At 41.8% G+C, this 72,089-nt stretch overlaps 1 protein-coding gene across 3 annotated transcripts; it reads left to right on the plus strand.

Moving 5' to 3' along the window:
* The first annotated feature begins 34,457 nt into the window (after positions 1-34,457).
* Positions 34,458-58,148, plus strand: CLXN (calaxin). 3 transcript variants are annotated; one of them, XR_007728069.1, is made up of 8 exons: positions 34,458-34,650; positions 38,181-38,336; positions 39,064-39,168; positions 39,838-39,989; positions 40,581-40,685; positions 44,540-44,625; positions 56,410-56,635; positions 58,064-58,148. XR_007728069.1 is itself a non-coding variant. In XM_050800266.1 (7 exons), the coding sequence occupies exons 1-6, from the start codon at positions 34,593-34,595 to the stop codon at positions 44,597-44,599; spliced, it is 636 nt and encodes a 211-aa protein (XP_050656223.1). In that variant the 5' UTR covers positions 34,458-34,592; the 3' UTR covers positions 44,600-44,625; positions 44,707-45,933. The 3 variants fall into 3 exon arrangements, 1 of the variants encoding a protein (XP_050656223.1); XR_007728068.1 differs by having other exon boundaries at positions 56,414-56,635; XM_050800266.1 differs by lacking the exons at positions 56,410-56,635; positions 58,064-58,148 and adding an exon at positions 44,707-45,933.
* Positions 58,149-72,089: the final 13,941 nt, after the last annotated feature.

The following is a 72,089-nucleotide window of genomic DNA, read 5'->3' on the forward strand; positions in this document are numbered from 1 at the left end:
ACTGGCTGAAAATTTGCTTTTTGTCTAAAAATAATTAATAAGCAAACAAGTTAATACAATAAAAAAGGTATCTAGACAGTGCAAACCCACAAAATAACCACTGTCGAGAATGAGGGGTTTACTGAGAGTAAAGGTAGTTCTGTTTTCAAAGTCTCCTCCTCTCTCTGCCCGCTGGGGTGTAGTGACATGTGTGCCTCAATCACCATGAATGGCATTCCCCTCTGTGTGCTGTACCCTCCACTACTTAGTGTGTAAAGTTGTTGTGGAACCAAATGTAATGCACCTGACACATAACTCGTGCACAGCACAGTACAGTGTGCCATGAGGCTGCCTTAGCAGAAATACTTCCCCTGCCTTCCTCACAGGACACACTGTAGACATCCATCCATCTCAGCAGAGGTCTAGTCAGGAACGGGCATGTCACCCAATTCTGGGCAATGGGAAGATGAGGCACCCTCTGCTAGGGCCAGCCTCCAGATACAGGAGAGAGACAAGGCAAGATGCATGCTCCCTCACCTGCCCAGGGAGTTGTGCCTGGAGTTGACAGCTGGGGATGAATGTTGTCACCTGAATACTAAGAATGGCAGTGCAGACAGAAGGAAAGGACCTGCATCTTGATAATGCATCTGCACTGTCTATGTGCCTTACCTCCGAGATTCTTGTTATATGAAGATTCAAGCAAGGTTTCTATTATCTTTGCAGGAAAAAGCAGTCTAAATGATTCAATAAGCACTTAAATGTGAGTGTGGGGAGGAGACGTCGAGGGGAGTGGTCACAACTGTTCTAAGAACTATAAAAACTTCATTCAACAGGATGGAATCTACTCCAAGAGCACCGGACGCACCATTCATTCAGGTATGTATAGAACTGTTCCCATTCCCTCCCAACCCCAGGCTCCACAACTGTCAAAACCAAGAGCCCCCAACTCAGACCTTTTGTTGTTAAAGATAAGGAGCACTGTTATGAGGTAACAGTCACATCAAGCAGGAGTCTCCATCCCCAGCACCAAGAGACAGCCGTCATCAGTGAAGGACCCCGCAGCACCTGGCATGTGAGTTCCAGGCATTCCCCATAAAGCAGGGCTTGAAGGATTTGCACCTGGCCAGAAAATCATTTTTTAAATTAAATGAAAATATTTATTTTGAAGTAAGTGTAAATTCAGATGCAGTTACAAGAAATAATACAGGCAAATCTCACACACATTTGTCCAGTTTCTCCAGTATTCACGTCTTGCAAAGCTATGGTACAATACCACCAGGATGTGGATGTTGATACAGTCAAGACTCTGAGCATTTCCATCACCACAACCATGCCTCCTATTGCATTTTTTAATAGAACCCATGTCCCTCCCTACTGCTCCCATCCTTCACCCTGGCAAGCACTAAGCTACTCTCCATCAATATAATTTTGTCAGTTCAATAACATTGAATAAATGGAATCACACAGTGTGTAACCTTTTGGAATCAGATTTTTCTTTATCTATTTTTCTGGATATTCATGTAAGTTGTTGCTTGCGTGAATAGTTCATTCCTTTTAATTGCTGAGTACAATTCCATGGTATAGATGTACCATGGTTTGTTTAACCATTCACTTGCTGAAGAATATTTGGGCTGTTTCCAGTTTGGGGTTATTATAAATAAATCTGCCATGAACATTTGGGTACAGGTTTTTGGGTGAAATGAAAATAAATTTTCACTTCTCTGGGATAAATGCCCAGGATTGTAATTTCTTGTTGGTAGGGTAGTTGAGTGTTTAGTTTTTTAAGAAACTGCCCAACTGTTTGCAAGAATAGATGTGCCATTTTACATTCCTACCTGTCATATATGCGACCCAGTTTCTCTGCATCCTCAGCATTTGATGTTGCCAGTATTTTTTATCAAAAATAAAATGGTTAAAACCATTCTTATATATAGAGAATGATCTCTCTTCTGTGGTTTTAATTTACATTCCCTCATTGGCCAATAGTGTTGAGAACAGCTTCTCATGTGCTGATTTGCCATCTACATATCCAGTGAAATTTCTATTCATGTCTTTTGCCATTTTGAATAATTTTGGGGGTTTTCATTGCTTTTGAGTTTTAAGAGTTATAACCTTGTTTTAGCTGTTATATTTAATTTTTCTATATGCATATAGAAATATGTATTAAAATAATATTGTCTATATCTACAAAAAATCTTACTGAGATTTTGATAGGAATTGTGTTAAATGTGTATATCAATTTGGGTAGAGTTGACACCTTTACTTTGTTGAGTCTTTCAATTCATAAACATGGTATGTCTCTCCATTTATTTAAATCTTTGATTTCTTGCATCAGTGTTTTATAGGTTTCTCGATATAGTGCATGTTTTGTGTGTATTTTTGTAGTTTTGTATCTTTAATTTTGTTGTCCATGTGGTAGTATAAAGAAATATTAGTATGAAGAGATATTATTAGAATAAAGAAATATAATTGATTTTTGTATGTTGATCTTTCATCCTGTGAACTTGAATTCACTTAGTTCTAAGAGTTTTTTGTAGATTCCTTGATTTCTTTAAGGAGACAATCGTGCCATCTGTAAAGAGGAAGAATTGTGATTTTTTTTTCCTTTCTGATATACATGCCTTTGATTTTCGTTTCCTGCCTTATTTCAGTGACTACACCTTCCACTGCTATGCAGGATTACAGCAGTGACAGCAGACATGCCAGACTTCTTCTCAGTCCCAAGGGAAAGTAAGCTGTCTTTCACCATTAGTGTGTCAACTATAGCATTTTTGTAGATGATCTTTATGTGCAATTTTAAAAATGTTCCTGTATGCCTATTTTTCTGTGAGTTTTTATCCTGAATGTTAAGTTTTATCAAATGCTTTTTCTGAATCTATGTACATGATCATGTGATTTTTCTTCTTAGCCTGTTAATAGGACATAAAACCTTGGTCAGTTTTCGAATGTTGAGCTAGCCTAGCCTCCACACTAGGTAATAGTATATAATTCATTTTATACATTTCTGATTTTGATTTGCTGATATTTTGTTAGGATTTTTGAGTCAATATTCAAGGGGATAGTGGTCTACAGTTGCTGTTGTTTTGTTTCATCTGGTTGTGATTTCAGTATGATGAATTGAGTAGGGTCTTTTCCTCTCCTATTTTCTGGAATAGGTAGTTTAAAATTTACACTAATTCTTCTTTGAAGCTTGGGTAGCATTCTCCATGGAAACCCTCTGCCTCAAGATTTTTGGAAAGAAGTACAGGTTTAATTACAAATTGAATTTTCTTAATATTTAAAGGGCTATTCCAATTATATATCTTATAATCAGTGAATTGTGGTGGTTTTTTTTTTTTCAAGAAACTGGTCCATTACATCTACATTGTAACATGTGTGTGTGTGTGTGTGTGTGTGTAAAATTGTTCATTGTATACCTTTATCATCATTTTGATACTGCAGAGTCTATAGTAGGTGTTTTCTAACATGAACCTCAAAACTCTTATAGCTGTTTGCCCATTACTCAGTTCCAAACCACCTCCACATTTTTGGGTACTTGATAGCAGCAGCCCACTCCTTGGTACCAAGTTTTATCTTAGTCCATTGGGACTGCTGTAACAAAAAAAATATAGTGAGTGGCTTATGAACAATAGACCTTTAAGTGATCACAGTTCTGGAGACTGGGGAGTCCAAGATCAAGGCACTGGCCAACTCGGTGTCTGGTGAGGACCTGCTTCCTGGCTCAGAGATGGCACCTTCTCACCTCATCCTCACATGACGGAAGGGACTCTTGGGGGCCTCTTTCATAAGCGCACTAATCTTATTTATGAGGGCTCCAACTCTCCTGACCTAATCACCTCCCAAAGGCCCCACCTCCTAATACCATCACTTTGGGAGTTAGGTTTCAACACAAGAACTTTAGAGGGACACAGGCATTCAGATTACAACATCAGGGAACTTGCCACAGCTCCTGCAGGTCCTGAGGTCCCTAGTCCGTTGCCTTCTTCTCTCCACCTTTGAGTCTTCATTTGTTTGTTTGATGTATAATGTCCATTGCATCTAGTTGCTCTTGGTGAGAGGAATAGGGAAAGCACATCTAATTCACCTTCCAGGAAGCACAAGTGCCACTCTAATATCTCAACCTCTCTGCAGCCACATCAGGTCTGAACAAAGAAGATGGCCTCTTTCCAGACACCTCAAGCTAAAGAAAGGTTCTGAAGCCACCTGCACAGCTCACTGCTGTGGCCTCTCTCAACCCTGTCCTCAGTTCTCTAACAGTCTTCATGGGACACCATTTGTGGTTTGATTTTAGATTATTTGGTTTGTTTGGTTGTTTTTTCAGAGAGGATCATGTCATTTCTCAGAAGCAAGGATTTAATATTTCCCAAGTCTCAGGATGAATTCCCAGTTTTTTTAGTAACACAGAAGAGTTAAATAAATAAGTTAATTCAACTAAACTATCCTAAATAATTAGTAACAATTCAGTCCAGTTATGCTAAATGAATAAGTTACCTAATTCATAAATAAATGGAATGAATAATAAGTGCATAAATAAACACTCAGCTAAGCTACCCTAGATCTCAGGCCACCCATGATATTGATCAATTCATATTAGTGAGCATTAAAGTGTTAATGTGGCAGCACCAGGCTACCTCTTCTTACTTCTGTGTAAGCATTCCAGGTGCTTGTATAAAGGTATTTTAGTTTCCACTAAAATATCACCAGTGAACAGCTTATATGATTATCCCAACGGCAAAGACCTCTCAATAGCATAAAGTTCACTTCCTGAGATGCAGGGTTATCCCTGATATGCAGGTGAGAGAAATGTTCAGCATATTTCCAAGCATTTCATCAGAGAGTCAGTGGCCCTGTCCCAAAGTGTATGCGAACAAGCTTAGAAAAAGAATGCAACTTGACAAAGAGGTTTTTGATTCTCAAGGTGTTAGGCTCTACAGAAGAGAATTTTAAAAATATAACAATTGGTGCATACCTGAGGTTACCAAGATAAAGTCTCCTAGGGACTAACCATTTGCTGAGTGGATGTGAATGTGCCCAGTCCCACTGTGCTGAGGGAAATACGAGTGCATTGCAGAGAAAAGCCTTCTTGTCCATCATTGCTCCTGGGCCCCTGTCAGCAGACTGAAAGGGTCCCCTTGGAAATGTCAGCTCTGCAGCCACTCAGGGTTTTTTGTTCCATGGCACTCCCAGTCATTCACCAAAAATAGAAGGAGGTGGTTAGACACAGTGGCTCACAGCACTCACAGTGGCTCACAGTAATCCCCAGCACTTTGGGAGGCAGAGGCAGGAGGATTGCTTGAGGTCAGGAGCTTGAGAACTGCCTGGGCAACATGGTGAGACCCCATCTCTACTGAAAATATGTATTTTTTAATAGCCGGGCATGGTGGCATGTATCTATAGCATGTGCCCAGTTACTCAGGAGGCTGAGGTGGGAGGATCACTCAAGCCCAGGAGGTCGAGGCTACAGTGAGCCATGATTACTATACTCCCACCTGGGCAACAGAGCAAGACCTTGTCTCAAAGAAAAATAGAAGGAGTCATGGGGGCTTGGGCTGGACTCAGAAGGATTCCTCTTCTGAATCATTCCTTCCCAGGCAACTACTTTTCAGAGGACATTAGAATTCACCAGAATAAATGGTTCCCAAATCTTGCTGAAGTTAGAATCACACTTGGAGCGTTTAAGAAATACGCTTTCAGAGGACACTTCCCAAACACGTTTAAGAATCACCCTCTCCTATGCCAGGATTTAGGAGTCTTTATTTCTCAAAAGTGTCCACGGCAATTCTAATGAGCCAGGGAAGGTGTGGAGGCCACAGCATCACCTGATCCCTTTATCTTTAAGATAGCTACCAGCAAAACTTACAAGCAAAAACTGGCTCCAGATTCCAGGATTGCTTTTTCCTCCTCTCACCCCACGACTCACAAGACACAGCGACAAGGGTTCACTATCAGGGACCAGAGAGTTCTCATCAGAAGGGGGGTGGAGGGGCTCACTGATTGGCCGTGGATGGTTAAAGAAGTAAAGAATGCAGCTGTGCTCAAAGGCCAATGCTTCGTAAAGCAGCGTGTACTTTGTGACCCTAGCACACAGCTCTGGAAACAAGAAGTTTCTGGGTGAGTCGATTTAAATCTGACATGAAGCAGTCCTTGGAGACAGAGCCTTGGTCAGCTTCAGAGGGCAGAATAACTCACTGGCCACTCAGATAAGATCCTGGGGTAAGGGAAAGGAGAGAGGTGTGGGTGGGAGCAGCACCCCCAGGGCTGTGGACAAGGAGAAGGAATTATGGCTTCCACAGTTGGCTCAACCTCCAGAAAGCAGGGTCTGGCAGGTATGTGGCTTTTTATCTGCATTCTGCTGCCCAGTAGAAATGTCCAGGGGAAAGTCTGCTTTACAAAGAGCAAGTTGAATTTTCCAGCCACGGATGTGAGTGAAAACTTCTCTCTCTCTCTGTCTCTCTCTCTCTCTTTCTTTCTTTCTGGGTTCCATGGAAGAGTCTCCAGAGCACAGATTCTTATCCAAGCAAGAAAAAGACAGTGTGTGAGAGGCCTTCACGAGCAAGGCCCTGCGGGTTTGGGCCAGGAACAGGAATTCCCCGGACAGACACTGAGTCGGCAGCCTGAGACAGGAGCGCCGGCTCCACAGAAAGCCACTCTGTTCACTGCCACCAAGGACTGCTTGCAGGGCACACACACAGAGCTGCGGAAAGAAGGGATATTTGAAAAGAGTGTTTTTTTTCCCTAGAATACACAGTGCTCTTATTTCCTTAGGGGTGCAGTAAAAACTAGCCATGAATAGATGGCCAAATGCAGCTAAGAGTCAGCAGGGATGTTTATCTCTACAGGCTGGGGCTGCTGGGATGGGTCGCTGGGACAAACTTTGAATACGTCAATAAATCATAATGAAAGATTAAAATAAGAAAGAATTTGCTAAACATGTCTGGAAGGAGGCTTTTATGCTGCTATTTTTTCCCTACCAACTGCCGCTCAGAGACTTCACTAGGCTTTTTGAATCCAACAGAAAATGTGTATGTGTTGGAGGCGGGAGGCAAAAAAAAAAAAAGGGGGTGGGGAGGCAGTTCATACTTGGAGCTTTGGTTTACATGGATTTTTGAGGTCAAAGAAAATCCAATTGCTAAATCTCAGTGCAGATGTGATATTAAAATTAGACAAACAAGAAAACAAGAACCTATCCTCAGAATATGTGAATTCTTAGCAAAAGGATCTACTGCAATACATCATCTGTCTTCTATTTCATTAAAATTTAAGAATCAGTTTTCTTTTAAAAAACAGAAAAAAAAAAACCATCAATCGTTTCAAAAATTATGAAATATCCTTATGAGCACAGGAACTGTTGGATAACCGTGGGCTCTAGGAAGCCTGCAGCTACCCCAGTGCACAGGAACACATGCCCCAGGTCTTCCGTCTCCTTTATTGTGAGAGAATAATACCCTATTTGATTCAAGCAGGAGGCTGAGCAGAACAAGAGTGAGAGGCCTTCTCTCACTTAGGAGCCATCTTTTCCTGAAAGCTGGCCTAATCTCCCTTGAACACCCAGCATAACGTTTACCTCAGGCAGCCAGCCTCCATGGGCAACCTGGGCCTGGCTGACCTCTGAATCCAGGGGCAGCAGACAGGTAGGTTTGGTGCCGTGTCCTCCGTTGAAATGAGCTGTCTCAGAATCCTAAGTTATGAGCCAAACCCGAATTGTGTCCCCTAAAAACGCGCATGTTGAAGCCCTAACCCCCAGATCCTCATGCTGTGACTATATTTGAGACAGCCTTAAAAGAGATAGTTTAGGTAAAGTAAGATCATTAAGGTGGGTCTTAATTCAATATAACTGATGGGTTTTGGTTTCTGTTTTTTGTTTTTTTGAGACAGAGTCTCACCTCATTGCTCAGGCCGGAGTACAGTGGTGCGATCTCGGCTCACTGCAACCTCCACCTCCAGGGTTCAAGCGATTCTCATGCCTCAGCCTCCCGAGTAGCTGGGATTACAGGCGTGTACCACCACACCTGGCTAATTTTTTTGTATTTTTATTAGAGATAGGGTTTCACCGTGTTGGCCAGAGTGGTCTCCAACTCCTGAACTCAGATGATCCACTCGCCTTGGCCTCCCAAAGTGCCGGGATTACAGGCATGAGCCACTGCACCTGGCCAGCTGGTGTTTTTATAAGAAGATATAAGAAGATAGGTACACACAAAGGGAAGACCATGTGAGGCACAGGGATGAGACGGCCGTCTGCAAGCCACAGCGAGAGGCCTCGGGAGAAAGCAATCCTGCTGACACCTTACCCTTCAACTTCTGGCCTCCAGAACTGTGAGGAAATGCATTTCTGTTGTTTGAGCCCCACAGTACGTGGCGCTTTGTTATGGCAGCCCTTGTAAACTAATATAGCTTCTTATTCTTCAATGACTCGTACATTCACGCCTTGAGAAAAAGAGGAGCTCAAAGCCTGTTTGTTGGTATATCAGTTCAATTAACCCAGGAAAAGCCAGGAAAAAGACACACCCCTCAAAAAAAATGAAAAACCAGAAGAAACAGAAAGAAAAATAAAATAGCAAACTTAAGCTTTACCAATTCAATAATTACATTAAATTTAGTTTAAGTGGTCTAAATATATGATTTAAAAAGACAGGCAGGGCACAGCAGTCACACCTATAATCCCAGCACTTTGAGAGGCTGTGGCAGAAAGATCTGAATGTGTGTATCAAACAACAGAGATGCATGTTTCACGAAGCAAAATCTGATAGAACTGAAAAAAGAAATGGCAAACCCACAATTGCAGTGGGAGATTTCAACACATACCCTGCCTCAATATTTGATAGAACAATTAGACAGAAAACCACCATGAATATGGAAGAACTCAATACCATCAACCAACAAAATCTAGTCACCACACCAAGGGAGACCATATCTTCTGTCAGAAAACAAAACACAACAAATTTAAAAGAATTGACATCATACAGCACATCACTTACAATGGAACCAAAGTAGAAATCAATAATGGAAAATTATCTCCAAACTCTTGAAACTAATGACTATACTTTTAAATAATCTGTGGGTCAAAGAGGAAATCTCAGAAAAAGTAAAAAATACATCAAACTAAATGAAAATGAAACAACAACACATCATAGACATACAGTTTGTATCATGGGTCATTGAAGACTCAGAAGGATGGGTAGGTACAAGGGGTGACAGGTGAGAAATTACCTCCTGGGTACAGCGCACACTATTCGGGTGCTGGTTACACTAAAAGCCCGGACTTCACCACTACAAAATATATTCGTGTAACAAAACTGCACTCATACCTCTCATATTTATACAAATTTTTTAAAAGAAGAAAAAAAGAAAAAAAATTGTGAGACATAGCTAAAACAGTGCTGGGAAGGAAATTTATAGCACTAAATGCTTTTATTAGAAGAGAGGGAAAATTTCAAATCAATAAGCTCCCATCTCAAGACCCTAGAAACCTAAACACAGAGGAAGCAGAGTGAAGGAACAGAAATCAATGAAATTAAAAACAGAACAAAAAGAGAGAAAATCAATAAAACAAACAAATAAAAAACTTTTCTTTTGAATATATCAACAAAATCTACAAACCTTTAGAAAGATGTACAGAGAAAAACGAAAGGACACAAATTATCAAGTATCAGGAATGAAATAGAGAATATAACTGTAGACCCTGCAGATATCAAAGTGATAATACAGGAGTAAAATGAACAACTCTGCACACAAAAATTTGACAACTTATATGAAATGGACAAATTCCTTGGTACAAACTACCACAACTCAATCATATGAAATATCTAATTTGAATAGCCCTATAACTAGTAAGAAAATTCTATTTGTAACCAAAAGTATCCTAAAGAGGTAATCGTAGACACAGACAGTTTCCATGGAGAATGCTACCAAACACTTAAGAATCAACAACAGTTTCGTATAATCTCCTCTAGAAAAAAAGAAGGTACCAAGTCATTCCTAGGCAGAGAGAATCACAAAGCCTGAGCAAATGCCAGGATCCAAGAAGACGTAGGTCCCCTGAGCCTCTCAGTTTCAGAACACACCGAACTGAACCATTACTGAAAGTAATCAGTGTGTGTTCATAAAGACCAATAATAAATGTATACAACTACTATTTGTCAATTAAAAATAAAATTTTTAAAAAGAGAGATGAAGAACAAGATACAGATCATCTCCAACTCACGATGATTTGATTTGTTGACCTTACAACAGGCTTATTGAGGTGGAGAATGCATTTTGACTTACAATATTTTCAACTAACAATGAGTTTATGAGACATAACCCCATCAAAATTAAAATAGGGCCTGGTAAGCATTTCAAAATAAGTATATGGATAAAAAATAATAAGAAAACAGAGTAGGCAGTGATAGGGTCTAAATAATAAATATATTGGATTATAATACATTTTAACCAAATTTTGTGTCGGTTCTTTCAAGTAATTGCACATCTAGTAATTTGAACTGTTAGTTCACAAGAAGCTAAGGAGTAATTAATTCTACACTGTACTTAGTTACATTGATTTGGATATAAGGCATATACAGAAGAACACAAAAATATTATCTTTAATATGTTCTATGTAAGCTTCACACTCTGCTGGTATTATGAATTTAAAGCAAGTAATTGTTCAGGTATATTACAAGTTTAAATTGTAGCCAAGCTAAGCTATGTGATAAGATGGAGTGTAACGATGCATTGCAGCTATAAACACAAATAAAATTTTTATTCGTTTTAAAAAAGATAATTCCATGCTACCAAGAAAGGTCAAGTCTAAGCATAATACTAAATGTGATAAAGTATACAAAGGAAACAAATACGCTCATACACCAATATATGTTATTTTTCAGACACTTGGGTTCTACTGTTCACCTTTAACTTCTCTTTGCAGAAAGAAGCCTGCTTTATAATGCATACAACATAAATTAAATCTGCACCTAAGCTTTAAAAAAAAAAAAAAGGCAGTCTACAAACCTGACTCAGAGCAGAACCTGGTGCTCAGATCACAGCACATACACGTCTGCTAAAGACACCCTGCAGTGGGGCGTGTGGAAACAGAACATACGCTTTCCCCAAAAAGCCCTGTCCACATCCATCTTCCCAGGGAAATAGCTTTCCAAGGACTGCAGGCTGATAAGAAATGGCAAGTGATAAATGGAGCACTAGCATCAAAGGACAAATGGCCCCCTGAGGATGGGAAAGCCAGTACAATGTTGATGGAAGTTATGCAGGCAAATGCATGCCTGCCAAAAACATCTCTCTCCCACACACACACGCGTGCATATATGAAAGTATACATGTGTACACACATACATGCACACATACATGACACAAAAACCATCATCAGTCCATTTCGGCAGGATACCATAGCCCCTCTGAAGTTAAAGATAGTCTCTTCTAGCTTGTAATAGTGAGCACCTTACTAATCTCTCTGAGCTTCACTTTCCTCAAATGCAGAACAGAAAAAATAATAGTACCTACTTCTTGGAGTCCTCATGAGGATTAAATGCTTTAGTACATATAAAATGCTGAGAACAGTGTCTAGCATATAGTAAGCACTTGCTAAAAGTTAGCTTGTTCTTAGAACAAAATGTTGATTGTTCCTTGCCACCTTTGTGGTGTCTACCCTTTACCTCCAACTTTTTACCTGTTAAAACAGGAATCCGTTATTACAAATGCTGCTAAATTCCAATTAGGCAAGCTCAAAGTTTGTTCTTAGGACAAATCCTTAGCCTTAGCCAACTTGTCCAGTTTTTCAGCTGTTTTCAGATGCCTGCTCCACACTAACAATTCCAACTTTAGGAAAGGAAGAGGGGAAGCCCCTCCTGCTGGTCTCCAGGTCCCCTTTTCCCCAGGCATGACAATCCCAGCCGCAGCAGGAATGAGGAAGCCGGCTCTGACAGTCCCAGAGGCCGCCCTCCTCCCGCAGCAGCCCTTGCCTGTTGGCCTGGTGCAGATGCTGACAGCGCCAAGGTTCCTCTGGGAAAAGCCCCAGCTGTTTTTGAAACAAAGTCCTTCCTGGTGGCGAAGAAAGTCCATATTAGTAGAAGCATGGGAGGGCCGCCTCTTGGCTCTTCCTTTAGAATCTCTCCTGGTTATTTTTAGGAGTTCTTCCTCCCTGTGGAGAGTATTCCCAGGGTGGGACCTCTGACTTCATGCCTTCTGGACGTTCTGGATCATGTGGGATCTCAGCGACCACAGAGGGTCTCGCGGATGGCTCAAACTCTCTGGACACATGGGTGGGGTGGAAGTCCCAGCCTTGCCACATAGGCCTTCTTGGAACGCCCCTACCCCTCCTTACCTGCAGTGCTGCCCGGAATTAAGTGCAGTAATGTTTAAAAGGTCTTTCCTGGCGCCGGCAGAGTGAGCCATACAGGTTATCTGTTTAGTGGTAGTTTTCTGCCTGCCATCAGTCAGAGTTCCTTGTTACACAGTGTTCACTCAATCTATTGCCAGTAATTTTTGGAGATTCTGTAAAATAGTTGGCCAAAACCTGAAGAAGGTATCTTGACTGGAATTCATAGAACCACATGGTTGGGTCCTGGTTCATTCTAACCTTGTCAGCCTCCTTTACTCTTGCAGTAGAAAGGCTGTCAAGAGGGCCACGGTGGTTCCCCCAACCCAACCCCTCCAAAGTGGCCACTCCTACCAACCAGAGGTGCAACTTCTGTACTCCTTGAGTCTGAGCTGGCCTTGTGGCTTGTTTCAACAATTAGAATGTGAGGTCTTCAGAAGCATGCCTTCAAGGGGCCAGTAGAATCCACTTGGGGTCATTCTGCTGTTGCAATGCCCATGGAAAGAAGCCCGAGCTGACTTCCTGGAAGATGAGGGGGATACCTGGTGAGAGAGACCAAGGCCAACAGCACGTATCCTGATGGAGTCATCTTGAGCCATCTGGCACCTGTGCAGCCTCTGTTCACTTGAGACCAGGAGAAGGACTACCTGGCTGAGCCCAGCCCAGATTGCCAACCCACAGAATTGAGAGCTAATAACTCACTGTGGTTTTAAACCACAGTGTAGGTGATTTGTTTTGTAGAAATAGATAACCAATACAACTGCGCCTCAGGCACAAGGAGGCCTTCCCTGACCTCATCTGAAACTGCAACCCTTTTCCCTAACATTTTCATTTTCCTTCCTTAAGGCTGCTCCTTGACCCCACAGCCCTCACCATTATCACATTGTACAAGTTTCAACTCTGGTTGTTTGCGTCTGTCTCAGGCAGGAGAATTCCATGAGGGAAGTTTTCATTGGCTAGGTCCTGGAATACTACCCGCACTGTAAACTGTATTCGCTGGGGAGAGATCCAGCGGCAACCTAGTGGCTTAAAACAGGTAGGCAGGGCAACGGTTTGGATACTCAACCCTCCCAAATCTCCTTTTGAAATGTAACCCCATTGTGGGGCTGGCGGGAGGTGAGGCCTCATGGGAGGCGTTTGGGTCATGGTGCGGACCCCTTGTGGATAGATGAATGCCCTTCCTGAAGGTGGGGAGTGAGTGGATTCTCCCTCTGTTGGTTCGTGCCAGGGCTGGTGGTTAAAAAGAGCATCCTCTGTCGCCATGTTAAAAAGATCCTGGCGCCTCCCACTCCTGCGTCCTCCGTCACCACGCAATCTCCGCACACACCGGCTCCTTTCACCCGCCATGGGGAATGGGAGCAACCCGAGGCCCTCCCCAGATGCCCGATCTTCCAGCCAGTGGAATCATGAGCCAAATAAACGTCTTTGCTTTATAAATTGCCCTATCTCAGGTATTCCTTTGTTGCAACACTAAACAGACTAGGACAAGTGGCTATTCCTCTCAGACCCAAGGTGAGTGTCCCAGGCCGGCAGGGAACTCTGTGCCATGAGATTCTTCAGGAACTGGAGCTCTTTCATCTAAATTCTCCACCATCCCCTGCGTGGTTGAGGCTGAGTGACATGAGACACCCTCGTCTCAGTTCGTGGGGGAGTGAATCTGCTTCAATGTTTCACATCACAGGCCCTGGGATGCACAGATCCATTTGTTCCTATAGCCATGTGTACGCACCAGACAGGCTGAGCCAGGGCCTGGCAGGGCATTTGTGTGCCCAGCTATAAGCCTATGACTGGTGAAAGAAGAGACTTTGAATATCAGCAACTGACTTGGCCCCAGTTCCATCAGAAATTAATAGCTTTCCCAGGAATTGTGCTTGTGGAACTTGCACCAAAATAATTAACATTGAAATTTAAAATAAAAAGGGGAAATAGATGATATACATGCACCCCTCTTTCTAGGGCTCCTTAGGTTGAACTGAGAGACATGATGGATTAGCTGATGGAGTCTACCAAAAGTCAGTAAATAGAGGTCTAGCCAAACATCAGAAAAGAGAAAACAAGCATCCAATGTCAATTAGACAGGAAAGCAGAAAGAGAGAGAGACAGCCCCGCGCGGCTGGGGTGAGCAGCAAGGCCCTTCCCGATTAAAGCCCAACCCTGTCACTGGCTGGCTGGTTTGTGAACTAATCAATTCACCATTTTGATCAGTGGCTTATTTCCCTAGAAAAGCAGGAAGTTGCTTCAAAGGGTATTGTTGAGGATGAAATTAAGTAATGACCAGTGAAAGCAGACTGGAACCCAGAGGCGGCACAAACGTTGGAAAGGACCTGGACCCATGTGGGGATGCACACAGCAACCAGCTAAGGGTGAATTTGGTCCTGGGGAAATACACATTTCTCTGAATTAGCAAATTTTCCTTAAGATGGCAGTCATTATTTTTACTATTTCGTGATAAGAAGAAAAATTAATGTAGGACATTTCATGACCGCTATAGAGGTAACTCTTGGACGATTTTATGGTTTATTTTCTTTTTAATGCAACTATAAATGTAAACACAGCTACTACATTTATTTGAAGCACTCACACACACACAGGCCAGGCTTGCTTAAAGGTCTGTAAGCCCAAGAGAAAAAGAAAAGGGAATACTTCCAAACAATTATGTCCAAATATGGCCCAAGAAATCAAAGGCGGCGTGGGAAGGAGGAGTACTGACCATGCCCAATCCATTGTCTACGTTGAAGAAACCCTACAGCCCTGTTTATGAAAAGGAAATGGTAACAGCCACTACAGCGCCAACTGGAATGAAGACACTCGTCGCGGAGACACTGTGGCTTAGTTTAAGTAACAATTGTTCAACAACTGTTAGGAGAATAACCCCCAAAGTGCTGTAAAGTATATTTGTTTACACAAAACTCACAATTCTACTATTAAGGCTGGCATTATTTTGAAAGCAAAGCCTTACAGAAGATTTTACGTGAAGACCCAAGCAAGGAAGGGGAGTACGTTAACTGTGTTCTGTTGCTCCTGGCATCATAAAGTGCTTTTATAAGTCAGTTACCCTTTGTGCTGTGTTGCTCCATTATCCAGAGCTTTTCTAGTAAAAAGGAAATACCAAAATGAACCAATTTTTAATCTAAATAAGGTATGACTTGATTAACTGTTACCTGGTTATATTGATATATACACAGAGTGGTAAAATAAGTTTTAATGCGTGTATTGTAGACATCAACAATTCAAACAAAAGACTGAAACAAAGACATTTAAAAACTTGAAATCCAGAACAAGAAACACTGTAGGATTCTGTCAACATAAGAGGCTTCTACAACACTGGCTCATTTTTGTTTACATGCACAGCTCTCTGACCACTAAAAGGAGATGATATTTAAGTTCATAGATTGAATTTGAAATTACAGGATTCCCCAATTAGCTTACTGCAGCACAGCCCAATCACAGACAACCTTTTTAATGATGAGCCATTGGTTGTTTCCAAACAGACATTAAATTGCATCTCTTTATACAGAGATTCACTAGTGTCCTCTAATTTCTCAAGTCCCTGCTAGTCCCATAACGATTCCTAAACTTAACAAAACCTACACTTCCCAGCCTCAAAGCCAGCTGCTCAAATGCATCATCACTATCTACAGAAAATCAGCTGATGTCATAGTGACTATAAAACAACACTGCATAGGTAGGAATTTTGCCTTTCTCCCTGAAATCACTTATAGCAGTTGCCTTGTTAACTACGCCCTCTAAAATCAGAATTAGTCACACGTTGTTTCATAGAACCACGGGTCTAAATTGAATGGCACTGCTTCAGGGGAATTCAAAAGACACATCCATTGCGAGGTTTCACTGACACAGGGTCAGTTGATACACATTTTCCACAGGCTGGATGCTTTGGGGGAAAGAAGTAGAAACAACATCAGCCTTTGTGCCATGACCCCTTGCCTACTATGACTCTTGAACAGTCATGTGTATGCCATCAGGGTTTTAATAAGAGACTCTTAGATTTGCCAAACTAAAAACTTGACCTCAATAAGGAACTGATTTCACCAGGGATGAATGAAGAAAAAGAAAAATGTATTTAATTCCTTTTAAGCTCTCCCTAAACAAACCAAGGTCATTGTGCAGCCCCTACAAAAGTCAGTATTTTATAAAGTAAAGAATCTCTTGGCTCTAAACTGTGTGTATAGCTAAAAGGAGGTAGAAGACAAGAAGCTCTACTACTTTTTGTTTTTTTGTTTTTTTGAGACAGAGTCTTGTTCCGTCACCCAGGCTGGAGTTCAGTGGTGCCATCCTGGCTCACTGCAACCTCTGCCTCTAGATTCAAGTGATTCTCGTGCCTCAGCCTCCCAAGTTGCTGAGATTACAGGCATGCACCACCACGCCCAGCAACTTTTTGCATTTTTACTAGCGATGGGGTTTCACCATGTTGGCCAGTCTGGTCTCAAACTTCTGACCTGCCTCAGCCTCCCAAAATGCTGTGATTATAGGTGTGAGCCACAGTGCCAGGACAAGTAATTCTATTTCTATTCATGTTGCATTCAGTGTGGAATGTGAAAAAGAAAGTGAAGGCCTCGCTGATCTTGAGGCTGGCTCAGTACTGAGGCTTCAACAGCAGGATGATGAACAACCGAATAATGGCAGGAAACTAATTATCTGCAAATTCAAACCCCACTTTGACATGTCAAATGATGTCATTATAACTAAAGCTCTAGTTGGAACTTTTTATTGTTTAATATGATATATCTTTAGTACAGGACGTGATATCACCTTACAGAATACAATACGGTTCAAGGTAGGCAGATGCTCAAAAACAATAGAAATAAAAAAATAGAAAACTGATTTTCAAAGTGTCGAGGACGTCATTCAAAAGCACACTTGAAAATAAGCTAAAACACTGAAGAGAATTTTATGTGCTTTTTGGAAACATTAAGATTATTCTTTTTGTCAGGGGGATAATACTATTCTCATGCATCAGGAAGGAAGGGTAAATGTGATTGCTCAGGGAGGAGGAAAAGAGAGAAGAGTTTCAGGACTCTGTGTAGGGTGACCTCTACTTCCTGTTTGAAGCATGGGGCAAGGCTATGTGCAAAGGATGTGACACCTATGGAGTGCCACAAGGAACACACAAAATGCAGTGACACATCTCACAAACTACTAAGAGGAGAATTTCTCCAACATTGGTTATTAAGTTAGAATGAGTCGAGGTTTTCATTTTGTTTGTTTTTGAGTTATGGGGTGTATTTTAAGGCAGACTCTCAAAATAACATGCTCTTATACGTATAGAGAATAGTCATACCTGTCCTAGACCGTTAAGGCTGCTATAATGAACTACCATGGACTGGGTGGCTCAAACAACAAAGATTTATCATTCACAGTAGGCTGGGGAACCCAAGATCAAGGCTTCTGCAGATTCAGTCTCTGGTGAGGGTCCATTTTCTGCTTCCTAAGAGGCCATCTTCTCACTGTGTCTTCACAAGGCAGAGAGGGTGAGGGAGCCCTCTGGAGTTACTTTTATAAGGGCACAAGTCCCATTCATGAAGGCGAAACCTTCATGACCTAATTGCCTTCTAAAAGCCCCACCTTTTAACAGTCACATTTCTGATGCGGATTTCAACAGATGCATTTTAGGGAAACACATTCATTCTACAACAGTATCCTTAAAACAAGTATTCTGAGAACATGGAGGAAGTAACGATGGCATCTTCATTTGTTTATTTGCTTTTGAAATATCATAGGCATTGCCTGGCTAAGTAAATGTACGGATTAGATTACCTGGTTTTAACTAAACTAACCCTGACAAAAAAGGACAAGTATGTTAAAATCATTCCTTCACAGAAACCCTGAGTTGAGGTTAATACTGACACTCAAAGCACTAGCCAACAAGAGTGGTAGAGCCATCCTCTCTCCCTCTCCCAGCATAAGCTCACTGTCAATAACATGAGGTCATATCAGTGATGATCTAGCCAGATATGTAAGATGCTGATCAAAGAAATACAAATTTATTAGAAAGGTCATTTGATTTATGGGATTCAAGTGGAATCAATGAAGAGGAAACCTGAACTGTGCACTGTGATTTAAAATATAAACTAATGATAGAATGGTTAGTAAGATAATTAAAAATAGCTATCTAGAATATGGAGAAAAATCTTTTAAAATTTTGAAAGATATGTAAAGCCGTGAATACTCAATATTGCACTTTACAAATTTTTATTAACTTAATGAGAAATATTTGTAAGTCTCGCTGATGGCATCTCCCTAGATAATAAAAGAGGCCAAGAAAAGTCAAAAAGCTTTGGGAAAACATTTGTTCTTCCTGCCACTCAAAAATTATTGAAATAATACATGGAAATGAATATGTCAATGTCAACAATGTTTAAATCATTCATTTGTCTTAGTCTATTTTATGTTGCTATAATGGAATACCACAGACAGATAAATTTATAAGGAAATTAAATTTATTTGGTTCACAGTTCTGGGGGCTGGAAAGTCCAAGGCATGGTCCCAGCATCTGCTTGGCATCTGGTGAGGGGCTTCTTGCTACATCATCCCATGGCAGAAGTCAGGGTCAAGAGACCACAAGCGAGAGCAAGAGTTTTAACTGGCAGCCTCAAGCCCCTTATAATTGGCATCAATTCATCCATGAAAATCGAGCCCTCATGAACTACATGCCTCCCATTAAGCACAACTTGCCAACACTGTTGCATCAGGGATTAAGTTTCCAATGCATGCTTTTTGGGGGACACATCCAAACCATGGAATTCTGTCCTCAGTCCCCAGTTTGTATGTTCTTCTCACACACAAAACTAACTTCATCCATTAGGCCCAAAAGTCTTTGTTCATTCCAGCATCAACTCAAAAGTCCAAATTTCAGAGTCTCATCTCAATCAGATACAGATGAGACTCAAGTCAAGATTCATCACAGGAAAAACTCCCCTCTATCTTTGAGTCTGTTAAATCTACAAGTTATCTACTTCCAAAATAGAATGGTGGGACAGAAATAGGACAGACATTCCCATTCTATAAAAAGAAAATTGGAAATAAGAAAGGGTAACTGGTCCTAAGTAAGGCTAAGATCCAACAGGGCAAACACTGAAACTTAAAATTCCAGAATATTCATTCACTGGGGCAGGGTTTGGGCCTCCAAGGTCTCAGAAAACTCCATCCTCATGGCTTTGCTGAGTTCAGCCCATGCTTCAGGTCTCATGAGTTGGAATGTTTTTCCTGCAACTCTCCCAAGCCAAAGTTGAACACCAGTTCTGGGATCTCAGATGTGGTCTCGCTTCCATGATACACTAGTCATTGACCTGGTGGGGACTCTGCCTGGATCTCCAGACTGTCATCTTTTGAAATCTAGGTGGAATTCACCATGGCCCACAGCTCTTGCATTTTGCATGCCTGCAGAATTAGCACCATGTGGACACCACCAAGGTTTACAACTTGTACCTTCCAAAGCAGTGGAATGAGCTGCATGTGGACCCACTTGAGCCAAGGCTAGAGTGGCAAAGGACCACTGCACCAGAATGCAAGGAACAGAGTCCTGAGGAGACACATGTGAAGGTCCTGTAGGTGCCCCTCTGGAAATCTTGCCCTCAAGATCCTAACTTGCCTCAAAGATCTTTGATATGCTTTAAGGGTCATTTTCCCATTGTCTTGATGAATAGCATCTGGCTCCCTTCTATCTATACTAATCTCTTCAGCAAAAGATGACTTAGGCAGCCTGGTTGCAGTGGCTCACGCCTGTAATCCCAGCACTTTGGGAGGCCAAGGTGGGCGGATCACGAGGTCAAGAAATCGAGACCATCCTGGCCAACATATTGAAGCCCCACCTCTACTAAAAAAAAAAAAAAAAAAAAAAATTAGTTGGGTGTGGTGGCACACACCTGTAGTCCCAGCTACTCAGGAGACTAAGGCAGGAGAATCGTTTGAACCCAGCAGGCGGAGGTTGCAGTGAACTGAGATCATGCCATTGAACTCCAGCCTGGTGACAGAGTGAGACTCCGTCTCAAAAAAAAAAAAAAAAAAAAAAAAATGACTTGGGCAGACCCTTTGTTTGCTCTCCCAAAGATGCCTTTTCACTCTTTACATGACCAGAATTTGGAAAATTCTCCAAATTTGTATGTTATCTATTTGGATTGTAAATTCCATCTTTAAATCATTTCTCTCTTCTCACATCTTATATGTGATTTAAAAGTAGCCATGCAACTCTTTTAATATTTTGCTTAGAAATTTAATCTGTCACATATTCTGGTTCATCACTCCTAAATTCTGCCTTCCATAAAGCCCTCAAGCATTGACACAATTAAGCCAAGTTATTTGCTTCTGTTTAACAAAGATGGCCCTTACTCTAGTTTTCAATACCCTTGTTCTTCAGTTCCACCTAAGGCTTCATAGAAATGACCCTTGCTGTCCATATTTCTACCAACATTCTGATTGCAACCACTTAAGTAATCAAAAGTACCAACATTCTTGTCTTCTTCTGATCCCTCATCAGAATTTCTGTTAACATTCTATTCACAGCTATTTGGCTTTTTATAGCTTTGTCCCCCCAGTTCTTCTAGCCTGTACCCATTACCTAGTTCCAATACTGCTTCTACATTTTCAGGTATTTGTTTTAGCAACACACCCACTTCTAAGTATTAATTTTCTGTCTTAGTCTGTTTCATGTTACTATAGCAGAATGCCACAGACCGGGCAATTTATAAAAGAAGCTTATTTGGCTCACAGTTCCGAAAGTGGGAAAGTACAAGGGCATGATGTCAGCATGCTCGGCATCTATTGAAGGCCTTCTTGCTGCATCATCCCAAGAAGGAAGACAGAAGAGCAAGAGATTGTGAGAGAGAAAAAAGATTAAACTCATAACCCCAAGCCCTTCCATAATCAGCATTAAATTTATTCATGATTGGGGAACCCTCATGACCTAAATGCCTCCTAACACTGTTGCACTCAGGACTGTGTTTCCAACACATGCTTCTTTTGGGGGACACATTCAAATCTCCCAGCCAATTGGATGGTGCCTGCTACATTGAGGGCAGAGCAGATCTTTACTCACGTGTCAATCACTTCTGGAAACACCCTCACAGACACACTCAGAAGTCGTGCTTTACCAGTCCTGTAAGTATTCCTTAATCTAGTCAAGTTGACACCTAAAATTAAACATCACAATTCGCCAGTAAATACTACTAGAAGATGCATATAAAATAAATATATTTATTTAAAGCGTTAAAGAAGGAGTAAATTTTGTTACCTGGTTGGAAGATTAGCTACACTAATTTTTTATATATATACACACACACACATATATTATGTATATATGTATATATGCATGTATATAGGTATATTTACTATATACACATGCATATGTATACATATGTATATATACTATATATACACATATGTATTGTGTGTATATATATGTATGTGTATATGTATGTATGTATTAGTCAGGATAGGTTATTGTAATACACAACCACCAAATCCCAGTGTTGTAAAGGAATGAAGATATATGAGTATTTCTTACTTATCCAGTGTCCACTGGGGACCCTTGACTGTGAAGCTATCCTGAATGGCTGCCCTCCGAGGGTTAACCAAAGGGGCCCAAGCTCCTACTGTCATGTGCCCACACCATGCAGCATCCTTTGCTTCTGGCAGCACAGAGATGGGAAGCTAAGCAGAAGATCAAGAGACATTGTGTGGCCAGGCCTAGATGCAACTTCTCTTGCTTCTGCTTATATTCCATTGGCCAAAACCCAGATACGTTGTCTCATCTTGATGCAAAGGGGCTGAGAAGAGTAATCTTCCCATATGACTCAAAGGTAAAATAAAGGTGTGTTTCAACCTGTCCGCATATATTTCTAATATGTATAAGCTTATAGTATGTGATCAATTCATTTCAGGAAGGAAATTTTGTGAGCCTCTAAGGGACAGATATGCTAAAGAAAGTATATTCTAACACAAAAGGAAGTAGTAAATAAAAACAATATTTTACCAAAAAATTGTGAATTTTTAACCAGAATGAAAACAAAAATGACTAGGTAGGGCTATCAAGTGAATCTATTCCATAAGTCATGGACAAAGTACTTTAGTGAGGAAATTAAATCCAAAGTGAACAAAGCCAATGACATAGTCAATTTTATAAAAACAAGAGCTTTAAAAAATTGTGAAATCTTGACAATTCATAACAAGACAGGGAGAGATTATGTGTCTTTTTTGTGCCACACACATGTTTGCTGATCACAGTGTGGCACAGTTTCAAAGAGCTGTCAAATTTAAGAGTAAGTTATGCATCATTTTTTTTACTAGAAGAGAAATATTTGAGATTTGTTAATGCTTTCTCTAACATGTAGCTATCACCTAATAGATACTTGTGCTGCTTCCAGCAAATGGGGGTGAGTGATAAGAAATTCAATATCCATTGATAAGAACTCCCAGGAAGCTTGGAATAGCGCACAAATTTCTCAATGTGCTCTGCTCTAGGACATCCATGAAAAATCCTCAGTTAACACATTTAGTGGTGAAGGGAACAAAGGAAAGATATTTACTTTTACTGCTTATCGACATTGTACTGGATGCCCTAATCAGTCAGTAAAGCCAGAAAAACACACACACACACACACACACACACACACACACACACACGTCGTTTGGAAAGAAATAAGTAAAATTGTCAATATATATGAACAACATGATTTCTTCTCTAAAAATCCTGAGTAACTTACTAAACAGCTACCAAAACTAGTAAGTAAAGGATATTTAGCACGTTTGAAAAATAAGAAGTCAACAAACATCAATTGTACTTCTATATACTAGCAACAAACAATCGGAAACAAACTTTTTGAACAAAGAATTACATATATGGCAGCAGCAAAAACATAAACGTTTAAGAATATGCTTTTTAGAACTATCAAATGTTGCTGAGAAAATTAAAGAAGGTCAAAATAAAAGGGATATCCCATGCATATGCACGGGAAGATTTAATACAGTTATGGTCTCAGTCCTCTCAGAATTAGTCAATAGACTCGAAGGTATCCCAATCATAACACCAGCAGGATTTTTACACAAAAACTGGCAAATTGGTTCTAAAATTGATCTTGAAATGCAAAGCACATTTGATCACATTTCTCACTAGGCAATAATTTTTATCAGATACAAAAAAATAAGATTTTTAAATGTATATGCTTTTATACATTTTATAAATGTATATAGACAGATTTTATAGATATATATGCTTTATAATTCATAAATATATTAATATAAAATACATGTATATGAATGTGCATAATATATAAGTATGTAAAAATATATGCTTGAAAATATGTGCATTTTTTCTCAAAAGTATATTATGAAACCATAAAAGTGTAGAGATCTAGAACAGTTTTAAATGCTGGAAAGTATACCAAGGCTGCTTTTCATAAGGTTATTATATATTAAAGAATTATTTTTATTCTATTACAAGTTCCAAAAACCTCAGGCTTCAAGCACCTAATACACAATTTTCTTTAAGAAAAAAAAAAAAAAATACAGCTGGGCGCTGTGGCTCACGCCTGTAATCCCAGCACTTGGGAGGCTGAGGCGGGTGGATCACGAGGTCAGGCGATCGAGACCATCCTGGTTAACACAGTGAAGCCCCGTCTCTACTAAAAATACAAAAAATTAACTGGGCGTGCTGGCGGGCGCCGGTAGTCCCAGCTGTTTGGGAGGCTGAGGCAAAAGAATGGCGTGAACCCGGGAGGTGGAGCTTGCAGGGAGCCAAGATCTGCACCACTGCACTCCTGCCTGGGTGACAGAGCGAGACTCCATCTCAAAAAAAGGAAAAAGAAAAAGAAAAAAAATACAATGGGACTTTCTCTTCTGGCTCAGATAAGGAACAGGGATCAGATTTATTCTCCTAACTTAACTAGAAAAGCAGGTAAAATACATTAAACATGACTTGGGCTTTGGACAGAAGGTAGCAGAGGATCATGGCCCCAGGAAAAAGGTAAGCAAAGGATTGGGAACCCACAGTGATCACAGCTCACCCCTTGGAGACAGTGTCCAGGCCAAAGTGCATGAACAGGCTGAGCTTCTCACTGGGTTGAGACTCAGATAGCAGTTCATAGAGAGTGAGATGGCTGGATGTTGGGAACAGCATCACAGAGGGGTCACCTTGATTTTTGGCTGAGTACTGATCTGTGAAAACTGACAGGAAATTACCCCTGACTGGGCAAACAAATATCCTAATCATCCCTAGAGATCATATAAAGCTGAGAATAGTCCATGGTCTCACAAGTCTGATTGAAAGAACTTTAACTGAAGCATCAGGTGGAATGCTCAGAGCGTCTTACCCCTGTAGTAGGACTGTATTAGCTCTAGAAAATAACTGCTCTAGAGTCAAAAACCTCAAAGAATCCCACTGATTCCAAGTAACATAACTGGGTGGTAGAACAAAATTCAGCTTCACTTAAAACAACATAACAAAAGCCAGCAACAAAAAATATAAGATTCATAATGTTCAGTGTCTATTCCAATTTGCCAGGAATGAAAATAAAAACACAAAATGTCAGTTTTGTGGGATGCAAATTTAATTTTGTATTTAAATGGAAATGTAGAACATTAAATGCTTCTATATAGTAATATTGAGGTTTCCATCAAGAAAACTAGAATAAGAAGAGAAGAACAGGGCCAGGCACGGTGGCTCACGCCTGTAATCCCAATACTTTGGGAAGTCAAGGCGGACAGATCACTTGAGGTCAGGATCTTGAGACCAGCCTGGCCAACATGGTTAAAATTCATCTCTACTACAAATACCAAAAAAAAAAAAAAATAGCCAGGCATGGCGGTGTGCGACTCTAAGCTACTCAGGAGGCTGAGGAACAAGAATTGCTTGAATCCGGGAGGCTGAGGGTGCAGTTAGCCGAGATTGCACCATTACACTCCAGCCTGGGTGACAGAGCAAGACTCCATCTCAAAAATAAATAAATAAATAAAAAGAAAAGAAAAGAAAAAGAAGAGAATTAATCTTGATTAAGAAGAAGAAAGAAAATAAAAGATGAGAACAGAAATTTAAAAAACAGAAAATAGAAAGAGGACATCAATAAAACCAAAAGTTAGTTATTTGAAAATGTTAATAAAATTGATAAACTTCTATCCAGATTCTGACCATGAAAAAAGAAAGAAGACACAGATTACCAAAAATAAAAATTAAAAAGGGGACACTGCTATGATCCTATGTTCACTGAAAGGACAATAAGGGAATATTATTAATAACTTTATGCCAATAAACCACATTTTATGTAAAATTGACAAATTTCTTAAAAGACTCAAACTATCAAAGCTCACTTAATAAAAAAATATATAACTCAAATTTAAAATGTTAGTTAAAAATTTTCCCTAGAAGAAACTTCAGGAACATAATTTTACTTACAAATTTTACTAGCCATTTAAGGAAGAAATTACACCAATGTTACACAAACTTTTACAATAACTAAAAGAAGAGGCAACACTTCCAAATTTACTTAATGAAGTTACCACTTCCCTGAAACGCAAACCAGTTTTATTATAAGGAAACAGAATTACAGACCAATATTCCTGAAGGTAGATGTGACCATCATTACTGGAAATACAGCAAATTGAATCCAAGATTATATAAACAGGATAAGACATCATTACCAAGAGTTTAGGAATGCAAGGTTGGTTTAACATTCTAAAATTAATCAATGTAATATATCACATTAGCAGACTAAAAGAGAAAAACCTATGATACAGAACCTCAATAGATACAGAAAAAGCATTTGACAAAACTCAATTCATTCAGGATAAAAAGTATGAACAAAATAATAATAGATGGACTATTCTTCACCTTTTGAAGAGCATTGGGAAAACCTACAGCTAGCATCAAACTTAATGGAAAGAAAGCAAATGCTTTCCTTCCCCTGAATGTGGGAACAAGCCAGGATGACGGTTCTCACCACTGCCATTCAACGTTGTACCACAGGGTCTAGCCAGGCTAATAAAGGAAAATAAATTTTAAAAGACATACAGATTGGAAAGAAAGAAGTAAAACTGCCTTTGCTAGAAAATTTTAAGTAATCTACTACAAACATCTAATAGAGATAATACATGAGTTTGGCACAGTTCCAACAGACATAGCCAATATACAAATATCAATTATATTTCTATGTACTGTCAAAGAACAATAGAGTTATATTAAGCATTGCATTCATATTAGCATCAAAAATACTATGAATATAAAAAATGCACATAATGAAAGATGTGCAGTCCTGTACACCTTAAGCCTGAAAACAATGGTAAGAGAAACTAATGAAGACTTAAATAAATGAAGAGATACTCCATGTCCATAGATGAGAAAATCAGTGTTTTTAAGATGTAGTTTTTACCCAAATTACTATACAGGTATAATGCAATTCAAAAAAAATCTCAGCAGTATTTTTGAGAAATGAACAAGCTGACTCTAAAATACATATAAAATAAAAGAATATTGACTAGGCAAAACAATTTTGAAAAAGAACTATCTTAAAGAACTTGCACTATCTGATTTAAAGACTAACAGTAAAACTACAAAAATCAACACAGTACAATACTGTAATAAGGATAGACACAGTGATCAATGGAACAGAATAGAAAGTCCAAAATTAAATCCATACTTATTAGGTTATTTGACCAAAAAAAAATGCTAAGGTAATTCAAGGAACATGGGTTGTCTTATTTTCTGATTTTCTGATTTTGGATAGCCACATGAAAAATAATGAACGTCAACACTTACCTCACACATATACAAAAATTAACTGAATGTACCAGGGATCTAAATGTAAGAGATAAAACTACAAACCATGTAGAAAACAAGGGAAAGAAAATCTTTGTGGTTTTGGGTTAGGGACAGATTTTTTTAGATCGGACGCAAAAAGCATGAACTATAAAATTAAAATTATATGAATTGGACTTCATCAAAATTCAAAAATTTCATTTTTTTTCTTTCTTTTTTTCTTTTTTGAGAAAAGGTCTCACTCTGTCATCCAGGTTGGAGCACAGTAGTGTGATCTTGGTTCACTGCAACCTCCACCTCCTGGGTTCAAGTGATTCTCATGCCTCGGCCTCCCAAGCAGCTAGGATTACAGGTGCCCACCATGACATCCAGCTAATTTTTGTGTTTTTATTAGAGATGGGGTTTCACCATGTTGGTCAGGCTGGTTTTGAACTCCTGATCTCAAGTGATCAGCATACCTGGGCCTCCCAAAGAGCTGGAATCATAGGCATGAGCCAATGCGCCCAGCCAGTGACTCATGGCTGTGATCCTGTCACTTTGGAAGGCTGAGGTGGGCGGATCGCCTGAGGTCAGGAGTTCGAGACCAGCCTGGCCAACATGGTGAAACCTTGTCTCTACTAAAAATACAAAAATTAGCAGACGTGGTGGTAGGTGCCTCTAGTCCCAGCTACTCGGGAAGCTAAGGCAGGAGAATCACTTGAACCTGGGAGGTGGAAGTTGCAGTGAGCCTAGATCACACCTCTGCACTCCAGTCTGGGTGACAAGAGTGAGACTATGTCTAAAAAAAAAAAAAAAAAAAAAAAAAAAAAGGTAAACAATCTATTAAACGTTAGAGAAATGCAAATTAAAACACAATGAAATACCACTGCACGCCCACCAGAATGACTAAAAAACTGGCAAGTATAAGTGCTGCTGAGAAATAAAATAGACCATGACACATGAAACAGCATGAGTGAATCTCAAAAGCATGCTAAGTGAAAACAGCCCGATATGAAACCATAGGACGCTATTAATATGACACGAAAAAAAAAAAAAAAAAACAAAAGGACAATGTGCACAGCAATTGCCAGGGCCCTGCTCCCCCCAGAGATCCCAATCTTTTATCATAATGCACCATCACATCTTATTTCATTATAACATTTGAGTAAGTGAACAAATTGAGCCCTCCCACACTCTAGAGTTTACAAAGTGTTCCCTGGACTAGCATGTCCCAAGGACTGAATTCCTTTGTGGAACCATACTGTGCAGAGTTTGATCTTCCCAGCCTCATATATATAGACCATGTTACCCATGTTCCAGCAAAAAAGGGTCAGTGCCTGGCAGGTGAAAAGCAGGGGTAATTCGTCAGGCCTTAACATGACACACCTGGCTCCGAGCAGGCACCTGAAACTACTGTGTAGATGGATATGTGGATTCAGCAAGTGCACCACATGACACTTGATTCTAGGATTTGGATCATATGAAAAACACCTACCCTGAAACAGACCGAACACGTGTTTACAAACATAAAGACAACAATGTGGACCAAATACCTCCTACAATTGTGGATGTGAAATCGCTTTTCCAGTTTCTAGTAATAAAAAAAGAAAAAAAAAAAAAAGCCCCTTTGAATCCCCCTAAATGTAATCCCATGTTAAAGATTACATCAGAGCAGAGCAGGAAAAGGATTTTTTTAAAAACATTCTTGCATTTCTCAAGTGCTAGACAAAGTGTGCTCTAAGTGGTTTGGTTGGCAACATTAATTTTAATGAAAGTATGTGTGTGTGTATATATATATACTTTTATACTTGCTGAGAAATTATATATATGTGTGTGTATATATATATACATATATTTACATCACCAGAGAGGTGGCAGCCCCCTAGGGCAGTGAGAACAGGGCAAGGCGTTTGCTTCAGGTACAGCTATTTGGTATTCCCCACCAACACAGGAGACAAGCAGAAAAAACAAATCCGAAATTCCTTCCTATAGCACGACATACATCTAGAGTGGAAATCACGGGGAATCTGAATGACTGATAATAACACAGCTACTTTAAATTTGCAGATGAATCTTTGCTTAGATCATCTGAAATATTGAGTAAATATAAAAAGTAAATATAAATATTGAATAAATATAAAAAGATACAGTCATGCATTAGGTTGATATGAAATTGCAGTTTTTTTGTAGTCAAAATGGTCAACTGCTTACATTTTCATAAGGTCGATCTGGTGAAAGAACAATGAGAGTATATGGATATCAACTTCAGTTTTGTTTTCAAGAATCATAAAGCTCAAAGGACTCTTAATAAATGAAGTCCAACTTTCTCATTTTAAGTTTGCATTTGCAGGTCTGGGTGCAAATGAAAGTTTTTGAAAACCCCCAAATATCAGTGGGATAACTGAGACAAGTTAATTTCACATGTCTGTCGAGGAGTGCCCACAGTGTGAAAGACACAGCCTTTTCTAGTTAATGTGACACTCTGAGTGGCCCTAAGTCCCAGTGAACCTCATAGTCTAACAGGGCTGCTAGGGTTCCAGCCTTTAAAAACAGGGACTGGTCAGAGAAGAGGCATTCAAGCCTGGCAGATGCCACATATTGGAAAACCATGGAAACCATACTACTGGGTCGAGACTCCATCTTGCTGGCACTGGGAAGGCCTTTCACTATTAAGCAGGAGGAAGAAATGGTTGGATCACTCTGGCAACCCAGCAGGCCATTTTGAGGAGCACAAGATGGAAGACAGCAGGCAAATTCAGGAACCAGGCAGAAGCATAGAGGATGAACAAAGCAAGAGGTGAAGCAGTGGAGCGGGGAGCAGCACTTGCACTTTCTAAGAAGTGTAGAAAAGAATGGATAGAGCTCATAAGATCATGGAAAGTTGATGACGATCCAGATGATTTTTGACTTTCTTCTGGCTGTGAGTGAGTAGATTTGAAGAAATGGGTAGTTTTTTTCTGGAGAATATCTATAGTACAAGCAATATTTTCAGGGGAGTAGCATGTTTAGGGAAGAAAGGTAGAGAGCTGGCTTTGTGCAAAGATAGATCTGGTAAGGTAACATTCACAGTTGAAATGAGTTTTGTTGGATATGAGTGAAAAGAGTTAGAGAGTGCAGGCTAATAAACAGAGTCTACTAAAGGGGTAGGATGATTCGGGGTAGGCGATCCTGGGTGGTGCTTCCTTTTCATGTAGGGAACAAGAACTATGGAGTTGGGGGAAGTGGTTTAAACAGTGGTAACAGGTATTAGAAGTGATGCCAGTTATTTTCTGGTTGACATTGGCTAAGAGGGCCAGACATTGCCTGGTGGGGTCTGTGGGTAGGTCGGGTCCTGTTCTGTGGTTAGTGATGCTGCTGAAAATTCCCTGGTTAGGGCTCAAATGTTGCGAGATGCTCTGGGCTTGGTAAGAAAAGGTGTGCCTATCATCTCTGAGGCAGCTTTGCAGGTAGCACAGTTGCCATGACTCTGGCTACAGCAGCTCATGACCCAGTGCTGAGGGGATCAAGCCCAGCACATTCAGCAGGATTTCTTGGTCAGCTCTGCCAGGTCTCGGAGAGCCAGATTCTTTACTGAAACCATCAAACCTGCTGACATTATGGCTATCATAAAAATTAACCGGCACAGGCCACCTCTTAATTTACAGCTTTGTAAATTACATGTTAAGATACAAGAATCCTATCCTTAGTAAACCTTACGCATTTTTCTTACTGGCTGGTCACTTGATTACAGTAAAAAAAAAAAAAAAAAAAAAAAAAAAAAAAAAGTCTAGAAATACGTCAACACCAGTGAATATCGAGTGTGAATTTTGGAGAAAGGTCAGTTTAAATGAAAGCTCTTCTATATTGCCCGGCTCCCTTTAAAGGCTCCATTGTGGTTACTGTACCAGGGACTCAGCCCCAGGGTGCTGCAGGGAAACCTGGGGTTCATTCCTGCTGGAGTGGTTCTCCCACCACTTTCCATCGATACAGACCACACAACATGGACCGTGTGATGAAATTTCAGAGGTACAGACAGATGATAAACAAACAAATGCAGACATACAGCAAGTGAAATAGACTTAAATATATGGAGGGAGAGAGAGAGAGAGAGAGATCATGAGATTTAGTCTAGTGGGAAGGAGAAGTTAGAAAAAACAAGTTGTTTCACACAGTAGCAAGTGCTAAAAAATGGTACCAAGGAAGAGAATGGCTGGGTGGGGAAGGGTTCACTCCACATAGGGGAGCAGAAAGAGCTCTTTGAAGAGTCGCCCCTGGGAGTGGTTGGGGTGAAAAATATGCAGAAATTGTGCATAAGACAGTGTTCTATGGTCTGAATACAGAGACTCTAGCTTGTCACCACAACCTTAGAGCAAAGGAGAGAGTGACAAGCGGTGGAGATTTGGAGATTCTACCACCCAAACAACTGGTCACATGAGTAACTCTGACTTTTGTATCACTGTCTCCACAAATAAAAGTAGTAAAGTTGAATTTGTATTATGCAGGTAACTAACCTTTCTATTTTCCTTTTATTCAAGCAATTTTATAATAGATTTGTGATATACTTGGAGATCAATTCTATGATGTCATTTCCTCAACAGTTTCCAAGGGCCTTCATCATAAAAGGTCCACATTAAGGAAAACAATTTCATCAAGTCAAGGTCCAAGCTGTTTATCATGGCAACAATCCAGTGAATGCTGAGTCAAAGGGAAGATTGTTTTGCACACAAAACTAAAGGAAACATAGCGTTAATAGTCACTTTAATGTACTTCTGTGTTTACAAAGTTATTCACCTTGAGGTTCCTTGGACTTTTGGAAAGTTATATGATCATTTCATGCACAGTAAAATTTATGTCCAATACAAATTAAACACAATCCTTTATTATTCCATTATTGATTGATTTAATATGAAGTAGCCTCTTAGGCTTAATTGCCTTACTCTGAGAAAGCCCTTAGTGGAAAGCAGTCCTGTGTCTACTCAGCACAAGCAACTAAAACTACAAATAGAAACTTCAACTTGCTTTGAAATGTTATTCACTGACTCAATCAGGCCTGCAACTTTTTTTAAAGTCTAAAAATATTAAGTTCCAAAACTTCACAAGAATGTAATGAAAGCTCTGAAGTTTACCCATATGTTGACAAAACATACCCCAAATAAACACTGTACTTTCCCTGAAAAAGATGGTAAGACCTTATTATAAGGTCAACTCTGCAAACCACTCTCTTAGATAAGTGAGATTCATAAAACAATGCATTTGTATGGATAGATAGATAGACATAGAGATACAGAGATGTTTTTGGCTAAAAGAACAGCATGGAAGAAAGAACTGGAGGAGGAAAGAAGTGGAAAAGGAGGAGGTGGCTTAAAAAGTTTGCTCAACAGGTTAAGAAGTTTTGGCCTGGCGCATTTTAATTTCAACAATCTGTGATATTACCCCTACATCTTTTTATTATTGTTTTAACTTTAAGAGAATATGGTTGATGGGCTCTGGGCCTGAAACTCGTGAAGGAATAACTAATTCGCTCAGCTGTAGCAAGCACCCAGTGTGCGCGATCTCCCCAGGCCCCCAGAAATAACCACCAATGTGCTCACCAGCAGCGCAGGCCTGCTCCCCAACACAGGCCTAGTACATCAGACAGGGAGCCCACAGTGTCTCTTAGTAATTACTGACAACCACTCTTTCAGTACCTTGTCTCTTGAAGTGAGCAGTGCAGCAATCTCTAGGAATTAAGTATTTGCTACAGCTCTGTGATCTAACAGAAATCAATAAGGTGTCACAGGTAAGTATAATTCAAATATGTCCAGTCTTTCCCTTTTGTTCTCTATGGTTTCAGGAATTTCACTCTTCTAGACAAGGGGATATGTAGAAACACTATTTAAAAAGGCTACTGTTACAAACTCATAATCACCATCAATTCATATCAGGTAGCTGTTGTTAGGTCATTTGCTTTAGGATAAAATACAGTCCATGCCTTTACCAAGCACCCTTTGCTCTAGTTTCAAACAGCATCCCAATCCTTCATTCCAAAAACAAATGAAACAGTAAAGAGAAACCAGAGGCCCTGACATTGGAATTATTTCATTTGGGATTATTATTCATGGTTAGTAGAATTTTTCTGCTTCAGTCTAAAAATGCCAGTATGTGTACAATAACATAGTTTGTCATTTTCCCCTCTGAAGTTAAACAAGCAGGCACTCTGGAGAATACTGTAGATTTGGTGCTCCTGGCTGAGTCACCCCTTTTTGTTGCTGCCTTAGCTGAAAGGGAGGTATCCCCTCTGTGGTCAGGAAAAGCAGAAAGTCCTCCCACACTGAAGATGTAAGGACTATCCTTTGTCTGCAGACACAGAACCTGTCTTTCAAATAAGTCAAGGACCAAGGTTACTGAGATATTTTCCAGAAAAGCAAGATTGGGCTGTATCCCACACCCAAGTGGTAGGTGTCAGCCCCTGTTTTCATTGGGGGGAATGCCTATTTAAGCAGTATAAAAATTCCTAGTGACTTTATTCAGATTCCACAGACAACTTCCACCTTTTGAGAGTGAGATGAGGGCAGTGGGAAAAGAAAAAAAAACTACAGTCACAAGCCACATAGCGCCATTTAAGTCAATGTCAGACAACATTAGGACAGTGGTCCCATAAGATATAACACTGTACTGGAACACTGCTCCTTCCCCAGAGTGCTTAGCACTCTGTCCTAGCTGCCTGCAGCATTCCGCGCAGTGACCTGCTGTGCAGGTGTGCAGCCCAGAAGCAATGGGCTGTACCATACAGCCCGGCGTGCAGTAGGCGAGGCCATCTAGGTTTGTGTCGGTGCACCGTGATGTGCACACACTGATGAAATCTCCTCGTGACCTCAGAACGCATCCCCATCCTTAGACAACCCGTGGCTGTATTCCAATTTCCCCTTGCTCTCAGAAACACAACTAAAAGCTTGAAGACCTCAGGTGACAAACTGCCTCCTGTTACCGCACCAAGACTGACAGCCTAAGCGTGGCTCCGCCCAAAGAGCAAGCTCCTCGCCCTACGACGGGAGGCCCGGCGAGACAGTCCTCTGGACAGCACCCTTGCTGTTTTGTGACGCTGCTCCAGCCCCCAGGATGTCCAAGATCTTAGGCTTCCCTTTGACGCGTGACGCTCACCACCCGAAACACCTCTCATACAGCGTGCACACCACATTTCAGATTTTAATGATTTACACTGCAATCAAGCAAAAAGGTTGCGAACTCAAAAGCCAGCAACAACTGAACATTTAAACTCCAACGTCCACAATCAGAATACAGCCCTCAAGGCGGCCAGCTGGGACCCTGCAGGCAGCACCGCGCACGCAGGACCTAGCGCACGCCGCCGTTGAGCCGATGGGCGGAGCTCAGTTGTTGCCATGGCCACGTCGCGGGCAGCCTGGGAGCCAATCCGCGGCGGATCGAGCCGTTGCCTTAGCTACACCGTCTGTTAGGGCAGCGCACGCTATCAGTGACTGAGACCTCACCGCGTTGCCCCAGCACCAGGGCTCGCGGGGGTCCCGGGAGAGTCTCGGCAGCCGTGCGCCCCGAGACCCCCGCCGCGGCCCGATTCTCTGAGGGCCAGGCATGAACCGCAAGAAGCTGCAGAAGCTGACAGACACCTTAGCTAAAAATTGCAAGCATTGTAAGTAAGAATCTAGTGCTGGACGAGTCGAGGCTCCTGGACCGAACCTGGGTCCCACCCGGTGCCAGGGTCCGCTGTTCTGCCTGCTTCCGGCCTCCTGGGCCTGTGTGGGCTACCTACCGCCCCTCCACTCCGGCCCCTTAGGCGTAAGTCAGTGGGTGAATCCCCGGGGTGCTAGCTCCTTGGGTTTGATCTTAGGAACCCAGGCCTCCACCTCTAGTGCTACCTACACTCCCACACATGCATTTACTTGCTTCTCCAAGCCTCTTATTTTACCTGATAGAAACATGTGATGTTAGCCTCAGTGAGGTGTAAAATAAATGCCAAAACCCACTGGTCTCAAGAAAAGTACCACCACCAACGTGCACTCACCCTGCTTTCTAGCTCGCATATACACTCGCAGGTACAAGTTCTGGAAGCTTACCAAGAGACCCATAGGAGAAAACGGTGCTCAACTTCTCAGCATCTTTAGGAGATGTTAGTTGTGTCATCTCATCTGTGCCTCAGAACAAGATTTGTTTGGAAACCAGAGTTCAGCACAACTAAACACGCGGAAAAGAATGGATTCCCAACTTTAGACTCCCACTTTCCTGTGGCCCCTAGTGTTGAAAGATAAAGGAGACTTTGCAGGTGACAAGATGAGCCCTATTTGAAGGCACCTGCTCTAATCTCGCATTTGAAAGGGTGGTACTGGAATTTCATAGGAAACTTTGAGTTTATATTCAGACTGAAAAACATAATTGCACTTGAGCAAGGAAACCGTGGGTATGGTTTAGATGAGGAAGATATTGCCTGTCGAGCAAACTTAGAAGTTCTGTGTTCATTGCAAATCTACTGGTCACTTGAAGAAACAGAAGCAACAATTCCCCAAATATCTGCATTGCTCAAAGAAGAAGGAATAAACATGTTGATGTAGTTTTAGAGATCATAAGATCTAGTGCATTCTAATTATCATTAGTGTCTGATTTAATACCTGGTAAGAAATGCTCTCTTAGTGGGATGGTGACGTAAATGAATGTTATGGTATGTGTAAGCATCTTAAAATGTCTAGGAAAAAAAATCCTGTAATTTAAGGTATTATTATGACTACTATACTCTGATGAGAGTTTTGTTCTGTTATTGTTTTTCTTAAAACACTTTCATTTCTGGGAGGAGAATAGGTATTCTTCTAGTAAACATCTAGTAAACATTTTTGATAAATATTCAAAAACAATGCAATATCTGCTATACACAATACTGATTTTGTCCTTTTCCATAAGTTTGAATTTGAGTTAGTCTCTGTTCAGTAAGTTTGAATGCATTGCAAACAATCATTCTGTGAACAATCAAAAGGTGAGTGTATATTTTTAAAGATAATTAAAAATATGGCAGGAAAAAGTCTACTCTTGATTTTTTTATTTACTAAAAAAATTTTAATGAGTCTTACAAACTTAGATGATTATTACAGTCTATAGAAATAGTTATAAGTCATGGGTATTATAATAATTTTAAATTTTCTTTAACAGAAGAACTTTCCCCTAAAGTTAAATTTTGTTTTAGTTGCAAGACAATAAAACTATCAAGAGTCAATGGATAAATTTTGTAGAATCAAAGAAGAGTGAAAGATCTTAAGAGAGCATCTAGTTCATGTACCATTCTACAGATATGTTCTGCAGGACACATTTAGAGCATTCCAAGAAGATGAAAATCTGTTCTTGAATTTTCTTCAGTTTCATTTAATATTGTATTCTAGAATTTAAGAAATGTTTAGCAATAAAAGTTTTCTTATGGCTAACCTTTGATCCTTTGGGTAATAAATTAAACTAACTTTTTAAAATTTTTATTTCAGCTGAGATGGAAAAATGGCTAACCAACATCCCCTCTACTACCATTTTATATACATGAACAGAGTACATCATTCTTCATGCAGGTTTTTCTTCCCCAACCACTAATAGCTCTTGCTTTTTAAGAGGTTTGTGTGTGTGTATATGCGGTTACATGTAACATGAAATTTACTATTTTAACCATTTTAAGTGCTTACATCCACCTCCAGAACTTTTTCATCATCCCCAGTGGAAACTCTACCCATTAAATATTAACTCACCATTCCCTCCTCATCCTAGCCCCTGGCAACTACCATTTTACTTTGTCTCTATAAATCTGACTAAGTACCTCATATATGAGGAATCATACAATATGTGTCCTTTCGTGCCTGGCTTATTTGACTTAGTGCAATGTCCATAAATGTTCATCTATGTGTCAGAATTTTCTTCCTTTTTAAGGCTGAATAATACTTCGTTGTATGAATACGCCACATTTTGTCTATCCATTCCTCCATTGATGGACTCTTGCATCTGTCTTTTGACTGTTGTGAATAATGACACTATGAACATTGTTGTGCAGGTTCCTGCTTTCAGTTCTTCTGAGTATGTATTTAGAAGTAGAGTTCCTGGATCATACGATAATTGTGTTTAATTTTTATGAAGCGCCATCATACTGCTTTCCAGTGACTAACAGCTGTTTTTAAAATCATAACCATTATATTGTTTCCTACTGTTTATTTGCTGAATCTTTTTTCCCAAAGTTTTTAGTGTTTCTCTTTAAATGTGGTTCTCCAAACCAGATATCTCACAAAAGCCTGTACTGACCTCTAGGATGAGGTGTGATTTTTCCATTCCTAGATGCTGTCTTCTGTTATACACATGCAGGTTTTGTCCTTGTTTGTTAAAATGCTCAATCATAGTTTTGTCTGGTTTCTAAATAAATTTTCCCCAACTTCCTCCCATACTTGGTATTTGGGCTTTTATATTATCAAGACCAGGCAATAACCCTTCCACCTACATTCTCAAATGGGGATTGGAACACAAATAATTAACTCGGTATTTATAACCATGGTCCTTTATACAATAATGTGTATGAGCAAGTATCTGTGTGTGTATATATCCTTTAAATAAAAATGTCCTTCCTCCAAACTATTACTGAATACTTGCATGTCAATTTTTACATAATCCTCAAGAAGAGCCATATTGGGTGCTAAAATATGCTTTAAAGCTTTTTATTGGAAAACTGGTGACTCTAGTTTCCAAAATCTGGCTTATGAATTCATGAAGCCTAAAGTGAAATGAAAATCGTTACCTAGTTCTCATGAACCTGACATCTATTTCCAGGGAAAAGAAGTTGTAAATCTCATGAATGCCATAGTAAAAATATTGAGAAAAAGTTACCATTTTTTAATCTTACCATTCTTATTTTGAGTCATATTTCTACCAGCCTTGTAGAGTTTAGAATCTGACACCACTATCATTATTCCAGTAACTTGGCTAACATTTTCATATTTTTTCCCTAAACATGAGAATTCCTGTTTGGAGGGTATGCTACTTCTTTAATTTCTATTAAGTTAAGGGTCATTAATCTCAAAACAGGAGAGTCTTCTATTGACAATTACCTATTTGATGTCTTTGATGTTGTTTGTCAGTAAACTTATTGCAAAATTTAAGTTAGAACTTAAAGATTAAAGATTCACTTTTGTTATATCTATTTTATTCTTTCAGTTAATAAATTTGAAGTGAACTGTCTTATAAAGCTTTTTTATAGCTTGGTGGGAGCAGTAGAGAGGCAAGGTCTGGTTATTGGACTGGATCGTAATGCATTTCGAAACATCCTGCATGTGACATTTGGAATGACAGATGACATGATTATGGACAGAGGTAAGAGACATGCAAGATTCAAATTAGCCAAATCCAGCCATAACTGGGGAAAAAAAAAAAAAAAAGGTTTGGTGCTTGGATATCCTCTTGGTAGGAAGCTTAGTGTTTTGCATTCCCAGTGTCATTGGAATATACAAATTTAATTTTGAAAAGATCACAGAAAAGGAGGTAATATCAGCTTTATTTTGTGTATTTAAGAAGAAGACAAAGTCATGTTGACTAACTACCTTTCTCTTACCTTATATCAGAAAACCTAAAACATTTCGATTTCTACTTAATAAACGTAATAGAGTAGTTTTAAAAGGACATTTAAATTCTTTCCATCACAGAAAATATTTCCATGACAAGATATAATTCTATGCATCAAGTAATGACTTGAGTAACAAAAATATAAAGTATTTTATTTATATTAGTATATTTAACATATCTAATTAATATGATCAACTTATTTTATAGCAACATACTTATTATTAATTAATGATCAATATACTTAGACACTGAGAATTGTATTTGTTCCCACAAAAACATTTTAAAAATTGAATGTTTAATAAAACAGTTTCATGATATTATGATATCTTAGTTTCCTCTTTCATCAAATGAGAAGAGAATATTGGACTGTACAAACTGAAGTGTTCTCTTAATTTTAAAAGTGAGTGATGCCAATGTAGATTCTTTACTGAGAATTATCATGCAGGACAGGTGTTCCATTTAACCTCTTTCCCTTTAGTATTCCGAGGTTTTGATAAAGATAATGATGGCTGTGTAAATGTATTGGAGTGGATTCATGGATTATCACTGTTTCTTCGAGGATCTTTGGAAGAAAAAATGAAATGTAAGATTGCAGATTGTCCTATTGGTTTGTACTTTATGAATAACATATCTAAAGCACTTAAATCAGTGTCCTTCAACCCAGACAGTAAAGTGAGTTTGTTGGTTGGCTGGCTAGTTGGTTTGAATCCCACCGGCCTATTTTATGGAATGAATTCAAGTCAATAAAATATGAAAGAAAGTTAATTAAAAAAAAATTCAAGTGATTCCGAGGAGTAATTTATGCCAATGAAGACTCCATAGGCATTACTACACATGCTAATTATGTACATATACATTTATGTATTAAGCATTTGACAGATTTTACTTGAATTGTAACCATAAAACTAGAGAATATTGATTCCAGTGTTCTTATTCTTAATTAACTCTCAGTTGATTCTGATGAACTCTGCTTATGAGCCATATTTCAATCAGTTTTCCAAGATTTTCAAGGTGAAGATATTCAAGTTACTGTTCCTTGGTATGCTTTTTCATAATTGAGAGTCAGGAAATATTTTCTAAAGATTATTGTATATATCCTAGTAGACATTGACACTTACAATGGAATCAGGCTGCACGAAGACCTGTGGGGTTGGTACAGCATGAAGATAGAACTTGACCCTGAAAACTTTATCAGAGAAAATATTACCTTACTGATAGTATCAAATTCATAATTTGTTATTTTTTTAAAAAGATTGTTTTGAAGTATTTGATTTGAATGGTGATGGATTCATCTCAAAGGAGGAAATGTTTCACATGTTGAAGAACAGCCTTCTCAAACAGCCATCTGAGGAAGACCCTGATGAAGGAATTAAAGATTTGGTTGAAATTACACTTAAGAAAATGGTAAATATGTATAATGTCAAGTTTTTCATTAAAATTTGTGGGCCAGATATGGGCTAGAAATAAGAATTTAAATTATAATAATTTTCAGTTCCCTGCTTGCTTAAATAAAACACATAAATTATGCTCCTCATTATAATATTAATAGTTCTTTTCAATTTCACCGCCCAACCTCTTATTTTTCTAGCACTTTCTTTTTTTTTTTTTTTTTTTTTTTTGAGACAGGGTCTCGCTCTGTCGCCCAGACTGGAGTGCAGTGGCATGATCACAGTTCACTGCATCATCAAACTCTTGGGCTCAAGCAATTCTCCTGCCTCAGCCTCCCAAGTATCTGAGATTACAGGCGCACACCACCATGCCCAGCTATTTTTTTTTTCTAATATAGATGAAGTCTCACTGTGTTGCCCAGGATGGTCTCAAACTTCTGGCCTCAAGGAATCACCCCGCCTTAGCCTCCCAAAGTGCTATGATTACAGGCCTGAGCCACCGTCCCCAGGCTAACACATTTTTAAAAATTAACTCTTGACTATGAAAAGAGCATGTATTTGCAGTAATCATTTTAGTTGTTGCCTAACATGTTTCTCATTCCCCTAGGATCATGACCATGATGGGAAACTGTCTTTTGCAGACTATGAACTGGCTGTGAGAGAAGAGACTCTTCTACTGGAGGCCTTTGGGCCATGTCTTCCTGATCCAAAGGTACTGATATAACTTTCCCTGAATGATAACCAAAGTACAATGTAGAACAACCCAGGACTTCTTGATTTAATGGGTAGCGGATCAGACAAATCCTGTCCACCCAGAAAGAATGTCTTTTAAATACAGAAAGCGCACTGAATAACCTGCTGATTCATTTCATGGTACTGTTGTGGCCTGGTGCTATGTTTCATTCATTAACTCATTCATGTCAGAAACAATTAATGAGGTTTAATGTTTGCCAGGAGCACAGATGAAAGGCTCAGTGATTTTACTCAAGGGCTCATATTTTCCGGTGAAAATAATTACACAAGAGTATGATATGTATTATTATAATGATACTTAATTACGTGTATGTGCTTCATCTATGCCAGGCAACGTTGTAAACACTAAGCCTCACATTGCCTCATTTAATCCCCATAACAACCATGTGAAGTAGGTGGTCATATTAGCCTCATTTTCCAGATGAGGAAACCAAGGCTTGGAGAGTTTAGGCACCTTGTCCAAGTTTACCCACTTATTAGTGGAATACCCTGGGTACCCTGGTGCCAGAGTCATAGAGATATGTGTAGAGTGTTGTGGAACTTGAGAAGAGGTCATCTAAACAGATGTATGGGAGGACTGGTAAATGGCTGGCAGGGCAGGGAACTTATCAGAATAACTGGTTTTCAAAGGACAAAATAGCCAGGTCAGATGGGAAAAAATAATCTGAGCAATGGATCATGTATGCACAAAAGAGAGACAGAAAGAGAGATGGAGCAAGACATGGAACAGGAGATGCAGATGCATCTGCACTGGATGAGGTTTTGGTGTGCTCTGAGGCTGGCGATGAGGCTGCAGAAGCACAGTTTGTGGAGCTTGGAGCTCAGGTTTAGTCTTGAAGGTGACAAGGCATCCCTGAAAGATTGAGGCAGGTGGTGTGATGTGATATAGAAACAGTATCACTCTTCCCAGCCCTACCATGTATCTCCTGCTGCCTACTTAACATGTCCACTTAGATCTCCGCAACAAATTTTTGACTTTTCCCCAAAACTCACCCCTCCCTCAGTCTTCCCTGTCTCATTAAGTGGCAAGCACATATGCCCAGTTGTTCAGTCAAAACCTAGGGGCCATCTTTAATTTATCTCTTTTAACACTATTAGCTACACCTCCAAAATATGTCCTTGAATATAGCCTCTTCTCCTCACATCTGTTCACCGCCACTCTAAGTTAAGCCACTGTCATATGTTACCTAGCCTAGATTGTTAGCTTTCTGGCTTCCACTGTCATCCCCTACTGAATTTTCTCTACAGTATCCAGTATGTTTAAAATGCAAATGTTGTCAGGCCCCTCCCTTGCTCAAAACCCCCCAGAGGGTTCTGAAGTGGACCCAGTGGGCCATTTCCCTCTCTCCACCCACATCTCCTATCATCTCCCTTCTCTCTTGCTGCTGGAGCCATAGCAGCTGGCTCATGTGCCTCCTCCATGCCTATGCGCTTGCTGCTGCCTCTGTCCAGAAGCCCTTTCCCCAGACTCTCCTGGGCCTCATTCTCTCACTTCATCCAGTCTCTGCTCCAATGCCACTTCCTTACAGAGCCCTGTCTTGACCATCTTAACAATCCTCCCTCTTCATCCCCTAGCCCTGCTTTCTTTCTTTTTCTTAGCAGCACTTTTTATCACCTAAGTATATCTGTCTTACCAAGTAGATGTCAGCTCACTGAGGCCAGGAACTTAATCTTTGTTTCACTGTTTCCCCACACCCTGTGTGTAGCACATGGTGTGTGTCTAGTAATGAGATGGATGGATGGATAGATGGATGGATGGATGGATGGATGGATGGATGGATGGATGATGTGGGTACATGGGTGAGTAGATGGATGGGTGAATGGATGAATGGATGGTTGAGGTGAGTGGGTAGATGGATGGATGAGTGTGTGGATTGGATGGATGGATGGATGGATGGATGGATGGATGGATGGATGGTGCAAATGGGTGGGTGGATGCATGGATGGATGGAGGGATGAATAGATGGATGAGTGGATGGATGAGGTGGGTGGATAGGTGAGGTGTGTGGGTGGGTAGATGGATGGTTGGATGGATGAGTGAGTGAATGGATGGGTGGGTGAATAATAGATAGATAGATAGATAGATAGATAGATAGATAGATGCATGGATAGATGGGTGGATGCATGGATGGGCAATAGATGGATGGATGGGTGGATGGATGATGAAGTGGGTCGATGGGTGAAGTGGGTGGGTAAGTGGGTAGATGGATGGATGGATGGATGGGTGAGGTGAGTAGATGGATGGGTGAGGTAGGTGGGTGGGTAGATGGATGGGTAGATGAAATGATGAGTGGATGGGTGGAAGGACAGATGGACGGGTGAGGTGAATGTGTGGGTAGGTAGATGAGTGGATAGATGGGTGGGCGGATGGACGGATGGATGGATGGATGGATGGATGGATGGATGGATGGATGGGGGACAGATGGATTGATGGATGGATGGATGGGGTGGGTGGGTAGATGGATGAGTGGATGGATGGATGGATGGATGGATGGATGGATGGATGGATGAGGTGGGTGGGTGGGTTGATGGATGGGTGAGGTGGATGGACGGGTGAGGTAGGTGGATGGATAGATACATGGGTGGATGCATGGATGAGTGATGGATGAATGGATAATGAAGCTGGTCAATGGCTGAAGTGGGTAGGTGAGTGGGTGGATGGATGGATGGATGAATGGATGAGATGGATGGATGGGTGAGGTTGGTGGGTGGGTAGATGGGTGGATGGTTGCATGAGGTGAGCAGATGGATGAGTGAGGTGGGTGAATAGATGGATGGGTAGATAAAATGATGAGTCGGTGGGTGGATGGATGGATGGATGGATGGATGGATGGATGGATGGATGGAGTGGGTAGGTAGATGAATGGGTGGATGGATGGATGGGTGAGATGGGTGGATGGGTGAGGTAGATGGGTGAGTAGATGGATGGGTGGATGGATGAAGAGATGAGGTGGATGGAGGGGTGAGGTGTGTGGGTGGGTCTCAGAAGTGCCTGATGGGGAGCTCTGGATCTCTCCATCTCCTCAGGAACTATTTCATCATTTACCTTTATCTTTATACCACATCTTCAATCTCTTCCCTCTCTAGTGAAACCTTCCCATTCGAATTTTAAAAGATTCAAAATTGTCCCATCTGAAAAGCAAAATGAAAGAATGAGAGAAAGAAGGAAAGAAAAGGAGAGAACTTACCTTAATTTCACACTTAGAATATTTCTTGTATAATGGTTTTCCTTCTCAAAGCCTAGCTTCTTGAAATAATTATCCACATTTAATACCTAACTACTATCACTTCTTCCCATCTACCCCTGAATCTGCTTTTGCAAGGTCACCCTCCCACCTTGTGAATAAATCCCGTGAATGCTCTTGGCTTCTTGCCTTACTGAACCACATCCCCCTCCCCTCGGCTCTCAGTACAGCCTTCCTGCTCCAGAGAGTGCCTTGTTACCAACCAAGGCCTGGCTGTGCCTTGATTGGTCCTCCTGGACTCCCATAGTCCACCATGTGCCTTTCCCTACCACAGCCCATGCAGCCCTGACTGACTCTTTCCAGTTTCTGGACAGTCTCTGCCACCAGGCTGGAGACTTTTGGCGAGCTCAGTCAATTGGTCTTGCTCATCTTTGTGGCCACAGAACCAAGCACTGTTTTTTGAGTGTAGTCATGAGATCTGTGAGTGAAATGCATGAACCAGAAGTTCTCGATGTCCACTCACCCTCAGTTATCCTGTCTCTACACACACTGAGGAGACATACAGAATATTTTGTGTTGTTCTACCTTTTTTGGAAATCCATACTAAATTGAGTACCTTTTTTTACAGAGCCAGATGGAATTTGAAGCTCAAGTATTCAAAGATCCAAATGAATTCAATGATATGTGAATACCTAAATGTCTATATTGTCTCAAGTGAGTAAAAAAGGAGGCACATATGTATTGCTTATTTTTTGTATTTAGTTCAGAAAAATGATGTTGAATTGTGTGTTTCAGGGTGAAGATGAGGTTCACTTACATATATCATTTGACATCAGTGTAAGGTGCAATTAAAATAGATGGAAGACAAGAAGTCCCTTATTAGATGATGGGTTTGGCAAGACAGTTAACTTTTCTAGAGATATTTTATCACATAGACTATCTGTCGAAGCACATAACTGGCATAAAACCTTTGGATTCATTAAATGAATGGAAAGATTATGTAATTATGAATTGTTAATACAAATATTCTGTGTCAGAAAGAAGCTGGGTGTACACTGAAAAATCATTGAAACGACTGGATTTCCTTTGAAACAATAAATAATGAAGATAGCATCAAAAGAATAAGAGCATTCTCTTATTGAGCATTGAAATGCCTTTCTGGTAGGCATTGAGGGAGATCCAGAGAGATGAAAGACACAAAGAAATCATATTATATTGAAATATAATACGATTTGCATTATTGTTTGAGGTTTTGGCTAAATAACCTTACTGATTGTAAGTGCCTGAAGGCAAGGGTTTTATCCACACACATCTTTGTCTGCCATAGCAGTTAGTCCTCTGCATACAAAGGGCAGTCCATAATTACTGTAGATTAGAAAACCAAGAAGTACCACAAGATAAATGCAAACTCTTGGTGAGCAGAGGGAGAACATGTACTGAGTTTCTTAGGTTTCATGGCTAATGCATTGGCACAGCTTTCAGTTATCCCTGCAGTCCTTCCAGACAGTCCCTGCCCCGTGCATTGCAGTTGGTTGCCAAAGCCCCCCTCTGTCCTGGCACCCAGTATTCCTCCATCCTGACTCCACGTATTGCCCCCTTGCCACTGCCTGAGTGCACCATAGTGTCCCCATCCCCCCACTGCCTAGAGTTCCCCTTGTGTTCCCCTTTATGAGGGCACATCCTAACTGTACCCTGCTGGCTGTGACCTCCTGAGGACAGACCTGGCTTCTCCCTGCATACGGCTCCCCCGCACGTGCTGTGGGCATCCTGAGAAGCCTGAGAAAGAGAGGGCCAGGTTAGGCTTGTGTGAGCTGCTTTTTGCCTTCTTGGTACACACAGTAAGCAGTGGAGAGGGGTGTCACACCGTATCTGTTCTATCCTCATCTAAATACTGAAAGGCTAGGTGGGATAGGAAATCTTTCTTACTACATATGCATTAAGTTAAAGTAAAAGAGAATATTGTGTGAAAAAATGCACTGTTACTAATAAATGGAATAAACAGATCCAGGAAATAAAAGAAAACATACTTTACTGTGCAAGTTTTTTTTATATTTTAGATTCTTACACAGATGGACTTTGACACAATTTTTCTATTTGCAGTAAATATAAGCAATGCAACACACAATGCTTTTTTATCTTTATTGAGGGATTATTGGTAATTTAAAACTGTATATATTTAAGGTATACAACTTGATGTTTTTGTATTTGTATGCATTGTGAAGTAATCACCACAATCAAGTTAATTAACACATACACCACTCACATAGTTACCATTTTCTTTTTGTGTGTGTGAGCCACCCTTACAGCAAATTTCAAGTATATAACACTGTTAACTATAGTCACATTGCTGTGTATTACATCTCCAGAACTTACTCATCTTTCATAACTGAAACTTTGTAGCATTTGACTAACATCCCCCCATTTCTCCCCACCATACTATCCCCAGCCCTTGGAAACCACCATTCTACTCTCTCCTGCTATAAGTTTTGCCCTTTTAGGTCCCTCATATAAGTGAGATCATGCAGTATTTGTTTTTTTCTGTGTCTGGCTTATTTCAATTAGCATAATGTCCTCCAGGTTCATCCATGTTGTGGGAAATGACATAATTTCCTTCTTTTTAAAGGCAGAATGATATTTCATTTTGTGTGTGTGTGTGTGTGTGTGTGTGTGTGTAATGGGGAGACAGGGACACTATGATGCGCTTAGGCAGTGGCATGGGGCGAATTGTGGAGTTAGGGTGGAGGGACACTGGGTGCCAGGTGGGGCTTTGGCAACCAACTGCAATGCACGGGGCAGTGATTGTCTAGAAGGACTCTAGGGATACACTGAAAACTGTGTCATGTGTATATGCACACATATATACATATATGTATTTCATATATTCATTTATTCATTAACAGTCATTAGGGTAGTTTCCATATCATGGCTACTGTGACTACACTGAAATAAACATAAGGACACAGATTTCTCTTTATGAGGCTGATTTTATTTTCTTTGGTTATATACCTAGAAGTGGTATTTCTGGATCAAATAATAGTCCCACTTTTAATTTTGTGAAGAGTCTCTATACTGTTTTCTATACTAGCTGTACCAATTTGCATTCCCACCAGCAAGGATTCTCTTTTCTCCACATCCTTGTCAGCCCTTGTTATTGTTTATCTTAGTGATAACAGCCTCTGTAAGAGGGGATATCTGATTCTGGTTTTGATCTGCATTTTTCATAGACCTGTTGGTCACTTTTTCATAGACCTGTTGATCATTGCTATTATCTTTGAAAAATATGTAGTCAGGTTCTTTGCCCATTTCTAAATCAGGTTTTGTGGGGTTTTATGTTTGTTTGGTTTTTATTATTGCTATTGAGTTGTAGGTGTTCCTTACATATTTTAGACATTAACCACTTAGCAAATATATGATTTGCAAATTTTTTTCCAGTGGTTACCTTTTCACTGTTGATTATTTCCTTTTCTGTGCAGATTTGTTTTAAAGTTTAATTCAATCCCACTTATTTTTGCTGCCTGTGTTTTTGTCATCATATCCAAAAATCATTGCCCAGACTAATGTCATGAAGCTTTTCTTCTGTGTTGTCTTCCAATAGGTTTACAGTTGCAAGTCAACATTTAAGTCTTTAATCCACTTTGAGTTGATTTTTGTATATGTTATGAGATGGGGTCCAGTTTCATTCTTTTGACATGCAAATCCAATTGTCCCAACACCATTTTGTGAAGAGACTCTCCTTTCCCTGTTGTGTATTCTTGGCACCTTTGTGGGAGATCAGTTGACTGTAGACGCTTGGATTTATTTTAGGCCTGTCTTATGTTCCATTGGTCTATATGTTTGTTTTTATACCAGTACCATGCTGTTTTGATTAGTAAAGCATTGTATTTTGAAATCAGGAAGTATGACATCTTCAGCTTTGTTCTTCTTGCTCAGGAGTGCTTTGGCTATTTAGGGTCTTTTCTGGTTCCATATGAATTTTAGGATTGTTTTTTCTATTTCTGTGAAGAATGCCATTAGGATTTTGATAAGGATTGTATTGAGTCTCTACATCACTTTGGGTAGTATGAACATTTTAATAACATAAATTCTTCCAGTTCATGAATATGAGATGCCCTTTTATTAGTCTGTATTTTCTTTAATTTCCTTCATCATTGCCTTTATAATTTTCAGTGTATAAGACTTTCACCTCTTTGGTTAAGTTTATTACTATTTTTTATTTTTTTGCTGCTATTAGGAATGAGAATTTTATTAATTTTTTTCAGATAAGCTCATTTGTGGATAGAAACATGACTGATTAGTAAGTTGATTTCATGTCCTGCAGCTTTATGAAATTCACTTATTAGTACTAACAGTGTGTTGTTGTTGCTGTTGTTGTTGTTGTCATTGTTGTGTTTGTAGGGTTTTCTGCATATATGATGATGCTGTTTCAAAATGGAGGTAATTTTACTCCTTCCTTTCTAACTTGGATGCTTTATTGGGGGAACCCGCTCCCAATATTTCAACGTAGGTTCTTTCTATTTTCCATAAGTGTCAGCTGGCTGAGAAATAAAAAGAGACAGTACTAAGAGAGGAATTTTACAGCTGGGCCACCAGGGGTACATCACATATTGGTAGGACCGTGATGCCTGCCTGAGTCTCAGACCAGCAAGTTTTTATTAAGGGTTTCAAAAGGGGAGGGGGTGTAAGAACAGGGAGTAGGTACAAAGATCACATGCTTCAAAGGGCAAAAAACAGAACTACTAATAAGGGTCTAACAAAGATCACATGCTTCTGAGGGAACAGGACAAAGGGAAAAACCAGAACCACTGATAAGGGTCTATGTTCAGCAGTACATGTATTGTCTTGATAAACGTCTTAAACAACAGAAAACAGGGTTGGAAAGCAGAGAACTGGTCTGACCACAAAATGACCAGGGTGGAATTTTTCCCCACCCTAGTAAGCCTGAGGGTACTGCAGGAGACCAGGGCATATCTTAGTCCTTATCTCAACTGCACAAGACAGACATTCCCAGAGTGGCTGTTTATAGACCTCCCCCCAGGAATGCATTCCTTCCCCAGGGTATTAATATTAATATTCCTTGCTAGGAAAAGAATTTAGTGATATCTTCCCTACTTGCACGTCCATTTATAGGTGCTCTTCAAGCAGAAAAATACAGCTCTTTTTGCCCGACCCCGCAGGCAGTCAGACCTTATGGTTGTCTTCCCTTGTTCCCTAAAAATCGCTGTTATTCTGTTATTTTTCAAGGTGCACTGATTTCATATCGTTCAAACACACATGGTTTACAATCAATTTGTACAGTTAACACAGTTATCACAGTGGTCCTGAGGTGACGTACATCCTCAACTTACAAAGATAACAAGATTAAGAGATTAAAGTAAAGACAGGCATAAGAAATTATAAAAGTATTATTTGGGAACTGACAAATGTCCATGAAATCTTCACAATTTATGTTCCTCTGCAGTGAGTCCAGCCGGTCCCCCCATTTGGGGTCCCTGACTTCCCACAACAATGCTTTAACTTCTTTTACTTGTCTAATTGCTTTGGCTAGGACTTCCAGTACTATGTTAAATAGAAATGGCAAGAATGAGCACCATTTCTACCAGATATTTGACAGAAAGTTTTTTTATTTTAATAATGATGCTAGCTGTTGGCTTTTCATACATGGCCTTTCTTGTGTTGAGGTAAGTTCCTAGTGCACTCATTTTGTTGAGAGATTTCATCATGAATGGTTGTTGAACTTTGTTAAATGCTTTATTTCTGCCTCTGTTGAGATGATTGTGAGGTTGCTTTCCTTTTAGTTATTGTGTTGTATCACATTAATTGATTTGCATATGCTGAAGCATCCTTGCATCCCAGGGATGAATTCCACCTGGTCATGGCGTTATGATCTTTTTAATGCACTGGTGAATTCAGTTCGCTAGTGTTCTATTGAGGATTTTTGTTCCAATGTTCATCAGGGATATTGGCCTGTAGTTTTCTTTTCTTGTGCTATTATTGTCTGATTTGGAATCAAGGTGATGCTGGCTTCGAGAAAGGAGTTTTTGAAAGTGTGCCCTTTTTTTCTAATTTTTAGAGGAGTTAAAAAATTAAAATAATTGGTATTCATTCTTCTTAGAATGTTGGGTAGAATACACCTAGAAAGCCACCTGGTCTGGACCTTTCTTTGTTAGGAACTTTCTGATTACTGATTCAATCTCCATATTTGTTATTGGCCTGTTCAGACTTTCTGTTTCTTTCTAATTCAGTTTGGTAGGTTACATATTTCTAGGAATTTATCCATTTATTTTGTTATCCAATTTGGGCATAGTAATTTTTCATTGTCTTTTATGATCATTTTTATTTCTGAAGCATCCATTGTAATGGTTCTTCCTTCATTTATGATTTTGACTCCTTTTTTTTTCTTAGTCTGCCCAGGAGTTTGTTAATTTTGTTTATCTTTTCCAAAAACCAAGTCTTAGTTTTGTTAATTTTTTTCTGTTCCCTATTTGTTTTATTTCTGCTTTTACCTTTATTATTTCTTTCCTTCTGCTAACTTTGGGCTTAGTTTGTTCTTTTCTTCTGGTTTTTTGAGGTGTGTAGTTAGGTTTGTTCACCTGAGATCTCTGTTCTTTTTTAATGTAGACATCATCGTAAACTTTGCTCAATACTACTTTTGCTGCATTGTATAAGTTTTGTTGTGTTGTGCTTTTGTTTTTGTTTGTCTTAAGATAATTTTTAAATTCCCTTTGATTTCCTCTTTGAACAAATAGCTGTTCAAAAATGTGTTTAGTTTCTATATATTTGTGAATTTGCCCATGTTCTTACTTTATTGATTTCTAGTTTCATTCTGTTACTCTTGGAAAAGATACTTGTAATGATTTCTGTCTTCTTAAATTTGTTAAGATTTGTTTTGTGGCCTAACATGTGATCTAACCTTACATGTGTGCTTGAGAAGATTGTATTCTTTTGTTGTTGGATAGAAAGTTCTGTACATGTCTCTTAGGTCTTTTTAGTCCATAGTGTGTGCAAGTCATCTGTTTACTGATTTTCTGTCTGGATGTTTTATCCATTATTGTAAGTGGGATATTAAAGTACCTTACTATTACTGTATTGCTATAAATGTATTCCTTCAGATCTGTCAATATTTGCTTTATATACTTTAGGTGCTCTGATATTGGTTGCATATATATTTAAAACTATTATATGTGCCTGTTGAATTGACCATTTCTCAGTCCTTTGTCTTAAGATAATTTTTTACTTAATATCTCTTTTATGTGATATAAGCATAATCACCTCTGCTTCCTTTTGGTTACCATTTGCATGGAATATTTTTTTCCATCCTTTAACTTTCTTCTTATATGTACCTTTACATTTAAAGCAAGTCTCTTGTGGACAGCATATTTCTGGATCTTTTTAAAATCTGTTCAACCACTCTGTGCCTTTTGGTTGGGCAGTTTAATCTATAATCATTTAAAGCAACCATTAATAAATATGTACCTATTATTGTCATTTTGTTTATTGTTTTCTGTTTGGCAGTTGTTTTCTCTTTGATTTGATGATGTTTTGTAATGATTGGTTTGGGGTTTTTTGTGTATATATCAATTATAGGGGTTTTCGTAGTTATTTCAAGGCTTGCATAAAATATCTTGTTTATTTTAAGTTGATAACAATTTAACTTTGATCATACACAAAAAGTATACTTTTAATCCTCCCACACATTTTGTGTTCTTGTAGTCAGTTTGCTTCTTTGTACATTGTGTGTCTCTTACTAAATGTTTATCTTTTAACTTTTATGTTAGGGTTAACAGTAATTTACATACTACAGTGTTGCATTATTCTGTGTTTGTCTACATATTTATCTTTACCAAGTAGATTTATGCTTTCATGTGTTTTCATGTTGCTGCTTACCATGTTTTTATTTCAAATTGAAGAACTCTCTTTACCATTCTTGTAAGTGAGGTTTAGTGGTAACAAACTTCCTCAGTTTTTGTTTATTGGGGAAAGACTTTATCTCTCCCTTTTTAAAGTATAATTTTGCAGGTATAGTATTCTTGATTGGCAGGGTTTTTAATTTTCTTTCAGTACTTTGAATTTGTTATCTCACTCTTTCCTGGTCTATAGGGTTTTTGCTGAGAAATCCACTGATAGTCTTATTCTTATTGCCTTATATGTGATGTCACTTTTCTCTTGCTGCTTTCAAAATGCTCTTTGTTCTTGACTTCTGACAATTTGATTATAATGTATCTCATTGTACCCTTCTTTAGGTTGACCCTATTTTAGGCCCTTTATGTTTCTTTTTTTGTTTTTTGGGGTTTTTTTAGACATAATTTTACTCTTGTTGCCCACCCTGGAGTGCAATGGTGTAATCTCGACTCACTGCAACCTCTGCCTCCCGGATTCAAGAGATTCTCCTGCCTCAGCCTCCCAAGTAGCTGGGATTACAGGCACGTGCCACCACACCTAGCTAATTTTGTATTTTTAGTAGAGATAGGGTTTCTCCATGTTGATTGGTCAGGCTGGTCCTTTGCGTTTCTTTAATCTGGATGTTCATTTCTCTCACAAGATTTGGGAAGTTTTCAGTCATTAATTATTTAAGTAAACTTCTTGACTCTTTCTCTTCTCCTTCTGATACTTTCACAATGCTTATATTGGTTCACTTGATTATGGACTATAAATCCTGTAGGATTTCATCATTCTTTTTTATTGTTTTTTCTCCTTTTTCTCACCTGACTGGATAATCTCAAATGACCTGTCTTCAAATTCACAGATTCCTCCTCCTGCTTGATTGAATCTATTCTTAAGGCTGTCTGTTGCATTTTCTGTTTCATTCACTGTACTTATCAGCTCGGAAATTCTGGGTTTTTTAATGACTTTTGTCTCCTTGTTGAACTTCTAGTTTTGTTCATATGTTGTTTTCCTGATTATGTTGAGTTGTCTGACCGTATTCTCTCACAGCTTACTAAGCTTCTTTAAACCAATCATTGTGAATTCTTTGTCAGGAAATTCAAGGATTTCCATTTCCTCGAGGTTGGTTACTGGAAAATCTGTCATGTTTCATTGGTTTTATATGTTTCTTGTAGCTTTGCATTTATATCTACACACAAAGGAGCAGTCACCTCTTCCAGACTTTTATGGGCTGGCTTTGGTAGGGAAGGACCTTCACCTATTGGTGAGTATGAAGGCACCAGCTGGGGTGTGACAGCTCTAGCTCCAGGTGGATACAACTTGGACTCTGGGCAGCTTGATCAGCTGGGATCAACATCAGTGAAGACTGTGGGCACCATCAGTCATAAAAACTGTGGGTGTCCATGATGGTGACAAAAACTGCTGAGGTCCTCAGAGGTGAAGGCTGCTAGACTTCTGTTCTCCTTTATCCCCACAGAGAGAGGTCACAGCTAATAAGATCTCCTTTGTTGCCAAGCTGCGCCAGGGTAGAAGGTGGGGTGATGCAGATAAAATGCTTCCAACACTTTTATATACAGCTGTCCTTGGTTTGGGGTTGCTTTAATGGGTTCCTACAGCTTCTTCATTGTACTCTGGAGTATTCCCAGAGCTATTTTTGTTGGCAAGTAGTTGTTAAATTCTTGCATTTGTTGGAGAGACAAGAGCTGGGATCTCCTAGTGTATCATCTTGTTGATATTACTTGCATGCTTTTAATTTTTTAACTAATTTTTCTGATTACAAAGTAATTTAGGTTCCCTGAAGAATATTTCAGATATTTAGGAAGTTATTTAAAATAACATGAAAATATTGGTTAATATTCTGGTGTAAATCCTTCCAAACTTTTATAATGCATTTGTAAGTACACCTACATTTTTGCAAAGAGAATACTATATTTTTCAGATGATCATATTGAAAATGCACTTTTGTCTTGTTGTACTACTATTTTGTCAACCTTTTTGAGGTCATTATTTGTCTGTAGCTTGATTTGTAATGGCTGCCTGGTATTCCATCATGACTGACTTTATTAAACCACTTTCCTGCCATTGACATATCAGATGTTTCCACATTTTTGCTGTTATAAATAATTCTAATACTGAACACCTCCTATAGATAAACCTTTTCACATAATGCAGTGCTTACTTTCTTAGAGTAAGTTTGTAAAAGTAGAATTATTGGATTAGAGTCTCTGCATAATTCTGAGATTTCTAGCACATGTTGCCAGATCACTCATCAGGAAAGGCTTCCAACTGAACTGTCATCCCCAATGTATGAGACTCCCTTTCCCTGCAATATACATTCTTTTAATTTCCTTACCAGTATCACGGACCATCATGAGCATGATTTTAATTTATCATTTAAAGTACTAATCTTAGACATCTGTACCTAAACTTTTTACTGTATGTTGAGTGTATACTGACCTCCCTATGAATAAGCCTCTTTTATTACTTGCCATTATTTAAACCTAAAAGATGTTAACAACAAGAAAAATCCTAAATAATTTTAATCCGGCCTAAGATGATCATGGCACTTGACTCTAAGAATTCATAAGCTCTGTCCAAGAGCCTCTCAATATATCTAGAACACGTCTCCTCTGCTGTTCATCATAAACTGCCAAATCACTTCCTTGTGCTGCTATATCTAGATTGATGGATTCTCTTAATTTCACTACTGTACCAACTCAGAAATGATTGTAACGCTGAAAATTCACTCACCACATAGTAAGGGTATCTGAGTACCCTTGAGGTAGCTTAAAGGAAGAGTTGTCTCTCCCCTCTTGCCCATTCTATGCCCTCACCTCCACACTGCTAGGCTTTGGCCTGACTTTTCTCCCCTCTAAGTACAGCCAAACTGGCTGACCTTGGTCTTTGCCTGGGTTTGCAGGGGGCTGGGTTAAGAATGTGGATGAGCAGTTATAATTTGGGGGATTAGTAATAGTCTTCCTCTAACTGGCTCCTCTCATTGGCTTTCCCTTCTCCTCCCAGCACGCCGTGTGGAGTACCAGAAAGCCAGGCTAGGCTCCTTTAGGAGAGGTAGACATCACCTCGCAAGCAGCATGGAGAGATTCTATTTGGGAAACAATTAAGTGCTTTTTTTTTTAACTGCAGGATTTTAAAACCACCACTGAAAACTGGTAGTCCTGCATTCTTAACCTGCAAATATCTCTGTGTACAAGACTGCACTTGTAAGAAACGAGGCCTGCAATTGCTTGCACCATAAAATCATCCAAAACACTCACTAAGTTCTTACTTTGTGCAACACCATGAGGGTTAATATAGTCTAAGTCAGTTATCCCTGCCCTAACCCCATTCACCATGTAAAGTGATAATTCCACGTGCCACTTGTGTCGTCACCTGTCACTGCTTGGATTCATGGTAATAGCACCTCTCCTGCCTCCCGTCACAAAGTTGTATCATTTGTATTAAAGAAGGTTGTTAAAGGGGATTCAAATCAATTACTTTGAAACTATGAAGACAACCATCTGGAGAAAGTTCCTTTGAGCTGCTCTGTAGCTCCTATGCTTTTCCTGACCCTGTGTCTTATCTCAGGGGGCCGTTTCCTCCCAGAGTCACCTCTGACGCTCACCCAGTCGTTCACAGCTAGTGGTTAGTTCTCACCAATCTCACCAAGTGCGACCAAGGGAGGATTGTGAACTGCATTAGACATAGACTACAAAAGATACATAATAAAATAGAAATTTAACCCACATATATACAAATTACAATTTAGCAAGTTGTGAGGATGCTATGGTTATATTTCCAAAAGAGGCAGAAGTAGTAGATCTGCATTTTCTGATGGAGTGACTGCCCTGTCTGTCAGAGATTGAGGCAGATGGTGTCTTGCAGTGTTTTCCAGTCTAAGTTGCCATTGAGGGAGAAGCCCTCCCAAACACGTAGCAAGTAAATCAAAGCACACTTCTCACAGATATATCTCAAGTAAACTTGCTCAGTTTCTCTTTCTTTCTTTCTTTCTTTCTTTCTTTCTTTCTTTCTTTCTTTCTTTTTTTAGACAGAGGAGTCTCACTCTGTCGCCCAGGCTGGAGTGCAGTGGCATGATCTCGGCTCACTGCAACCTCTGCTTCCCGGGTTCAAGAGATGCTCCTGCCTTAGCCTCCTGAGTAGTTGAGATTACAGACATGCAGCACCATGTCCGGTTAATTTTTTGTATTTTTAGTAGAGGCAGGATTTCACCATGTTGGTCAGGCAGGTCTCAAACTCCTGACCTCGTGATCTGCCCTCCTTGGTCTCCCAAAGTGCTGGGATTACAGGTGTGAGCCACCGTATCCGGCCAAACTTGCTCAGTTTCATGGGAAAGTAAAAAAGGCAGGAAATCTAATGAAGGCATCCTCAGTGAGGCTGGGCACATGTCAGAATTTGAAGTACCTTTATCGGCATCACTGCCCGGGCAGCAGCTCACTAACCCAGCTCCACCACTTGGTCATTTGTGGCTTTCTGTGGACCTCAGGCTTCCTACCTAACCCATCAAGAAAATATTCTCCGCCTAAAACACACATTCTCTCATTTCTTTTTACTTCCTTCTTTTCCGTTTTGCTCCACACTGCCCCTATTATGTGGTCCCAGCTAGGCCCACAGAGGTCCCTGGGGTGAGATCTTGTCAGCATGGAGGACATTTGGATGCACTGGCTGAAACCCAGGCTGCCTTCTCCTAGCCTGAGCTGCACCTGTCCACCTCCCATCTGCATTTCCAAGGCCTCATGTGGATGAAGGGTACCTGAGCAGCCTGTTCCCTGAGGGAGGACACCACCACTCGGAGCCACACAGCCCGAAGACAGAGAACAGTGTGGAAGTAAGTGGAAAGATTTAGGAATCTTCTGTGAGTGGCATTTAGAGCCTGAGTCACTACCTCCCAGCAGAAATAATTAGCCCAAAAGCACTGGGAAGTCTGGGAGGTTAATTAAAACCATTTAGTCATGTCTTCCTTCATGAATCCTTCAGAAACATGATAAAGTCAGAAAATGGAATAAATGAAATTTTTAAGATCCCCATAATCTTAATAATACATGATACGAAAATCCAATGAGCACTTTTGTTCCAAATATCGGGCTAAGCATTTTACATGCATTATCTCACTAATTCCTCCCAATTATCCTAAGAAGTAAACATTACTTACTATTTTCAACCTACAAACTGGATTTAAGAAAATCAGGAACCTCCGATGTGTCTCACCTGGAAAAGGGCAAAAGCCAAGAACCTTATCTAGTTCTAATGCTGAAGACTTTTGTCTAAAGCAAATCCTTTCTCGCCACATATCCTCCACTTACTCCTGTGGAGTGAGTGAGTGTCTCCAGCTCCAGAATCTCCCAACGGACCCTCGTGGCTGCAGGCAGAGTTGCTATGTGGTGTACATGTATTCTGAGATCATCGATTCCTCTCCTATCCACTCTTCTCACCTGAACATACCTTGGGATTTGCTTTCTTTAGTGGGAGTTTCTGGCTTGGATGTAATGCCTTTCATATTTGGTGCTAGTAAGAATCTGGACATTAGGCTGGGACCTGGCGTTACCAAGAGTTCAGATGTAGTGGAGAACATGGAGTGGTCACTAGGCTGGAAAACTCTGTTGGCACCAAGGGAGGCAGAGTGAGAGGAGTGTCAACAGACTATGCTAAGAGGGAGGAGAGGCGGAGACCATCGCCTGTTTGTGAGGAGAATGGTGGAAGCTGGACTCCTCAACTAGAGAGGGACAAGGAATGCTTCTTTGAGCCATCTTGGATGATGTCAGGGAAAGGCTTCTACCTAGAGAAGAAGAAGATGCCAATGATAAGGGATCATGAGATGAAGTGGCAAACATAATAAATTATAATGTGGTGCTTTTCAGGTGCCAGTCCCTAGCCCAAGGATAGACAGCTGGGACATGGTAGAGCTGGGATTTGCACCAGATCCGACCTGCAACCCAGGCCCTTACCCGTGTTCTAGCCCTGACTGCCTCTTACTGTCACAAGATACCACCTGGCATGGCACAGGTCACATGAACTTTGAAAGTCTGATACAAGTGAAAAGTGATTATAGATTGGTAGGAACCATGGCATTTATCATCCCAAATGGGATGCTGTCATGAAAGGAGATGCTCATAGTTACATAAGCACAATGTAATCTGGGATTGTCCCAGGCAAAGCACGATGTATTGTCACCCTATTTATAGGTTATGAATTACTCCACAAATTACATTTATGTAAAATGGGAATAACACCTGCTCTCTCTGCCTCTACCTCACAGGGTTTCTGTAAGACAGGATTGAATGAGATAATGTCTGTTACATCATGTTACAAAGAGGGAAGCTGTTTCCCCTTTGAACAAACTGTAAGTATGATCTGAATGCATCGATTATGGTAGGTGTGTCAGGACAGTGACATGTGTGCCCTATCTTGGAGCGTGCTTAGGTTCTTCATAGGTGCTCATGTGTAATGATTAAGTATGGGCATCAAAAGTCTGGAAATGGGGAACCCGCATGGCATTGCTTAAGTCTCTTACTAGTATAAGGAACTTGTAGGATATTTCTAAAATACCTTTAATAATTGAATTTAGAAAACCGAATTTCATGAAAGTCGGGTAAAGTGCTGGTGTAAACATCACGAGAATGCTCCTGAATGCTACACCCTCTTGGAGTCAGCATTAGTGCAACTACCTCCCCCCTCCACACACACACACACAGACACATACACATCTCCCTCACAACACACTCAGAACATACAGACATACAAACCGTAGTGTATCCCGTTTACCACATGCAGTAGAGTTTCTCTCTCATCCCATCAAGAGTTCACTAATTCTAAAGCAATTGGCATCACACTGCTCACGTCTAGGATTCTGATTAACCACATGCAAGATTTAATGTGTTTGTTATGCTGGCTCTAACGTGCTAAAATATCAAAGGGAAATTAATGAGATATGATTTGTATGAAGACATAAAAGTCTAAAATCCCATTAGATAAACATGAACTTACATCCAAGTTACGAGAGCTCCAACAAGCCAAATTCATGCCGTGGTCCACTTTCTGTGTTCTTAATTGGGATAGTGTGAATCTGACTAAGTGCAAGGCAAGCTGCTTCCCTCTTCATATCTCTCATTACTTGGTACTGTATTTTGATTCATGTAAACACAGAAAAGAGCATAGCAGCCCCAGGAATTCAAGTTAGTCGCTAACCAGGAAGTGGGTGCACCCTCCGTATTTCCAGGGACCCTGGCGGTTATGCCGTGGGATGTGTGCGTGATGTGTGCAGCCCCTGCAGTCAGCGCCGGCAGACCCCATCCCAGACAAGGACAGTGTTGCGCAGAAGCGGTCCTGCCCCTACCTGCACGGAGCACTCAGTCTAGAAGAACAGAGTTGCTGTTTGCTGTCTTGAAAACGAAAGGAGGAGGAAGAGGAGGAGAAAGGAAAAAAGGACGAGGAAAACAAAACCACGGAGGGGGGCGAGGGGGAGGTGGAAAAACAAAAAGATTAACTCAGTGGAGAAAAAAGTTTTCATGCCATGAATTTTTTTATAAAAGGAAACAGGTAAGCAGAGAGTTAAGGGATTGGTGTTTTTCTCTTCTTTCATGGCCACAGAATGCTAGAAAATCAAATGGCAGGTCTGGGAGGGACAGCCTTGCTCCACAGAGTCTACTGAGAGGTGGTGCAGTGGGGAGACAGAATCGCAGCAGGGCAGGATGTGGAGCAGGCCAGGGCCTGCACCAGCGCCCAGGTATGCGGCTGACAGGCAGGGCGCTGGCCCGCGGCAGGTGCAGCACCGCCAGTGCCCGCGGCCCCAGGAAAAGAAAACCTGCAGGTGCCGTCAGGACATGTCCTGAGCCTCCCAAGCCACGCGCTTTTCTGAATAGCTGTCCTATGCTCATTGTCTGGCTGCAAGATGATGGTGTGCATTGGGAGGGGACGAGAGGGAGGGAGTGGTGTGTGGAGTCTCCTGCTCCGGTGGCTTTGATGACACACAGGGGCGGCTTCAGAGAGAGGAGCAGTGGGAGGAGGTGGGGCAGGCACTGGGGATCCTGGGGGCTGTTGTGGGCTGGCTGAGCCTGTGCCAGAGGAGCGAGGGTGGGGGCTCCCCTGCCAGTCCCGGAGCTGCTCCTCTTCCCCCAGGAGAGCGCCCCTCCCTGCCCTCTCTCCCAGGCTGCATGGACGTGGGCAGTCTGTTGGCTGCGGAGCACCCCTGTGAGTATGACCTACTGTCCTTACATGCCCGGGACTCTCCTCTGCCCACCTTCAGCCATCTGCAGCACAGTGGCTCTAAGCATTTCAGTTCAGTGCTCACGGTCCCAAGAATTTCCAAATGCTGCCTGAGTCCCTGCACATCCCATGAGCGCACATGGGTTAGCGCACACTGTGGGTGCTCTGGAGCTTCTCTGTGGAGTTACCTCTCAGCCTGCTCATGACCTGTCACCAGAGGCAGTTCTAAAAATAAGCAATTATCACGTTCAGCTGGATGCAGGAGAATGCAATGCAGCCACTTGTCTTTTGCCCGCTCTGAATACCTGATCAAGGGGATCTCCCACCCTCCTCAGAAAGGGCTGGCATACATTTTGGGGGAGTGGGGAATAGAAGGGAATTTTGCCTTTGAGGAAAGTTAACTCTGTGTTGTGGTGGTTGTCGTACTGACTGCAGCCAAGGAGCAAGGAGGCAGGCATGAAGGCAGGGCAGTGCTTCCGGCTGGGCCCAGGGAAAGGAGCAATGCTCCCTGGCTAGACCCAGGGAAAGAAGCACTGCTCCCCAGCTAGATCCAGGGACAGGTGTAGTGATCCCAGCTAGATCCAGGGAAAAGCTGCTCCCCAGCTAGACCCAGGGACAAGAGTAGTGCTCCTGGCTAGACCCCAGGAGAGAAGCAGTGCTCCCAGCTAGACCCAGGGACAGGAGCAGTGCTTCCCTGCTAGACCCAGGGACAGGAGCAGTGATTCCCACCTAGACCCAGGGACAGGAGCAGTGATTCCCACCTAGACCCAGGGACAGGAGTACTGATCCCCAGCTAGAGGTGGACCCAAGCCCTTCCTTCCTTCTCCAGCCTCAGAGGGCCACTGCTGCAGCCCCCTGGAAAGGGGCTCTGAGCCCTGCACCCTGCCGTGTGCTCTGAGCCCTGCACCCTGCCGTGTGCTCTGAGCCCAGCTCTCACAGCTGATCCCCCTGGATGGAGCAAGTACACCTCTGCTTGGGCCACTGAGCAAGAACTCAGCACCATGCCGGGGATCCCTCCTCCAGGACCCACCATGCCCCTGAGTGCACCCTACACGCAGAGGAGGCGGCAAGGTGGAACTGCACCCTGGGTGCCTGGAGCACTCGGTGCTTCACTTTACACAGTCTTTGGGGGGTGGGGGTTTCCTCAGAACACCTGCCATGCAGAGTGGGGAAGATTTAGGTGAATAGACTGAAAGCACCTAGAGTAGTGCCCAGCACATAGGAGATGTTCAGTATTTGCCAACTCTCGTGATTATGACATAATGCAAAAGTCTGTATGCATTGCTGTGTTCTCCTGTTCAGTGTCACACTCTCGAGAACAGCCATGCTGATCCTGCATGCCACCTGGGTCACACCTCCCAGTGTTCAGGCAACACTCAGTGCGTGCTGCTGGCTGCCAGCCCACCTGCAGTTATTCCAGGGCAGGACTGGAATTCCTCCAGAGATCCGCGTCCTAAGTGGGCAGGCCTGGCAGGAGCCAAGGTGCAGTTCAGCTGCCACAAGTAGGTGATTAAGAGATTCTTCATTGTATAATACACAAATACCTTCCCTGCAAAACTGCCAAGCTAAGAATGCAGTGCCTACTTCCACAGAATGCTGACTCTTGGTCAAATCAGTATCCTTGTTGGCTGAGCATCCAGGGGTGTTCTCTTTAGGAAAACAGTGCCCCATAAACTCACAGTTTACTATGAAGAAATCTTTTCCTATACCTGTTACTAACCACCCAACTGAAACCTATTGCTATGTGAGTTTTAGAGCACTTTGTTATCTAGTCTTAAGTTCGGGTTGTGTGTGCATGCATGTGTGTTGTGTATCCCTCCATGCACACGTACATGCATGAGCTTACGCACGCAGTGAGAGTTCCTCTCTGGATCTCCCATATCCTCAGCTCCACTTGGTTTTGCATTTACTTGCATGTCCTGCTGAGGAAGCCTCTAGATTAATGCACATGATTTTCTACTCACCCTATGACTATTCCAGTCACATCATGGAGGGTTATGGGAAAATGGAGTTCATGGTAAAGGTGAGCTGGACAGTCCTGAGATCACGAGCAGCAGATTTGCCTTCAGGCCTTTGATGACAGCCTCAGGCCACAGGTTGCTCCTGCCCACTGGCTCCTGAAGGCTGACCTACAAAAGCAGCCCTGCTCTCGGCTCTGATGGCAGCAGGTGCAGGTGGGCAGCTGCAGGTGAGCAGACCCAGGTGAGCAGACCCAGGTGAGCAGACCCAGGTGGGCAGACCCAGGTGGGCAGGCACAGGTGAGCAGACCAGCTGGCTGATGCTGACAGCTGAGAGGGTAGAAAAGTAATGCTCTAGTCCCCTAAGCCACACAAACTCTATGTAGTCATACTAAGTTGGTTCCTTATAAACAATCAAGAAAGAGTGCAAATATAGAACCACAGTAACACTCACTATACAAGCCCATCTAGTAGCACCTAGAACTGCCCTTTGATGGACAGCATCAAGCTGGATGAGCATGAGCAGAAAGCAAGGAAAGTAAAGCAAATGCTCTTTTTGGCAGCTAGAAATAAAGTGGCCAGTCACAATGAGGAAGAACATTGATGGGCCCTGCCAGCAGTAAGGCAGACCACCTTCCTCAGCATCCCTCTGCAGCAGTCCTGGAGGGCTGAGTGGGTTTGCTGGCTGGGAAGAGAAGACTGATCTGCTTTGGAAGGCCTGTCAGTACATCTAATATTAAAAAGAGATTTATCCCCACTGTGCCCATCAAGTGGACAGAGGCCTCCTCACCACCTTTCACCCACACGTGCACTGCCACACATGGGTCTCTGACTAGAAAGTTCAGGGGCAGCATGGGGAGGGCCCAGGACCTGCCAGACCACCCCCCATGTGTTCTCACATCTGCACGCCAACGCCCCAGCATGGGTGCTACACGGCGTGGCCCATTCCTCTGTAATTTATGGCTTGCTGTGCACCTCATGCTGCCACTTAGTACCTGAAGAAAACATTCCTCCCCCTAACACACATCCCCTTGTTTTTTCTGCCTCCCTCCTGCCTGTTTTGCTCCACACTGCTCCTGTTATGGGGCCTCAGCCACTCACACAGGATTCTGGGCCTGCGCGGTTTGCCAGGTGAGAGGACATTAGTCTACATGGATGAAACTCGAGCGCCCTCCCCGCTAAAGTGCACTGTCACCGCCTCCCTCCCTTTGCCACCAGACATCCACTGACTAGACAATGGTCACTTAACTGCCTGTCACCTGTGCAGTGGACAGATGCATTCTCGTACCCTACATGAAATGCACAGCCTGTGTGAAGAGGTCCAATAAAGCAGAAAATGAGATTTTTCACTCCTGTCACTGGAGAATACTTGGAGTATTTCAATCACTGCTGTGGTCACAAAGTCAGTGGCACCTGCTCCACCACTAATAGCAAAACTTCCTCATTGTTCCAGCACCGAGGAACAAATCACAGGGGTGTGAAGACTGCAGACCCTGGAGTCCAGCCTTGCAAGCCAGACGCAGCTCCCGGGGCAGAGGACGGGGCCTCCCACACCCTCAGGGATACCCCTCCTCTGCTCTCAGCCAGGCCCCTGCTCAGGAGTTGTTTGCTGCCACTTACTTCTGAGTCTGCCTCTCCCTGTCTCTCTGAACAGGCTCATCTCTGCAGACATCTCTTACAGCTTTAAAAGATTATATAAATTTTTCAAGATCCAGTAGCACACAGCCTTTGGTTTTACAAAAAGCTTACAAGTTGTTTGTGATGAACACTGGCCTTCTCATGTCAACAAATGCCTGTTTCACCAAACGATGGGTCTCACCTCTCTTCCGAGATACCCACTAGTATAAACACAGCATGAGCCCATATATGTGAGATGGGTTTATTATGGTCTTGAAACACCATAATAAGGAAAGAAATTGACAACAGACTGAATGAAGGCAAGCAAGGTCTCGCCCTGGCCTGTGGCCTGGAGGAAGAGGCAAAAAGGGCGGTGTTTTTCTCTCCTTTCATGGCCACAGGATTCTAGAAAATCAAATGGCAGGTCTGGGAGGAACAGCCTTGCTCCACAGTCTACTGAGAGGTGGTGCAGTGGGGAGACAGAATTGCAGCAGGGCAGGATGTGGAGCAGGCCAGGGCCTGCACCAGCGCCCAGGTATGCGGCTGACAGGCAGGGCGCTGGCCCGCGGCAGGTGCAGCACCGCCAGTGCCCGCGGCCCCAGGAAAAGAAAACCTGCAGGTGCCGTCAGGACATGTCCTGAGCCTCCCAAGCCATGCGCTTTTCTGAATAGCTGTCCTATGCTCATTGTCTGGCTGCAAGATGGTGGTGTGCATTGGGAGGTGATGAGAGGGAGGGAGTGGTGTGTGGAGTCTCCTGCTCTGGTGGCTTTGATGACACATGGGGTGGTTTCCAAGTGATGGGGCAGTGGGAGGAGGTGGGGTGATCCCAAGGGGCTGGTGTGGGCTGGTTGACCCTGTGCCAGAGGAGGCGGGGTAGGGACTCCTCTGCCAGTCCTGGGGCAGCTCCTCTTCCCCCAGGAGGGTACCCCTCTCTCCTGATGTCTGGGAAAGTTAGACGGGGAGCCCTACACACCTTCAGATCCAGTCCTCACTGTCTGCAACAGGCTTCAGTCCTTGGCCGGTATTTAGTATTTCCCTCCATTATTTTGTGGAAAAAAAGGAAGACATGTTAAGCTCGCAACACTTTAGAAGATAAATGTGACACTAACAGTGCCATCACCGCAGTTTGCTATGACAAGCCACGTCAGTGTGGTCGCAGGGAGAACCGGGTCTGACCCATTGCCCACAGAGCGGACTGCGCATGGCTGGCCTCAGTCACGCACCCCTGATGCCATGCCCTGCTGCATTTTTTCTGTTTATGTTTCTCTCTTTTTCCCTTCTATAGAATGTAAATCCATGAAAACATGGCCCTAGTCAGTCCTCTTCAGTGCTGTCTTCCCACATGGTAGTGGGCACTCAGTCAATATTTGCTGAATGAGTGAAGGATCGAACCCCACGGTACAGCATTAGTGGAAAACTTATTTTGACCTGGATGTCAATGGAGTGTGTGTGCTCAAGGCAATGTTGTTTTTCAAGAAAGCGGATGTGACGCCATTGTACACCCAACAAATATAAATTGCAGGGCTCAGTAGCTCTCCACGGCCTACACCTCTGACAGTTTTTGATGTGCTGTGTGAAACCAAGAACAGAAATGGATGTCTCCATTCTACTCATCCATGCGTAGCTGCAGTAGCAGCCCGTTCCTTTCGGTCGTGTTTCATTTGGTATTAAAAATGCCCCTGTAGGCTGGGTGTGCTGGCTCACACCTGTGATACCAGTACTTTGGGAGACCAAGGCTGGAGGATTGCTTGAGACCATGAGTTCAGGACCGACCTGGGCAACATGGTGAAACCCTGTGTCACAAAAAAAATGCAAACATTAGCCGGGCGCAGTGGTGCTCGCCTATAGTCCCAGCTACCAGGGAGGCTGAGGTGGGAGGATCACTGAGCCTAAGAGGTTGTGGCTGCAGTAAGCCAAGGTCGTAACACTGCACTCCAGGCTGGGTGATAAAGCAAGACCCTTGGAGAACAAAAGGGAGTTAACCGCAGACACTCGCACACCTGGCAAAGTTACTGGAATAAGCATGTCTTTGCCTGGAGAACAGCAAGGGCTGATTCAATGCCTTTATTTGAACTCTGCGTGTGGAATTTTATTACTTTGAATATATCCTCCAAAAAATGGAACTAAAGTAAACAGACTATCTAACTGAAGTATATTATAAGTTTGGTTTGATTTAAATAGATTATTATATTGATAAGGTTATAACAAACTGTGACAATGCATTAAGAAATAAGCATCATGTGAAACTTAAAAATTAAGCTATGAGATATTCTATGTTTCCTAAGATGGGCCCCTGTAGGCACAGGTAACTGAAGGATTTCACTAGGGTGATGATTCTGTTCATCTTCAGCCTGCTGGTAAAGTTGATGAGGGGTTTGAAACCTATAGGTTTTTAGCACTCGGCTAACCACAAAACCATAACTTTCAAAGGAGGCAAATGTGCAGGTCAACAGGATAGGAAATTATACGGTAAACGTTACACTGACTGAGAAACTCTCTCCCTTCCTCAGCAGGCACTGTTATTCTTAGACAGGATAGGTTCTGAGCTGGTCAGGAGGTTAGGAGAGGGTGTTAGGGCAACTTGGTGCTTCTGAAAGGCTGTTCAGGTTCTTGGCACACATTACAACTCTCTGAAAGACAATGGATTTCTGGAGATCCTTTAAGTCACCTTTGCCACAATGCTGCAACCCTAGGCCTGTCCATGCGCCCACACCTCCGTGCCTCTTGCAGGAATGGACTTCCTTCCCTTTTTCTCCCTTCTGCCTGGCAAATTTCTGCTCTCCCTCCCCTGTGAAGCCCTTCCAGCCTCTGCCAAGAAGTCTTACCACCCTGAATGCATTGTCCAGGCATCTCTTACAGCCTGGGAGAGCATCACACTTACTATCAACTTTGATGTCATGAAGCCTGGGACTCACATTCTCCATAGTGCCTTTTTCTGGTATATAATAAGCCCGCATTAAACGGATGACAAATGAAGAGCATGCTCAGCTCAAACTTGTGATGCTAGAATCTCAAAAATTTCCCCATACATCCCCAGAATTCAGCTTTTCCTTTGCAAATGACAAATGTCCTGTAGCAAACCATCTGTGGGAGCCTTACAGTGCCAGGGCCTCTCAGAAAGCATGCACCCCATGGACCTGGCCACCTTTGGAATGAGTTCCCCTCCACAGTCTGAATCTTCATTATTTTAAACCTTGAACACCATCTCCTCAATGTCTTCCTCCCAAACTGCACTTTGTCTTCCATGTCATAATCGCCCCCACTACCTACCTCAGTCCTGACGTTTTCTCCCAGTTTTCCAGCCTGCACTGGCCTCTTTCCCTCCTCCCTTCTGGGCATTCCTTGTGCCTTTTCTCCATCTGAGTGACTTCTTCTCACGCACCAGACATGTTCCTGGTGTTGTCTTTTCCCAGAAACTCTCTCTGGTGGCTCTTGGTGTGCTGTGTTCCCTTAGTAGGGTTAGCACACTCCCCAGTTACCCTACTGCTGTACTTGGCCCTGTAAAGTGCAATTTCCTGTTAGTGTATCTTTATACTCTACAAAATATAAACTCCTCAAGGGACAAAATAGATCTCACTTACCTGCAATTTCCATGTCAATACATGACAGTTAAGCTCCCCGCCGTGTGTGAAGATTCTACAAACCGCCTGGGGCGGGTCTGTAAAGAGGAGGGCTTTGCAGAGGCTAGAGAGCTGGATCCTTGGAAAGTTAGAGCACTCCAGGAAGATTGCTAAGTAAAGAAAACCAAACCCATGTGTGTCCTTCTCTACAGGCTTGAAATTCAAGTGGGAGAACCCAACACATCTCCATTCAGAAGTTGGTATGAAGAATTTACCCATATTTCCCCTTTCGCCCACAATGCAATCACTGCTCCTTAAAGACTATGTCAGATTAATCTTGGGTTTTCTTACAACTGACATCCTGCAGGATTCTCACCCATCCATTGTGAGAGGTGTGCCACCCAGGAAAGCAAATGGGTGGCTGGGTGTCTTAGGGCAAATTCCAAAATATGATTCCCATCTGAACTCTCAATGAATGATGTTACAAGTCTATCTTTCCTTTGTCGACTAAGAGTGTATCCCTCTTTGAAGGTGTACGTCAACTTCCACTTCTTCCATGACACATCCCCTACCTTAGATTCATCAAAAAAAACCCAGAACTTGAAAATAAGAGAGGGATGAAGGAATTCCCTTCTCCAAATCCAGAGCCATCTTTGTCTTTATCACCAATTTGGCACAACTTTTTCAGATAGGAGACTTGAGAGATTTGTGTTCACCACTGCCCTCACACATGTTCATATTGCAACATTGACTAGCACAGTGTCTTATTTGATATAGGTGTATCAAAAATATTGATTAATTGGCTAATGAAAAGAACACACTGATCACTGAGAGAAAGGAAACATCTCCCAGGAAGCTGAAGGCCAGAGTTTCTAGTGAACATGACCATCCGTCTTTAGGGTTATCCTGACCACCATGAAAATGAAGCCTAATTTCCAAAAGCTGTCAGTGGAAGGGCCACATGCTGAGTCCCAGGACTGGTGACTGGTTAAATAGTATCCATGCCCTAACCTGAGTAACGGTAAGATTTTTATTATTTGTGTGGCATTTTTATACTTTGCAAATCACTTTTATATCTATGACTTCATTTGATGTTTACAACCATCCTGGAAGTTGATGGGGCAGATATGGTGATTATCAGATTAATAGACTGAGGCACAGAGAGGTCAGGAGACTTCAGCCCCGACATCTGCCTAAGGGAAATGAATGTGAGCAAGATGCAGCGCTGGGCCCAAGAGACAACAGCCTATGGGACCAAATGGAAGCGTGCAGAAGGCCAAAGCAGAGGTCTGCCATGAGTGCTCAGGAAGCACAGAGGAGACAAAAAGACAGACTGCCCTGATGCCCACGCTGCACCCAGTGGACCAGCTCCATGGGACCTGAGCAAGAGACTCAGGTCCTCCCGACTCTGCAGTTTCTGGAGGGATGAAAGGGGCTCTGAATGTGTGAGCTACAATAATTATGTTTGCTTTAATGGAGCAATGCTGGCTTTTGTTGTGCTACGGTGCAAAGGCCTAATTATTCAAACGCAGTCATTAGTTCCCACACAGCAGAGATGACGGCAGACATTATAAAGATAACATCTCTTGGCCCTTTGCCTGCCAGCCCCAGCCACAGGGACACTTCAGACGCGACAGCAGCTCCTGCCAGGAGCACGCAGCACATGGCCCAGGACATCAGAGCCCAGAGTTGACCTGAGACATCTGGAGGGAAGGGGGCCGCGTGAGCCCCTCCCTCCAGGGCCCCCAGGTGAGGGAGGTGCAGGCAAGCCTGCTAGGAGCGGAGTGACCCCGGCTGCCCGGAACCCTCTGTGTCCTGCTGGCTGTCTTCATACAGACAAGCAGCTCCCATCAGGGCAGACACCGTGTCAGGAACCCATTTCAAACATACAAGGCTGAAAGGAAATCATTCATTTCACCACAGGACGAGATGTACCCAGAAACCTGTCCAACTTCTTGCCGCCACCACCAGGGAAAAAAAAAGTGACGAGCCGAATTTGTAGGGTATACGATTGCTCAAACGGGCATTCAGGAGCAGGCGCTGGCCTGCCTGCATTTTTCCTATCCCAGCCCTTCTATGAGTAACTATTAGGAAAACACAAAGGGCTTTAAAAAGTTCAAAGAATTTATCTAAAAAGTGACTGCATCATTATCACCACGAAACTGCTTAATATTTAGACTTCTGTAAACTAAAACCAAAAAAAAAAAAAAAAAAATCTAAGTTGAGAGGAGAACAGGAGTTATTTTTCCTTTGCACCAGCCACAGCAGGGATTTCCTGGAAGTCAGGTCCCTTGGGCTTTGTTCTCTTTCCTCTGCATGCACAAACACACCTCCCTTTCTCCCATGCAACCTGCCCGGAAACTGGAGACCTGGAAAGAAGAGACAGGGCTCTCAGGAAATATTTCGCTTGACCAAGATTTTTGCCACCCTGTTCTTTAATTATATTTTCCTCTGGCTGCTTTTCACACATCCACCCAAGGTAGAAGGAATATCTCCCATAAAAATTGTAGTGTGAAGAGTTCTCCATTTTACAAAAGAAAAAAGTGAGGGGGAAATCTGCCATAATAATGAGGGAAGCCATCTTCTGTTTGTTAGCAGGGACTTTCTTTGAACAATGCCCCAACCTGCCATCCAAGGAAGACTTGCGTGGGAGCGACGGGAATGGAGAGGTGAAGGCTGCCCAGGTTCTAAGGACGCCCCTCCATGCAGCCTGGCAGCAAATCCTCCTGGGTGAGGCATTTCCGGCTCAGTGTGTTGCTTTTTTTCCATGTGGAGTTGTAGAAGAAAACCTGGGAAGGGATTAAGTCAAGCATTTGCTTCCCAGCTGAAGAAAAGGAACATGGACCTCAGAAAGACTGAAGAAGTTGAGAGCTCTGGAAGTGCATCAGTTTTTAAAACCACACACACACAGTTTAAAAAAAAAATTTTTTTTTAAATAACAGTTAAAATATTAACAATGAGAAGCAGCAATGCACACACAGGCATGGCTAGCTTTGTGGCTGAAACAGAGGAAGGTGGGTCATGGCTTGTTATGAAGAATGGAAAGAATTGCACAGGTCTGGAAAAGATCTGGAAATGACACTCCCATCCATATTTTAATGCCAAAGCAAGAGAATATCAAGAAATCACCAAATGCCATCCCGGGAGGTCAGAATCGGGGGAGACAGGGGATACCTCATAAATCAAAGGCTAGTCCTGGAGACAGGAAAACAGGGCCAGCAGCTCCCGGGCCTTGCAGCTCGCTGGTGGGTGCAGTACTGAGAAGAATGAGGGTATGTGTTGTGCTAGAATCCTGGTTTTCCTGGGGCTGAGGAGTGGGTCTAGAGTCAGCACACAGGCTTTTGGACCCAGGGCTCGCTACAGTACCTCACTCAGCTTCTGCGCAGAACAGTTGCAGGAAGCGGTGTCTACAGGTGCAGGTGAAGATGGAAGACAGACTAATTGAACTGAAGGAGGCTCTGAGCAAAACAGTCACCCCCTCCTCCAACCAACCACTGCCTCTCCTCCCATCCAGCTCACGCTCCTACAAAGTCAAACCGTGCTTGCTTTTCCTGGTGAGTTTCTTCTAAATGAATGTACTTATCTCTTTCTACATGAAAAACACTAAGGCAAAACCAGGCACCTTTGGCTTCTGCATGCAGCTCTGTAGCCATGGATGAGATTGAGCCACAGTTTTTTTACAGCCTCCTTGAAGACAGACTGAGGAAGACAATGCCCCATCCAACACAGCCCACCAGGGCTTGGTGTGTAGACCCCACCCCCACTATTCCTGCAGACTAGCGCTCAGCCTCTGAGCGGCATGACCGCAAGCAGTCATGCGGCCATCTGTTCAGACCCAAGGCCAAACCCACACTCCTGTGAGGGCCACGGGATTCCCTTGGCAGAAGAAAACATTTTCCATTGTCAGTATTCCCAAGGAGAGGCCAGTCTTGGGGCAGGATGAAGTGGAAGAACATGCCCTCTGCTGTGGGCCTAAGTGCCAGGCCTGAGGTGTCCTGGGGTTGGGGGAGGCAGTGGCCTGAAGAGGGGAAGGGATTAGTGTCAACCCTGGGGACCCTGGCTGCCCTTCCGATGGCATGTTTGGGGGTTCTTGGCCTGTCTTTGTGCGTGAACCATGTTGGCTCTTATGAAACCTACAAACTTCCTTCTCAGAACAATGCCGTAAGTACACAAAACCAAATAGGATTAAAGAAAAATATTAAAATAAGCCGTATCCATGTACTCTCTGATTAAGAAGTCACTTGAGAATTCAAGTGACCTAGATTTTGGCATAAACTGTAAATGGGGAACAGCCATGGTGAGATCTGGTTCTGCAGTTGCAGGCTGTGCTGCGCCATACATGCTGCCATTGTGATGAAGGACACCTGGCCCTCGCAGAGCACGCAGTGCAAACCTCCCCGGGCCTCTGGGTGCTGGCTGGAACCACTTTCATTTTGTTTTATACTCAAATGTCCAAGGATTGGCTAAGAAGTTAACTAAAGTGTCATTTCTAAGTACAAAGACATTTCTGTAGAAGCATATGCTTTATACATTGTATTGAGTAGATTCACTTATATAGGACATCAACACATTATTTTCTATTTTATACTACTTTTCTTATGAAGTACTCACATCATAAATAAACCCGAGGATGTTCTCTTAGAGACAGATAAACATAGGGTACCAAGGACTTGGTTTTCATTTTGCTTTCCATCTTCATAGTGACTTTTCAGTGGCTAAGCTCGCTGCAAGCTTTTCACGGAGCCTGAGAGCCGTGTACACTCTGGGCCCTGGTGCTCTGCAGCAACGATGTTTAGCAGGTTGCAGCATTGGCTCACCTGCTGCTGTGGAGTTCTGCGTCTCCAACAGGCACCTGCACACGCGGAGGTGTTGTCATTACCCTCAGTGCTATGCACACAGGCGAGTCTGGACCTGTTGCGAGTTGCCTCCGGTAATCACAGACCCA

Source organism: Macaca thibetana, chromosome 8 (genome assembly GCF_024542745.1).
Source record: "Macaca thibetana thibetana isolate TM-01 chromosome 8, ASM2454274v1, whole genome shotgun sequence".
Lineage (NCBI taxonomy): Eukaryota > Metazoa > Chordata > Mammalia > Primates > Cercopithecidae > Macaca > Macaca thibetana.

Coding starts and splice junctions, on each gene's coding strand:
- CLXN (XM_050800266.1), top strand. CDS start 34,593: ATGAACCGCAAGAAGCTGCAGAAGCTGACAGACACCTTAGCTAAAAAT. Junction 34,651..38,180: donor AGCTAAAAATTGCAAGCATT/GTAAGTAAGAAT, acceptor TTATTCTTTCAG/TTAATAAATTTGAAGTGAAC. Junction 39,169..39,837: donor TTTGGAAGAAAAAATGAAAT/GTAAGATTGCAG, acceptor TTTTTTAAAAAG/ATTGTTTTGAAGTATTTGAT.